This window comes from Microcaecilia unicolor, chromosome 12 (assembly GCF_901765095.1).
Source record: "Microcaecilia unicolor chromosome 12, aMicUni1.1, whole genome shotgun sequence".
NCBI classification, from domain to species: Eukaryota; Metazoa; Chordata; class Amphibia; order Gymnophiona; family Siphonopidae; genus Microcaecilia; species Microcaecilia unicolor.
The window spans coordinates 105,620,476-105,692,564 of NC_044042.1; the positions used below are offsets into that span (position 1 = coordinate 105,620,476).

At 45.0% G+C, this 72,089-nt stretch overlaps 1 long non-coding RNA gene across 1 annotated transcript; it reads left to right on the forward strand.

Moving 5' to 3' along the window:
• The first annotated feature begins 39,296 nt into the window (after positions 1 to 39,296).
• On the forward strand, positions 39,297 to 44,560 carry LOC115482260. The gene is made up of 3 exons (XR_003944051.1): positions 39,297 to 39,307; positions 40,872 to 40,876; positions 44,495 to 44,560. It is a non-coding gene; the product is annotated as an uncharacterized LOC115482260 (long non-coding RNA).
• Positions 44,561 to 72,089: the final 27,529 nt, after the last annotated feature.

The following is a 72,089-nucleotide window of genomic DNA, read 5'->3' on the forward strand; positions in this document are numbered from 1 at the left end:
AATTTGAGCTGCTTCAGGGCCAGTGGGCTAAACGACGCAGTGCTCCGCAATCAGTGACTGACACAAATGAGTTACCTACATGCCAACCTCTGTCCTTAAAGTTGGCCCTGTGTGGGTGAACAGAAAGTACAGATATAAAGGGAGTGGGACAGTGAGGGTTAAAAAAAAAAGTTTTATTTTCTTAAATAATGAAGAAAAATCACATACATTCCCTCCTTTCTTCTCCAGCACAGGAGTAACTCTGGAGTTCACTTTAAACTTTCTTTGGTGTGCATTCAAGGGCTTTGATAAAACAGCCCCGAGTGTACAGCCTTCCACATGGTAATGGGGCTAGATGAGCTGGTAAAGGTGGGGTGGGCAGTGGAGGTGGCATTGCTGGGCAGGTTTTCTTCCCTTGCTGTGATGAATAATGTTAAGGGTGTCAATTTAATATTGATTTTTACGGTTCTGTTAACTGCCATGAATGATCTTTTGATGAAACTGGCAGTTTATAAACTTTTATAAATTTTTTATTTTTTTTAAATTTTTAAATTTTATTTTTTTTGTTACGTTTGTACCCCGCGCTTTCCCCTTATCCAGCGATACCAGTCACTGACCTGTCAGTTTTCCTTGCATTTGGGATTCTGGAAGCTGACAGCTCTGAGTTTTTAAATTTCAGTTTTGCTGTAGCAGGGGTTTTGCTTGCGACAAACTTTAAGTCACAATTCATGACTCCCAGATCAAATTCAGATTCAGGAAACTTTCTTGGCCCGATGATTTCTGTGTATGTTTTCCAAAGCAATGCTCGAAGGGGTATAAGGAATGAGTTAGAACATCTTGGCCTGTGACATGCAAGTGAGGTCGCTTTACTGTTTAAATTTTCCAAGGTGCTTGGCCCTACTCAAATGATTTAACTGACGAACACTATTGTCTATTGAGCACAATGGAGTCAGCGGTCATTATACAACCAAGTGAGTGAATTACTTCAGGTTGGCGACCTCTTATAATTTGATGCTAGGAGGAAACAGGGAAGACTTGTGGATGTGTTTTTGTCATGTAGGGGCAGGGTGCAGACCTGCAATATAATTTAACATCACAAGCGCAATGAGTTCAGTGTTCTCAGGTCACTGTTTGGTAAACCCTTTCTGAAAGTCACAAATGCACCAGATTGGACCTATTTTGGTACCAAGTCTCTGCTCAGCACTGCAGTTGCCAGTTAGGGTTCGGATGCACTGGCAGAGTGGTGATACTGCCAGAAATGCTTCACTTTTGAAGTGAGGGGCAGGGATGGAGACTGGTCCAGTAGGTTAGAAGTGAGATGAGCTGGCATAGCAGGCTTGTGTGGATTCCTCTGCTGGACCAAAAGGCAGGCTGGAAGGGTCCCTACCCTCCTTCTCCATACCTGTAGATCAACAGTACCAGCTCCTGTTTTTTTGGACTGTGCTCAGCAGAGGGCGCCCTTCTCACAGAACTGAAAACTAGCTCTAGCATTCTATCTCAGCTCCTGCACATCTGTCAGAGAAAGATGTGCTCGCCTCCAGATGTGCAGGACTTTCTTGCATTTCAAGAGTTTCTTTCTTTCTTTTTTTTTTTTTAAGAATTGTCAGCCCATGTCTTCAAGGCTAAAGAAACTTCACCACCCATTCTCTCCCCTCCCTTTCCTCCGAACAAAAGAACCCGGGCCGGCATTTGGACGGGACCACAAAGGAGCTGTGAGAATTGGTGGTGGCAGGGTATGAGGGTGAGGGAAGGAGGAAGACTGCATTTTTTTTGTAATTTGACACCAAAACATAACTACATAAGGGGAAAGGGTTTGGAGTTTGGGAAGGGGTGGGAAGATGGAGACGGTGAGATGCGCAGAGGAGCGTGGAGCAAAGCAATGCTCAGTGTCTGATGCTTTCTGCATGACTCATTTCAACTGTTATCATTTTCACCAGATTAAAGTCAAATGTTAGAGAGAAGCTTTTTCTGAGGCCACAACCGAGCTGAGACTTGGGGCTGCCTTTCTATCCTGCACCAAACTACTTGCTGGTATCCAGACAGACCTGCAGTTAACCTTAATATGGAAAGGGAGAGGGGGTATTTGTTTACTGCCAAAAATATGCAGATATGTAAATAAATTATAGGTTGGATGTAACTAACTTTACGAAATGTGTTCTCTTTCTTAGTAAAACGTAGGGTCTTATTATAATAGATTTGCTAAACTTGAGCACAAGGAATTCTCCCCGTACTGGGGAGGGAGAGGCAGCGTATATACGCCTTGCAGACAGTTCTCTAAACTGATCACTGTAGCGAAAAATGTGATCATGTCACATCCGTACTAAAAACTGCCCACTGGTTACCAATTTTCCACATAGAATAACCTACAAGATTTTAGTTCTAGTGTTCGAAACAGTTACTACCGGGTCCCAGAAACATAGCCAGGTTGAGGTCGCCGCAGGGGGAGCGGAGAGTGGACTTCGGACAGCACCAGCGTGTATTTTTTTTTAAACATATTTTATTTATAACCATTTAAGTTTTTACAAGCGATAAAACAACTTGCCGGAAATACAGAGAAAGTAATATCTAGGAATTATTTCAGTCACTAAATAGGGAGAGTGAAACAAGACAAGGAGATCAATTAAACAGTAAACAGAAAAAAAAACCCCGTGGTATTAACCTGATTATCCCCAGATATTACTCGTCTAATTCATTATTCCACATTGATCATCTGGTTGGCTTCTTCAAGGCCAATACGGTGTATAGTCAAATCATTTAATTGAAAAACATACTTATTGTCCAATATTAGCGTGTATTTTAAAATGTGACAGAACGCATCAAAAACAAGGCACCAGCACCGGCGGCAGTCCGTTTGGGGGAGCAGCCGCTCCCCTGGCGAGCCACCCAGTTCTGCCTCTGCCGGGTCCCCTTCTTTTTTGGCACATCTTCTGACACCCTGTTCTCCATCAAGGGCTCTTTGCTCATCTCAACAACATCTTCTACCCATTCCCTAGATATGATACAATTTGCAACTCTATTTTTTCTGTTGTCAGCCCTACCCTATGGAACACTTTACCCCTCCAGCTCAGATTATAAACCTCTCTTTCTTTACAACATCCGTAAAATCCGCCCCTTTCTTTCCGAGCACTCTACCAAAACCCTCATCCACACCCTTCTCACCTCTCGTTTACACTACTGCAATCTGCTTCTTGCTGGCCTCCCACTTAGTCACCTCTCCCCTCTCCAGTCGGTTCAAAACTCTGCTGCCCGTCTCATCTTCCGCCAGGGTCGCTTTACTCATACTACCCCTCTCCTCAAGACCCTTCACTGGCTCCCCTATCCGTTTTCGCATCCTGTTCAATCTTCTTCTACTAACCTATAAATGTACTCACTCTGCTGCTCCCCAGTATCTCTCCACACTCGTCCTTCCCTACACCCCTTCCCGTGCACTCCGCTCCATGGATAAATCCTTCTTATCTGTTCCCTTCTCCACTACTGCCAACTCCAGACTTCGCGCCTTCTGTCTCGCTGCACCCTACGCCTGGAATAAACTTCCTGAGCCCCTACGTCTTGCCCCATCCTTGGCCACCTTTAAATCTAGACTGAAAGCCCACCTCTTTAACATTGCTTTTGACTCGTAACCACTCGCCTCCTCCTTCCTGTACACATTAATTGATTTGATTTGCTTACTTTATTTATTTTTTGTCTATTAGATTGTAAGCTCTTTGAGCAGGGACTGTCTTTCTTCTATGTTTGTGCAGCGCTGCGTACGCCTTGTAGCGCTATAAAAATGCTAAATAGTAGTAGTACTAAAAAATTGCAAAACTGGCCTTAAAACTTTTCTTTTTGAAGATGCTTTTTCCACAAATTGTTAATTCCACTGTACTTTGCAACCCCGCCCCCCCCCCAGCCAGATGTGAGCCTGTTTACCACTGTAACTACCCTTATCGATAGCCATCTCTACCCCTTCTTTTCTATCATTATACTTTATCTCCCCCCCATACTATTTACCCCCCCCCTTACCTTTACTATTTTTACTTCTCTTAACCTCTAATGCATTGGGGGGTCCTTTCAGCAAACTGGTAGCGGCAGGAGCCATTTTTGCTGCGCACCGGGGCCCTTTTTACCGCAGCAGGTAAAAAGTCCCTAAAAAAGACACGGCTACGCGGTAAGATTATTCTTCCCGTGTGGCCATGCGGTAAGGGGGTGAGCAGCACTTATCACCACACATTGAGGTGGCAGTAAAGGCTCCCATGGTAACTTGGCGATAACTACGCAGCGTTGATTACCACTGGGGTTAGCGCCGTGCTCGAAATTACGCAATTACTTTTCACAGCGCTGGAAATGGCGTGCACTTGAGGCAGAGACTCAGTTGCTGTGGGCAGTGTGACTGTGGTGTGGAAAGAAAAGAGTGCCCTTCCTTAGTTAGGGTATATAGTGAAAAGTATAGGAGAATTACTTAGGGTTGCAAAATTAACATTTATTTTCTCAGCTAGAAAGCCCCAGTAATCTCTATGCACTAGGCGGGGCTATTCCTGATGTTAGACAGGAAGAAAGTCATTGTATTGATTTGTTTTAAGATGTGAGGCAGTAGGTTCTAAAGCTGGAAGAAAAGAACCCGAGCTCCATTGCTCAAGCAAGGTGAAGAAAAGCAGCACAAAGAGAGACCAAAGTAAAGATAAGTCTGCACCTCCTTATACAGCGAAGGAAAGGACATTGAGAAGTCACTGAGTTTAGTCAAACTTACCTTTTACAGAGACTGATTCTGGGTGTCTGCACCTGAAAAACATAAAATCGATCACAAAGACTCAATTCTTACGACACACAATACAAAAGAAAGTTATTGCTATAGAGGAAAAGACAGAAAACAAGATAATTTGGTCAATACTTATCTGATGGTTTCACTGTTGTTCCAGAGCGGTATTACTGTACCTGTTAAAATGCTGGTTAAATTGTTCTACATGAACAAATGTTGGAATATATGTTTATGCAACAAAAGAACCAATTTTGGCAGTGGCGTTCCTGAGGGGTGGTAGGTGCAGTCCGCCCCGGGTGCACGCCGCTGGGGGGGGGGGTGCCGCGCGCGCCTGTCCTCCATTGTTCCATGCTTCTTCTCTGCCCCGGAACAGGTTACTTCCTGTTCCGGGGCAGAGAAGAAGCATGGAACAACGGGGGACAGGCGCGCGGCACCCCCCCCCCCTCCCCCAGCGGCATGCACCCGGGGGGGGTTCCTTGGCGGGGGGTGTCCTTTCGCTGGGGGGGGGTCCGCGCTGCATCCGGGGGGGGGGGCGCATCGGCGATCCGCCCCGGGTGTCAGCCCCCCTAGGAACGCCACTGAATTTTGGTAAATTGAACACCTTTTCTATACCCCAAACTGGGTTTAGAATAAAGAAGTAGCTTATACTGTAACTTACCATCTTTCTTGTTACTGGGTCTCAAAAATCCTTTTAGTTTCACTTCCATTTCAGTATTTATACACCGCTTAGACCTAAATGGTGTACAGTTTCATTTTACAGGTACTGGGCCTGTCCTAGTAAGCTCACAATCTAAGTAATACATTGTACTTGGGGTAATAGAGGGTTAAAGGTCACACAAAGTTTCAGAGAGAATTGAACTTGGTTCCCCAGGATTTCACCCCACTGCCAACCATCAGGCAGCAGCAGGAATTGAACCCAGTTCCCCAGGTCCACAACCCGCTGCACTAACCATTAGGCCACTCCTCCACTTGTTTTGAACTAAGAGAACATGGTTAGTTTAATGTACTCTATTACTTGGGATTGTTTGATGGCTTGAGGTAAGCGGCCAAAGAAGCATAGGCGCCCCATATAAGAGGCTTGGGGAGGCTAAGCCTCCCCAGCCCAATGGTCGACTTCTGGGTGTTGCGCGTGCGGTTTAATTGTTTTAGTTCCGTGGCAGCGACATCATTGACGTCGCTTCCACGGAGAATACGGAGGTCAGCTCCACCCTCTTGGCAGCGATGTGACGTCATTGACGTCGCTACGGAGGTAAGCTCCGCCCATCCACCCCCTTGGCAGCGACGCGACATCATTGACGTCACCACGGAGGTAAGCTCCGCCCCCTTTAGCCTTCCCAAAACAGTTGGCTACCGACCGTCTATGCAAAGAAGACAACAATCAATACAGGCCTGAGGCAACAGAGGATTACATGAACTTTCCTCAATGAAAGCCATATACATTCATCATAGACTGGCTCAATCTGGCCTCCTTTTTCTGGAGCCATATGGTAACCCTAGAATCAGGCCTAGCTCTGGGGCATTTTGCCGAGGACCTGAGACCAAACAGATCGGGATGCAGAGCGGGATGTCACCTGTTTTGGTTCCACCCCTTTCAGGACACAGATATCCAGCCCCAGGTAGTTCAGGCCTACTTTAACAGCAACCCCCTTCCTCCCTCCCCCACCCCTTCCCCTAACTGTGACTGGGGTATAAATCTAGCAATATTTAAGCCTCTATTTTCAATGGAATTAGCCCATGTAAGAAACATTTCTTGGGGTGAATTTTCTAGGCTAAAATTGCTCTCCACTGAGTGGCTAAAAGCACGTGTATAGGTTTCGTATCTGCTGTGACAAGCACTGCAGGTTAACTGGGGTCTGAGCGCCTTGGTGATATGGGGCAGGTGGGCCCGAAGTCTGGCCTAGTTTGGGTGAGGTAATTTTGTAATCATAAACAAGGAGGTGGTGTAAGATAGGGTCTCTTACTTTTCTGCTGGTGGCTTAGGTCATGGTTTGCAGCAACCCTGATTCACTGTTAGTTTTTTGAATCACGATCAGTGTGACAATTAGGGAGTTTCGATTGGTTTCTTTGGGACTAGAGGTGGGTGCATAAAAAGACTAAGAGGCATGTCTTCAAGGATCCAGCCTTCTTGCTCCTTTGAGGTGACTTTCCTGCCCACCACACCCTATTTTGAAATGACTAGCGAGAGATATTCATAATTGTCTGAGTCAAAAGTGGGGGGTTACTCAACCAAAAATGTTCAATTTCAAGCAGTCTTAATGTTGGGCTTTAATTTTCACTCGGGAGACAGTGAAGGTGACTAAATAAAACGAAGATGATGTATGGTCCTCAAATCGTGCAGTTTCAACAAGTTTAATGGAAGCGATGCTGAAGGAAAGGATAATGAATTTCCTGGAAGCCAATAAGTTGCAAGATCCGAGACAACATGGTTTTACCAAAGGGAAATCGTGCCAAATGAATCTCATTGAGTTCTTTGATTGGGTAACAGGAGAATTGAATCAGGGACGAGCTATGGACGTAATCTACTTAGATTTCAGCAAAGCTTTTGACACGGTTCCCCACAGGAGGCTCTTAAATAAACTGGAAGGGCTGAAGATAGGACCCGAAGTGGTGAATTGGATTAGGAACTGGTTGACGGACAGAAGCCAGAGGGTGGTGGTGAATGGAATTCGCTCGGAGGGAAAGGTGAGTAGTGGTGTGCCTCAAGGATCGGTGCTGAGACCGATTCTGTTCAATATATTTGTGAGTGACATTGCCAAAGGGTTAGAAGGTAAAGTTTGCCTCTTTGCTGATGATACTAAGATCTGTAACAGAGTGGACACCCGGGAGGGAGTGGAAAACATGAAAAGGATCTGAGGAAGCTAGAAGAATGGTCTAAGGTTTGGCAATTAAAATTCAATGCGAAGAAATGCAAAGTGATGCACTTAGGGAATAGAAATCCTCGGGAGACGTATGTGTTAGGCGGTGAGAGTCTGATATGTACAGGCAGGGAGAGGGATCTTGGAGTGATAGTATCTGAGGATCTGAAGGGGATGAAACAGTGTGACAAGGCGGTGGCTGTAGCCAGAAGGTTGCTAGGCTGTATAGAGAAAGATATGACCAGCAGAAGAAAGGAGGTGTTGATGCCCCTGTACAAGTCGTCGGTGAGGCCCCACCTGGAGTATTGTGTTCAGTTTTGGAAGCCGTATCTTGCTAAGGATGTAAAAAGAATTGAAGCGGTGCAAAGGAAAGCTACGAGAATGGTATGGGATTTGCGTTACAAGACGTATGAGGGGAGACTTGCGGACCTGAACATGTATACTCTGGAGGAAAGAAGAAACAGGGGTGATATGATACAGACGTTCAAATATTTGAAAGGTATTAATCCGCAAACAAATCTTTTCCGGAGATGCGAAGGTGGTAGAACGAGAGGACTTGAAATGAGATTGAAGGGGGGCAGACTCAGGAAAAATGTCAGGAAGTACTTTTTCACGGAGAGAGTGGTGGATGCTTGGAATGCCCTCCCGCGGGAGGTGGTGGAGATGAACACGGTAACAGAATTCAAACATGCCTGGGATAAACATAAAGCAATCCTGTTCAGAAGGAATGTATCCTTGGGAGCTTATCCGAGTTTAGGTGGCAGAGCCGGAGGTGGGAGGCGGGGCTAGTGGTTTGGAGGCGGGGATAGTGCTGGGCAGACTTATACGGTCTGTGCCCTGAAGAGCACAGGTACAAATCAAGGTAAGGTATACACAAAAAATGGCACATGTGAGTTTATCTTGTTGGGCAGATTGGATGGACCGTGCACGTCTTTTTCTGCCGTCATCTACTATGTTACTATAAGGAGTGACGTCACCTCACATATTACACCAGAGGTTTAAATACCATGTAGCAGCGTCTAAACCAGTTTGTTTCTCTTTAGCCTACAGACTAGTTGTCACAAGTGATACTGGTAGACCTATCTACACAACTTAGGAAGGTATATCATATGTGTTTATTTGTTGGGTATACGTTGTTTATAACTATTTATGACATTATCATATTTTGTTTTTATTGTGTAACCATACTGGCTCTTCCTCAACTCATTCGTTTGAACATGCAGATTTTTATGATATGTATGTATAATGTCCGTGTTCTTTTATTTCATTCATTATATTTTTTATGTCAATTTGCCTAATTTGATGGTATTGTGATTCTGATGGTAATTTTATTTGAAACTTTATCATTTAGACTTTTCTGTGTCAATTTACGTTTAAGCTTTTACAACATTTGTGCAATGTTTTTATGTGTATTTATTATTTTTATTTATTTTTCATGCATTGATGTAATTTTAATGTTCTTATATATACTATTACTACTACTATTATTAATCATTTCTATAGTGCTACTAGATGTACACAGGTACTTTCCCTGTCCTTAAAGGGCTCACAATCTAAGTTGGTTTTTTTTGTACCTGGGGCAATGGAAGGTTTAAGTGACTTGCCCAAGGTCACAAGGAGATGCAGTGGGAATTGAGCCCAGGTTGCCAGGATCAAAGTCCACTGCATTAACCATTAGGCTACTCCTAATAGGCATCTCAGGGATTTGATGGAAAGAGGACAATCAATGGGACACTAGACTTCAGCAAACTTTCGACACGGTTCCCCACAGGAGGCTTCTGAATAAACTTAGCAGGCTGAAGATAGGACCCGATGTGGTGAACTGGATTAGGAGCTGGTTGACGGACAGATGCCAGAGGGTGGTGGTTAATGGAATTCACTCGGATGAGGTAAAGGTGAGTAATGGAGTGCCTCTGGGATCAGTGTTGGGGCCGAATCTGTTCAATATATTTGTGAGTGACATGGCCGAAGGGTTAGAAGGTAAAGTTTGCCTTTTTGCGGATGATACCAAGATTTGTAACAGAGTGGACACCCAGGAGGGAGTAGAAAACATGAAAAAGGACCTGCAGAAGCTGGAAGAATGGTCTAATGTTTGGCAATTAAAATTCAATGCGAACAAATACAAAGTGATGCACTTAGGAAGTAGAAATCCACGGGAGACGTATGTGTTAGGCGGTGAGAGCCTGGTATGTACAGGCAGGGAGAGGGAATTTGGAGTGATAGTATCTGAGGATCTGAAGGCGATGAAACAGTGTGACAAGGCGGTGGCCGTAGCTAGAAGGTTACTAGGCTGTATAGAGAGAGGTGTGACCAGCAGAAGAAAAGAGCTGTTGATGCCCCTGTACAAGTCGTTGGTGAGGCCCCACCTGGAGTGTTGTGTTCAGTTTTGGAGGCCGTGTCTTACTAAGGATGTAAAAAGAATTGAAGCGGTGCAAAGAAAAGCTACAAAAATGGTATGGGATTTGCGTTGCAAACCGTACGAGGAGAGACTTGCTGACCTGAACATGTATACCCTGGAGGAAAGAAGAAACGGGTGATATGATATAGACGTTCAAATATTTGAAAGGTATTAATCTGCAAACGAACCTTTTCCGGAGACGGGAAGGCGGTAGAACTAGAGGACATGAAATGAGGTTGAAGGGGGGCAGACTCAAGAAAAATGTCAGGAAGTATTTTTTCACGGAGAGAGTGGTGGATACTTGGAATGCCCTCCCGAGGGAGGTGGTGGAGATGAAAATGGTAACGGAATTCAAACATGCGTGGGATAAACATAAAGGAATCCTGTTCAGAAGAAATGGATCCTCAGAAGCTTAGCAGAGATTGGGTGACAGCATCAGTGGTTAGGAGGCAGGGCTAAAGGTTAGGAGGCGGGGCTAATGCTGGGCAGACTTCCACAGTCTGTGCCCTGAAAATGGCAGATACAAATTAAGGTCAGGTATACATATAAAGTAGCACATATCAGTTTATCTTGTTGGGCAGACTGGATGGACCGTACAGGTCTTTTTCTGCTGTCACTTACTATGCTAACGGGGGTACAAGTTGTACTGCAATGATAGAGAGGATTAAATTGGGGGGGGGGGGGATTGCACTATAAGTTAAAGAGGGAATTGAGTCAAAATAAACATTCCACATGAAACAGATAGCAACATGGAATCATTATGGATAGAAATTCCATGTGTGAAGGGAAGGAGTATTCTTGTAGGGCTGTACTAGCGTCTGCTGGGACAGAACGAAAAGACAGATGAAGAAATGTTTGCAGAGATTAGGAAAGCTGGTAAATTGGGCAACACTATAATAATGGGTGATGCTAGATATGTGAGGGAAAATAGGTACACAGAAGGATTATATTGGACAGGGCAAGAATAGGGACACAGAGAAGGGAAATGCTCAGCACGGTGGGAGGATAGGGGCAGGGACACAGGGGAGTTAACTGGACAGGATGAATAGCAACACAGACAGAAGATAGATGGTGGACATGGAGAGAGACGAAATGCCAAATGGACAAGGAAACTCTGGCAACAGATTTAAGAGAAGACAGAGGAAAGCAGAAACCAGAGACTTGGACCGTTAGAAAAAATAAAGTGACCAGATGACAAAGTTAGAAAAAGGAATTTTATGTTCTATTTAGTGATTAGAATATGCCACTTTTGGAACATACATCTTCCAGACCTGGTGTTAGATACGACTGGGGCCTGCGAGAGAATCCGCCAGCATTCTCCAGTATAGTGGTGGTAAATGTCCAGCTTGGCGTCTCTGCTTCAGCACAGAACCTGCCTGCTATGTGTTACTCATTCACTGTGGGCCTGTATTCACTTTTTCCTTGGGCAGCTCTGCATAAAAGTTAAAAGAAAACACCAGCAACACTGTCATTACACGTGTTCAGTGGCACATGAGTGTATAGAAACTAACACTGAAAAAAGGGCCCCTGTGCACAACCATGTCATAGGCATCTTGGTTTAAATTCAGCTCTGCTTATTCAACCTGAGTATCTGTTCTTCTCCAGGACTGGATTTGGGCCTAGGCAACACAGCCAACTGCCTAGGGTGCCACATTTTGAAGGAACCCAACGCCTGGGCTAATCTAGTACTTGATTCTGCCTGTTTTACTACTTACTACTTAACATTTGTAAAGCGCTACCAGGGTTACGCAGCGCTGTACAATTTAACACAGAGGACAGCCCCTGCTCGAAGGAGCTTACAATCTAAAGGACAAAAAAGTGCAGTCAATCAAATTGGGGCAGTCTAGATTTCCTGAATAGATGAATAATGGTTAGGGCTATGATATCTAGGGGAGAATGCTCCCCTCCTCTTTCTTCTCTGGTCCTTTGTATGGGTGTCAATTTCTTAAATCCGGATCTGCTCTTCTCTTCCCTCAGTGACAGCCCTCTTTTCTTGCAATGAACCCACCTGAACTTTAGAGCTCCCCTTCCTTTTATAACCGGCCTACTGGAGTCTTGCCTGCACCAGGCCCAGCTCCAACATCAACACAACCTTAGGTAAAGCACTTCCACAGCAGGAAGAGAAGACTGCCTTACTGGCCCTGGCTGCTGTTCAGCAAATAATTTGTCGGCAAGAGATTTGCAGGCAGTTGTTATCCACACAGGGCTCATCTCATGAAAATTTTGATGCTTGTTATGCTTGCAGTCTCCTTTGTATTTATCGGGTGTGAAGCTGGAAACTGACATAGAATCGCTTTGGTGTTTCCATACAGAGTCACTGAATGAACCTCCCTCTCCCAGGGTGACACGTGGATCATAGCGTCTCCAGTTTAACAGGCCTCTATGAAGCCTAGATAAGCTATAATTAAGTGAACCATGCGTGGGCCTGGATTAGATGACAATTCTAACAGCGGGTGACTGGGCCATCCATGCCTTTGCGACTGGTGGTGCCATGTTTCTAATTCTCCCTCTGCCATTAGCTCTATCCCAGCAGCAGCGATCACACCCCAGAAAGGTTCATTCTGCTGTTTTGAAAGAAGAATCCTTCCGTTAAATCTGGAGGTGAATTCTTTGTCGTTGTGTGCTGCCAGTGTCTTGTCAGTTCTGCTCCCCTCATTGAGACCCTCTCTTTCTTCTGTGGACTAATTTCATAAGCCCCCCCTCCCACGGAGTCCAGAGCACCTGTGATTCTGTGGTTTGGTCCTGTATTTGCTGATGCTATGGAAATGAAATCTTTATTTTCTAAAAATGCTGTTTTCCTCTCCTGGGAGATGAATCCCACAGTCTACTCTGTTTTGATATGTGGATGTTTGACTTAGAGATTCTGACTAATGGATGAACACATGAATCTTTTATGCTGGAAGATGAAGCTTGATGGGGCAGTTCTTTGAAATTCAAACACGCGTGGGATAAACATAAAGGAATCCTGTTCAGAAGGAATGGATCCTAAGGAGTTTAGCCGAGATTGGGTGGCAGAGCCGGTGGCGGGAGGCGGGGATGGTGCTGGGCAGACTTATACGGTCTGTGCCAGAGCTGGTGGTGGGAGGCGGGACTGGTGGTTGGGAGGCGGGGATAGTGCTAGGCAGACTTATACGGTCTGTGCCAGAGCCGGTGGTGGTAGGCGGGGTTGGCGGTTGGGAGGCAAGGATAGTGCTGGGCAGACTTATACGGTCTGTGCCAGAGCCGGTGGTGGGAGGCGGGGATAGTGCTGGGCAGACTTATACGGTCTGTGCCAGAGCCGGTGGCGGGAGGCGGGGATGGTGCTGGGCAGACTTATACGGTCTGTGCCAGAGCTAGTGGTGGGAGGCGGGACTGGTGGTTGGGAGGCGGGGATAGTGCTAGGCAGACTTATACGGTCTGTGCCAGAGCCGGTGGTGGGAGGCGGGGATAGTGCGGGGCAGACTTAAACGGTCTGTGCCAGAGCCGGTGGTGGGAGGAGGGGTTGGCGGTTGGGAGGCGAGGATAGTGCTGGGCAGACTTATACGGTCTGTGCCCGGAAAAGGACAGGTACAAATCAAGGTAGGGTATACACAAAAAGTAGCACATATGAGTTTATCTTGTTGGGCAGACTGGGTGGACCATGCAAGTCTTTTTCTGCCGTCATCTACTATGTTACTATGTTCTTTGAAACTCGCAGTGGGTACAAAGCCATGGGTTTTGTGCAGGTACATATTGTGTAGTATTGTAAAACATGCAGACTTTAAAATAACAGAGGGCCTTATAATCAGCCAGCGGCGATCAGTGTTTTGCTGACCGCCATTGGTGTAATATCTGGAAATTGAATGCTGGGCCACACTGAATTTCTGGGTATATGGAGCCGGCAAAAACATAGCTGAATAAGTGTAATATTTGGTAATTAACCGGCTATGAAGAACCGCATAGATAGGACTGAGTTCTATGTGGTTATTTTAGCCGGTTAAGGGCTTCTTTTACAAAGCTGTGCTAGCGATTCCCACGCAGCAAACGAGAGGAATGGGCTCAGTTCCTCTCATTTGCTGCACCAGCAATCGGTAGCGCGGTTTTGTAAAAGAAGCCCCCTAAGTGCTGAAAACCCACACTTAACCGTCTAAGCGCCAACTCTGTTCACACAACGTCCCCAAAATAGCCGGTTTTGGCAGCGGCGATATCTGGTAGATTTGCAGGACAGCCTGTGTACATCATTTTGAATACTGGGTCACATTTTATTTTCCAATCCCACCCAAAGCATGCCCTTGAGAATACCTCCCTGATTGAGGAAAAAGATGCCCTACTGTAGAAAAATGTTTCAACTTCTAACTCTTTAAAGGGGAGAAAAAATTTCAGACGCCCAGTATTTGAGTATAAATTGCAAATTACTAGGGGTGGGCACAGGGAAAACAAAATTTCAGCTTGGAAAAGAGCCGGATGAGGGGAGATATGATTGAGGTCTACAAAATCCAGAGTGGTGTCGAACGAGTAGAAGTGAATTGATTGTTCACTGTTTCAAAAAGTACAAAGACTACGGGACACTTGAGGAACTTACATGGAAATACTTTTAAAACAAATAGGAGGAAATATTTTTTCACTCAACAAATAGTTAAGCTCTGGAACTTGCTGCCGGAGGATGTGGTAACAGCTGTCAGTGTATCTAGACTTAGAGGTTTGGACAAGTTCCTGGAGGAAAAGCCCATATTCTGTTATTGAGACAGACATGGGAAGCAACTGCTTGCCCTGGGATTTCTAGTATGGAATGCTGCTACACTTTGCGATTCTGCATGGAATCTTATCACTTTTAGGATTCCAGAATCTTGCTATTCTTTGGGGTTCTGCATGGAATGTTGCTACTCTGAGATTCTGCATGGAATATTGTCACTTTTTAGGATTCCAGAATCTTGCTATTCTTTGGGGTTCTGCATGGAATGTTGCTACTCTTTGAGATTCTGCATGGTATCTTGTCATTCTTTACGATTCTAGAATCTTGCTATTTTGGGGGGGTTCTACACGGAATGTTGCTACTCTTTGAGATTCTGCATGGAATCTTGTCACTTTTTAGGATTCCAGAATCTTGCTATTCTTTGGGGTTCTACATGGAATGTTGCTACACTTTGAGATTCTGCATGGAATCTTGTCATTCTTTACGATTCTAGAATCTTGCTATTTTGGGGGGGTTCTACATGGAATGTTGCTACTCTTTGAGATTCTGCATGGAATCTTGTCACTTTTTAGGATTACAGAATCTTGCTATTCTTTGGGGTTCTACATGGAATGTTGCTACACTTTGAGATTCTGCATGGAATCTTGTCATTCTTTACGATTCTAGAATCTTGCTATTTTGGGGGGTTCTACATGGAATGTTGCTACTCTTTGAGATTCTGCATGGAATCTTGTCACTTTTTAGGATTCCAGAATCTTGCTATTCTTTGGCGTTCTGCATGGAATGTTGCTACTCTTTGAGATTCTGCATGGAATCTTTTTAGGATTCCAGAATCTTGTTATTCTTTGGGGTTCTACACGGAATGTTGCTACACTTTGAGATTCTGCATGGAATCTTGTCATTCTTTAGGATTCCAGAATCTTGCTATTTTTGGGGTTCTACATGGAATGTTGCTACTCTTTGAGATTCTGCATGGAATCTTGTCACTTTTTAGGATTCCAGAATTTTGCTATTCTTTGAGGTTCTACATGGAATGTTGCTACTCTTTGAGATTTTGCATGGAATCTTGTCACTTTTTAGGATTCCAGAATCTTGCTATTCTTTGGGGTTCTACATGGAATGTTGCTACACTTTGAGATTCTGCATGGAATCTTGTCATTCTTTATGATTCTAGAATCTTGCTATTTTGGGGGGTTCTACATGGAATGTTGCTACTCTGAGATTCTGCATGGAATCTTGTCACTTTTTAGGATTCCAGAATCTTGCTATTCTTTGGGGTTCTACATGGAATGTTGCTACACTTTGAGATTCTGCATGGAATCTTGTCATTCTTTACGATTCTAGAATCTTGCTATTTTGGGGGGTTCTACATGGAATGTTGCTACTCTTTGAGATTCTGCATGGAATCTTGTCACTTTTTAGGATTCCAGAATCTTGCTATTCTTTGGGGTTCTACATGGAATGTTGCTACACTTTGAGATTCTGCATGGAATCTTGTCATTCTTTACGATTCTAGAATCTTGCTATTTTGGGGGGTTCTACATGGAATGTTGCTACTCTTTGAGATTCTGCATGGAATCTTGTCACTTTTTAGGATTCCAGAATCTTGCTATTCTTTGGCGTTCTGCATGGAATGTTGCTACTCTTTGAGATTCTGCATGGAATCTTTTTAGGATTCCAGAATCTTGTTATTCTTTGGGGTTCTACACGGAATGTTGCTACACTTTGAGATTCTGCATGGAATCTTGTCATTCTTTATGATTCTAGAATCTTGCTATTTTGGGGGGTTCTACATGGAATGTTGCTACTCTTTGAGATTCTGCATGGAATCTTGTCACTTTTTAGGATTCCAGAATCTTGCTATTCTTTGGGGTTCTACATGGAATGTTGCTACACTTTGAGATTCTGCATGGAATCTTGTCATTCTTTAGGATTCTAGAATCTTGCTATTCTTTGGGGTTCTACGTGGAATGTTGCCACGATTTGGGTTTCTGCTAGGTACTTGTGACCTGGCTTGGCCACTGTTTGGGAAACAGGATACTGGGCTAGATGGACCATTGGTCTGACCCAGAATGGCTACTCTTATGTTCTCACGTTCTTACATTATTTTTCACCATCTTCATATGTTTTTCAGCTCATTTCACACTCTTTTTTAATTAATAAAAAAATTTTAAAAACCCTGTTAGAACATTTTGGGCATTAATTCATAAGTTATACACTAAACCAATTTTATGACACTCTAAAGCACTTAAATGAACTGAATGTGTGCAATTAATGCTTGCCCCCTACTATTTACCCATGTAATTGGCTTTGAAAATTGACTTCTTCATTTCCTGTAATGTTTTTCTGCTCTTTCGGAAGATGGACCTTTGATTCGCAGGAGCTTGAGGCAGTTCAGGGCCTTATTTATGTATTTTCCACCCAAAATGCAGTCTAAGGGGGTCAAAAGCCACTGACTGCCATGGGCTGAATCTATACCGGATGCTCTGTGCCAGGGGATGTTCAGGGATCTGTGGCCAATCGGGCACTGGCATTAGATATCCGGGTCAGCTCCCAACCTGGACGTTTTGCGGGTACCTCCTGATAATTTAGTACCAACACCCACAGAGCTAAGAAGGCAAAGAGAAGACTGCCTTTTGTGTGGTCCTATCTGCCCGGATAGCTATGTGGGACACGGGCAGTGAATATGGCTGGTACCAGTAGTGTAGCCAGGAACTTTATGCAGGGGGTGCAACTCCCCCTGCCCACCCCCAACTTAAAATCCTCTCTGTGTTTTCACCAGGCAGCGGTAGTGGCACCCATAGGCTGCCTGCAACCTGCTCTGGGACTTCCTCTCTGAACCATCCCGCTGTTGCTGCATGAAGATGCTGAGAAGATTTTTAAGGGGGGGCAGGCAGCAGTATACTGAGGGCGGGGTGGTGGGGGCAGTCCGCCCCAGGTGCACTCTACAGGAGGGGTGCAGGGAGCAGCTGGGCAGCTGTCAGCTCCGCCAGTTGTCCGCTTCCTCCGTCACTTCTTGTTCCTGGACCGAGGGAGCAGGGAACCCTGCTCCCAGCACCTCAGGCGGTGAGAACAATGAGTGCACTCGGGAGAGGGGGTTTGGAGATGATGCGCCGGAGGGGGACGCTGCACCCGGATGGGGGGTGCACAGAGGTGACCCGACCCGGGTGGCAGCTGACCAAGGAACACCACTGAGGGCGGGTCTGACAGAGGGTGCGTATAGCATGACGCACCTACTTTAAATATGTCACTGCCTGGTACCCACATATCTGCCAGCTCCTCCCCAACTCCACCCATGGAAAGCCCGAGCACTAAGCACACAGTGCCCTAGCAGTCAGAGGAGATACTTTATTTTTTGTCTATTAGATTGTAAGCTCTTTGAGCAGGGACTGTCTTTCTTCTATGTTTGTGCAGCGCTGCGTACGCCTTGTAGCGCTATAGAAATGCTAAATAGTAGTAGTAGCGGCACTATGTGCTTTTTAAAAAGGTGCACGCTTAAACCCCGTCGAATATTGTCCTTTTTATTTATTTCAAAAACATCTATCTCGCATTACCTACAATTCTAAGCAGATTATAACTGACTCCAGTTCTGACTTCTGGGGTGTGACTTCATCTCCCTGCATGCAATGGGGTGAAACCGGGACTGGATCAGCCTGCTTCTTATGACACGGAGCCAGTTTGCAGGCCTTTGTCCTGTGAATTTTAGAATTCTGTACATGGTGTTTACATATATAGAGATGGCTAAGCTTTAGTTAAACTTTTTCCTGGTCTTCTCGCACATATATTGTTAGTAATATGTAATTTATCCTTAATAGAAATAAAACAAAATAAAACATGGAAAAGAAAATAAGATGATACATTTTTTATTGGACATAACTTAATACATTTCTTGATTAGCTTTTGAAGGTTGCCCTTCTTCGTCATTTATCCTTAAAATCGAGCATGGTACCGGAAGATTGGAGGGTGGCCAATGTAACGCTGATTTTTAAAAAAGGTTCCAGAGGAGATCTGGGAAATTATAGACCGGTGAGTCTGACGTCGGTGCTGGGCAAAATGGTAGAGACTATTATAAAGAACAAAATTACAGAGCATATTCAAAAGCATGGATTAATGAGATAAAGATGGGCATTTTCGAAAGGACGTCCAAATCTGAATTTGGACGTCCTCACAAAGACATCCAAAATCAGGTAGGTATAATCGAAAAATAGTACAGATGTCTTTAGACATTCGAAAATCGCAGCGCAAAACGTCCAAATCAGAGACCTCCAAAGTAAAGTAAAAAGGAGGTCTTTCTCGCAGGACCGCCGAAAGACGTCCATCTTACAGAACTGCCGAAGGAAAAAAAATGAAGATATGCTTTAGAAGTGTGAGGATGAGGATAACAAGGATGGATTTAGGAAGCCAAGGACAAACAGAGACAGAGGATCACCATCAAACTACAGGTTTACAGGCAGTGCCGTAGCGAGGTCAGCTGACACCCGGGGCGGGTCGCCGCTGCGCACCCCCCCTCCGGAGTGCGCACTTACGATGGAAAGCGGCGAGGGATGGGCAGGAGGGCCGCACCGCCCCGAGTGCATGTCGCTGGGAACTGCGTCGGCTCCGCTGGTTCCTTGCTCTCTCTGCCCCGGAACAGGAAGTAACCTGTTACGGGGCAGAGGGAGCAGGGCACCAGCGGAGCCGACACCCCCCAGCGGCGTGCACCCGGGGCGGACTGCCCCACCGCCCCCTTCCTATGCCACTGTTTACAGGCTCTCAGTGTTGGAGTGGCCTAGTGGTTAGTGCAGTGGACTTTGATCCTGGGGAACTGGGTTCGATTCCCACTGCAGCTCCTTGTGACTCTGGGCAAGTCACGTAACCCTCCATTGCCCCTGGTACAAAATAAGTACCTGAATATATGTAAACCACACCACTCCGTGAAAAACTGCACTGGCTTCCAATCAGAGATCGCATCACTTTCAAAACCTGCACCTTCGTCATGGGCGTAGTTTGACTGTTTCATTTGGGGGGGCAAAAATGGGGCGGAGCATATTAGCATATTCATTTGCACATATATATATATAGATGCAAATGAATATGCTAATATGGAGGAAGGAAGGAAGGGAAAAAGAGCTGGCTTTTTTGGGGGAATAACCATAATTTTCCTCCTTCTTCTGCCCTCCGCTCCATGTCCAGCAACTCTCCGTTCTCCCCTGCCCTCTCCTCCATCCATCCATACCCAGCAAATTTCCTCTCTCCCCTTTCTCCTCCATCCATCCATGTCCAGCAATTTTCCTCCTTCCCCTGCCCTCCGCTCCATATCCAGCAATTTCTATTCTCTCCCCTGCCCTCCTCTCCATCCATACATGTCCAGCAACTCTCCATTCTCCCCTGCCTTCTCCTCCATCCATCTCCAGCAAATTTCCTCTCTCCCTTGTCCCCTCCATCAATCCCTGTTGTCCAACAATTCTTCTCTCTCCCTTGCCCATCCTGTTTCTTTCCATCCCCTTCTCTTCCCCTCCCCATTCTATCCAGCGTCTCCCTCCCCCTTCAAAGCATCTCCCAAGAACGACAACGTGGATGCAGCAGCAGCAGCTCACACAGGTTTGCTTGCTGTGTTTGTGAATGGCGACGGCTGCACGGGGGAGTGGAAATGGCTTCCTTACTTACAGACTAGATAGGCCTGGCTCACTCCACTCCCGAAGCTGCAGCAGCGAACGGGCGGGCGGGAAAGCAGCAAACAAGCAGTCACGCTGGACTCCGTCCTTCACTTCCTGAATCCAGCCCTCTCTCTGCGTCCCGCCTTCCTCTGATGTCATTTCCTTTGGGGCGGGCGGGACGCTGAGAGAGGGCAGGATTCAGGAAGCGAAGGACAGAGTTCACGTGGCTGCTTGCTTGCTGCTTTCCCACCCGCCCATTCGCTGCTGCGGGAAAGAACTCGTCTTCGTCGTTTGGGGGGGCACTGCCCCCCCCGCCCCCCCAGTCTACGCCCATGACCGTCCATAAGATTATCTACGCTGAAGTCCCAGGTTACATGATTGACCTGATTACTACTACTACTCAACATTTCTAAAGCGCTACCAGACTTACACAGCGCTGTACAGTCAAACATGAAGAGAGACAGTCCCTGCTCCAAAGAGCTTACAATCTAAAGGACATAACAACAGAGACAATCAAATTAGGACAGCATAGTACATCTGTTCATAGGGACAGACTAATAGATCTAAACAGCTAAAGACAATTGAGGTATGCAAATGCATAATACAGACAGATTGGTAGTGGTATTGAATAGAGGAGTAGAGGTTAGGTTAAGTGCCAAAAGCAGAGTCGAAAAGATGGGCTTTGAGCAAGGATTTGAAGATGGGTAGGGATGGGGCCTGACGTATCAGTTCAGGAAGTCTATTCCAGGCAAAGGGTGAAGCGAGGCAGAAAGGGCGGAGTCTGGAGTTAGCGGAGGTGGAGAAGGGAGCAGAAAGGAGGGATTTGTCCAGTGAGCGGAGGTTCCGGGTAGGAACGTCGGGGGAGATGAGGATGGAGAGGTAAGGAGGGGCAGCAGAGTGAGAGCATTTATAGGTTAGTAGGAGAAGCTTGAATTGTATGCGGTAACAGATCGGAAGCCAGTGAAGTGACTTCAGGAGAGGACTGATGTGAACATATCGGCTCTGGCGGAAAATTAGACGTGCCGCGGAATTCTGAACAGATTGAAGGGGGGATAGATGGCTAAGTGGGAGGCCAATCATATTAATCTCCCAATCAGAAATAGTACCAGCTCATCACGGACTTACCTCAATCTCCACTACCCAAATTGCAAAGGACCTACATAAGCACATGTCTGTGGAGCGCATTGCCACAAGCTGTGAAAACAACCCACGATCATCTAAAATTCAGGAAATCATTAAAGACTCACCTATTCGGAAAGGCAAACCCGACTGACCCAACTTAAATGCCTCAACCCTGCAACACTTCACTATCAAAGATTGTTTTGGACATCATCAAACGCTTACCTTTAACCCCATGTGACTGAATCTTATCTTCCCTATACCACCATAACATCTTTTGTACTTGTCCCCTACCGAACTTGGCGAATGCCTTTACGGTATTATGTAAGCCACATTGAGCCTGCAAATAGGTGGGAAAATGTGGGATAGAAATGTAACGAATAAATAAATAAACCACTTTGAATGTAGTTGCAAAAACCTCAGAAAGGCGATATATCAAGTCCCATTTCCTTTTCCCTTCTTCAGAGGAGAGGTAAATTTGAGCGAGAAAATTTGGGAGCTTTGAAGGGCATTTCACGTAGGCATTGTTTTATAAAATTGCTTCCTTTAAGGTAGCAAAAAAAAACTTTAGGGGGTCTTTTAGTAAGCGGCGGCAAGCACAATGTGGGCTTACCACTCACTAAACTGGAAGTACCGCTGGGCTACTGCAGCAGCTCAGTGGTAGTTCCCACCCCCAGCACGAACCATTTCTATTTCTATTTTTGTAGTGCCAGTGTTTACCCGGCGGTAATTGCGCAGTGCTGCACGCTGCCCTATTATCTCCAGGTTAGCGCTGGAGCCCTTACTGCCACCTCAATGGGTGGTGGAAGGAGCTACCCCCCTGAAATGGCCACGTGGTAAGTGCTTCACTTGTCGCGTGGCCATTTCTTTGAAAGAAATCCAGCCTTGCAGTAAAAGGGGGCGTCAGCGCATGTCAAAAGTACGCACTGAAGCCAGCGCAGGCCCCCTTTTGCTGTAGCTTAGTAAAAGGATTCTTAAGCAAAGCAGACCATTTTTGCCATATTCATACAGTACATGAAATGTACATGGGTGGGGGTGGGGGCTTGTCGAGGATTCCTGCAGCAACCCCCCCCCCCCCCCTTCTGGCTTGATACTCCAGTACCGGAAAGGAGAAGAGGCAGGAAGATACTTTTTTCAGTTTCACAAATACTTATTGAACTTAGAAAGATAATACTTCATAATTCTTTAACTGCTGATTGCTTAATGCCAATGTGATATAACTTTTGGCAGTGCTACACCAGAGACAGGTATTTTGATTTGAGTATTAAGGGAGGAAAATAAAAGGGACCTGCTCCCGGGCTGGTCCCCGTTCTGTAAGTCCAGATCTGAGCAGGAGAGCAGAAGAGGTTCCATGTGATGGAATCATCAACCAGGTAAAACCTTTCCGAATACATGATGAAAAGAAAAGGTTGCCCTTCTAGCTGCCACGTTTTTGTTTTCTTTTTTATCAATCTGGTTTTCCTTCTTCCAAATGGAGACATTCCCTGGAGCTTTTTTGGCAGATTCTCCCCTCAGTACGCGGCTCACATCTGTAAAGCAGCCAGCAAACACATCTGCTTCCAATTTCCCAGGGAGCTGTGGCTAGGAGGAATGCTGAGACCTGGCAGCTGGATGGGGCGTGCAGCTCTAGAAGAGAAGGGTTGTAATTTTGCAAATAACTTGCTCTCTCTCTCTCTCCAGTCCCATTTTCATTCCTTTCCAATCCACTGCTTTGTTTATTCCAGTCCACCCCTTTCATATTGCTCACATCTTCCTCCATTCAGAGTTCAAGTGACATTCCATTCTGTGTCTAATCTGTGCAAACTTAAGGCTGCCAATAGATCCCATTTTGTCACGCTTGCTAGGCTGATCCAGACCTGGTTTTCATCCTGCCAAATGCATATCCTTGCTTTTCTTAAGGAACATAAGGACATAAGAATAGCCGTACTAGGTCAGACCAATGGTCCATCTAGCCCAGTATCTTGTTTCCAGCAGTGTTCAATCAAGGTCACAAGTACCCAGGGCTTTTTTTTTGAGGGGAGTACTGAATACCGGCACCTTTTCCATTGTCTGCTAAAATTGACCCATGGACCCAAGTTTTAATGAAAGAGCTCAGGCGCTACACACCAATTCCGCCTTGTCATAGATTCTGTAACTGGCTATTGTGAGGTGGGTCCCTCAGTAATCACCCCACCCCTGAAGGGTGGCTTAGTATTTGAGTACCAGCACCATTTTTGCTAGAAAATATGCACAGAAACCTGACAGTAGCAGCATTCCATGTAGAACCTCAAATTACAGCAACATTCCAGAATCCAATAACAAGATTCTGGAACCCCAAATAACAGCAACATTCCAGAATCCCAAATAGTAGCAACATTTCATGCTACCAATCCCAAGAGAAGCAGTGGCTTCTCCCATGGCCATCTCAATAACAGACTATGGACTTTTACTCCAGGAACTTGTCCAAACCTTTTTTAAACCCAGATACGCTAACCGCTGTTACTACATCCTCCGGCAACAAGTTCCAGAGCTTAACTATTCTTTGACTGAAAAAATATTTCCTCCTATTTGTTTTAAAAGTATTTCCATGTAATTTCATTGAGTGTCCCCTTTTTGAAAGAGTGAAAAATCGATTTACACCACTCAGGATTTTGTAGGCCTCAATCATATCCCCCCTCAGCCGCCTCTTGTCCAAGCTGAAGAGCCCTAACCTCTGGCCCAACATGGCCACTGGCAGTAATTCTGACTGGAGTGCGTGCTATTTCTGGTGCTCCGGAAATTATTTTCTCTAGGCTGGGTTACCGCAAGAACCCTTACTGTCACCTCAGTGAGTGGTAGTAAGTGTTAAGAAGGGCCCTGGTGAGTGGGACAAATGGCCCCTGCCGCTACCGCAGGGCCCTTTTCCCCACAGCTTAGTAAAAGGACCGCTGAAATTTATTTATTACATTTGTATCCCTATTAATTTTCCCACCTATTTGTAGGCTCAAAGTGGCTTACATAGTACCTGAGAGGCCTTTGCAGGCTCCGGTGTGAACAAATACAAGTTGATGTTGTGGTAAGATCAAGTTCATGTGGCACAGCCACACTAGGGAATCGGAGAACGGAAGAGTTGTGTTATATCCATTACGTGCTTTAGTTGGTTGTGTTATAGAGATTAGGCATTTAAGTTGGATCGGTAGGGTATGCCTTTTTAAACAGGTTGGTTTAAACAGGGCTCTGTTCTTTCCTGGTTTTCTTCTTATCTCTCCCAGCGTACCTTTAGTGTATACTCTAGTGGATCCTCCTCTACTTCTATCCCACTGTCAGTTGGTGTACCTCAGGGATCTGTCCTGGGACCTCTTCTTTTCTCCATCTATACTTCTTCCCTTGGTACTCTGATCTCATCCCATGGTTTTCAGTATCATCTTTACGCTAATGACTCCCAGATCTACCTCTCCACACCAGAAATTTCAGCCGAAATCCAGGCCAAAGTATCAGCCTGCCTGTCTGACATTGCTGCCTGGATGTCTCAGCGCCATCTGAAACTAAACATGACCAAGACTGAGCTTCTTATCTTTCCCCCTAAACCAACCTCTCCTCCTCCCCCATTCTCTATTTCTGTGGATAACAATCTCATCCTTCCTGTCTCATCAGCTCGTAAACTTGGGGTCATCTTCGACTCCTCCCTCTCCTTCTCTGCACATATTCAGCAAGTCTGCTAAAACCTGTCGTTTCTTTCTCTATAATATCACCAAAATTCGCCCTTTCCTTTCTGAGCACACGACCAGAACCCTCATCCACACTCTCATCACCTCTCACTTAGACTATTGCAACTTGCTTCTCACAGGTCTTCCACTTAGCCATCTCTCCCCTTCAATCTGTTCAAAATTCTGCTGCACGACTAATATTCCGCCAGTGTCGTTATGCTCATATTAGCCCTCTCCTCAAGTCACTTCACTGGCTTCCTATCTGTTTCCGCATACAGTTCAAACTCCTCTTATTGACCTATAAGTGCATTCACTCTGCAGCTCCTCTGTACCTCTCCACTCTCATCTCTCCCTACATTCCTCTCCGGGAACTCCGTTCACTGGGTAAATCTCTCTTATCTGCACCCTTCTCCTCCACTGCTAACTCCAGACTCCGTTCCTTTTACCTTGCTGCACCATATGCCTGGAATAGACTTCCTGAGTCGGTACATCAAGCTCCATCTCTGGCCGTCTTCAAATCTAAGCTAAAAGCCCACCTTTTTGATGCAGCTTTTAACTCCTAACCCTTATTCACTTGTTCAGAACCCTTATTTTATCATCCTCACTTTAATATTCCCTTATCTCTTGTTTGTCCTGTTTGTCTGTCCTAATTAGATTGTAAGCTCTGTCGAGCAGGGACTGTTTCTTCATGTTCAAGTGTACAGCGCTGCGTACGTCTAGTAGCGCTATAGAAATGATAAGAAGTAGTAGTAGTAGTAGTGTTTTTTAGTGATTTCCGGAAGTTTAGGTGGCCGTATGTCGTTTTCAAGGCTTTTGGTAATGCGTTCCACAGTTGTGTGCTTATGTAGGAAAAACTAGATGCGTAAGTTGTTTTGTATTTAAGTCCTTTGCAGCTTGGTACTGCAGATCACTTAATACATCAGGATGGGATTATCAGAAATTCAAGACTGGCCTAAACCCCCTCCCCTCTTGGAACTGGATAAGTTTGTAGCTATGGTGTTCTGTTCTTTGATCATGTCTTCAGCCACAAGGACAGAAGGCTTGGGACATCCTATCCCTGGGTCATTCCTTTTCCATGCAGCACAACTGTTCTTGCTGGCATTTCCTCCCATTTTCTTCTCCTGCTTCCCTAGGTAATTGCTGAGCTGACACAAGCTGTCTCTAGCAGGCAGGGCTGCCGAGAGGGGGGGACAGGGGGGACAAAAGTCCCCAGGCCTGGGCCTCCGCAGGGGGCCCGGCGCCACCGCAGTTCGGGCCCGCTCGCCCTCCGTTGCTCCACCGCAGTTCGGGCCCGCTCGCCCTCCGTTGCTCCACCGCAGTTCGGGCCCGCCCGCCCTCTGTCGCTCCCGGAAGTTGGAACTATCCTTAAACGCCTCCTTTCACCACCTTTGCAGCAAGCAGCAACAGGGCAGGCCATTCCTTCTTTGCGTGTCCCACCCTCGCCTGACGTAACGTCCGTGAGGGCGGGGCACGGAAGGAAGGAGAGGTCTGCCCTGCTGCTGCTTGCTGCAAAGGTGGTGAAAGGAGGCGTTTAAGGTTAGTTCAGGGTCCGGCCCGGTAGTGGGTGGAGGGGGGCCTGGTGACGATGACGACGATGACTTCGGTTGGGGGTGGGGTGGGGCCCAGGGGCGGCCTTGTCCCGGGCCTGGATCTGGCTCTCGGTGGCCCTGCTAGCAGGCTGAGGGCAGCAGAGGACTGACCCCATTGATCCACTGGTTATCAGAAGCAGTTGACCCTACAGATGCTACTGTCTTCCAAGGTTAAAGATATCACTTCTAGGATGTGCCTAACCCCTGCCAGGCAGCCTGCATTTACTGCAATTACATGCACTGCACCTGAGTTCTAGGGCTGCTCTGCCCATGGGAGGTCTTATTACTCACTCTCTGTTAGTTACTAATGTCTTCTCAAAGATGACGTGTTGCAAAAATTTGGCCCATTCCCCAATTAAACAGGAGCCTTCACAAAATAGATCTGCCAGACACAGAAAAGTCCCCGAGCACTGCCCTGCTTGCTGAACTCATGGGAAACTGATGATGAGGGCTGATGCAAAATAACAGTGAAAAATAAACAGAAGGATTTTCCTTAGAGGAGGCCGTGCAGACTGGTCTACAGTTTACTACTACTACTAATTTCTATAGCGCTAGTGTTGTACGTGTTATATACAGATACTTTATCTATCCCTAGTGGGCTCACAATCTTAAGTTTGTTGTACTTGGGGCAATGGAGGGATATAACTTACCCAGGGTCACAAGGAGCTACAGTGGGAATTGAACCCAGTTCTCCAGGATCTCAGGATACTCCTCCACATTCAGGTGTGATTTACGAAAGGGCCTGGGCCATGTGTTCAATACTCCCCTGTTGTTTGACTCTTGAAGGTGGTAAAAAGGGGGAAGACAGGGCCTGAACCAGGGCCGGTGTTAGAGGGGGTGCAAGCAGGACAATTGCCCTGGGCCCCCATGCCACAAGAGACCACAAGGCTGCTTGGAGTTGGAGAAGACAGATCCTGCCTGTCTTTGAGTCCCCCTTCCTAATTCCTGTCCTGGTTCCAGCTTGTCTAACTCCAACTTGGCCCTGAAGATTCCCCTCTATAGAAGGGACAAGGGTCATAGCTTCACCCACACTGGACATCACTTACCTTGCCCTCACTATTGAAAATGTGATAGTGAAACAGCACCTCCCACTGGCAGGACTAGGTAGAGAACTCTCACTCAGCTAGAGCACTGGTTCTCAACCTTTCTTCTGTTGCGACACACCTGGCAGACAATGCACATGTACTGTATGTAACACACTGAACAATAAAATTCACAGCTCAATGAAAAATCTAACTATTTCATTGTTGACATTAAGTCAAGTGTGAATTTGCCTACCGTTCAATCCCCTATCAAAAACTGTTTGCAACACATCAGCCCCAGATATTTCATTTGCCATACAAAATAAATATGTATTCAAATTCTGATGTCACTTCAGTAATAGCAACACAAAATCCATCCACTACCAGATACTTGAAACAAACCCAAACCCTGCAAACATGCTACTCAGAAGAAACGTAGCAAACAGAACCCAGAACACCGAAGTTTTGTGACACACCTCCCACCACTTGGGGCACACTGGTTGAGAATCACTGGCTTAGAGGGAACAGTGACACCCACAGGTTGGTTTTCACTTCAATAACCCAAATCATAGTTGTCTAATGCTAGTGTTCAGGTTGGAGGTCAGCACCCAAGAAAAAGATCTAGATATCATTGTAGACGATATGCTGAAATCTTCTGCTCAGTGTGTGGCGGCGGCGAAAAAAAGCAAACAGGATGCTGGGAATTATTAGGAAACAGATAGAAAATAAGACAAAGAATAGTATTGTTCCATGGTTCGACCTCACCTTGAGTTCTGTGTTCAATAATTAGAAATAATTAGAAAGAAGAGCGACCAAAATGATAAAGGGGATGCAACTCATCTTTTATGAGGAAAGGCAAAAGGGCTCTTCAGCTCAGACAAGAGATGGCTGAGGTGAGATATGACTGAGGTCTACAAAATCCTGAGTGGTGAAGAATGAGTAGGAATAAATTGATTTTTTTTTTAACTCTTTCAAAAAGTACAAAGACGAGGGGACATTCAACGAAGTTACATGGAAGTACTTTTAAAACAAATAGGAGGAAATACTTTTTCGCTCAAAGAATACTTAAGCTCTGGAACTAGTTGACGGAGGATTTGGTAACAGCAGTTAGCATATCTGGGTTTAAAAAAAGGTTTGGACAAGTTCCTGGAGGAAAAGTCCATAGTCTGTTATTGAGATGGACATGGGGGAAGCTACTGCTTGCCCTGGGATTTGTAGTATGGAGTGTTGCCACGATTTGGGTTTCTGCAAGGTACTTATGACCTGGATTAGCCACTGTTGGAAAGAGGATACTGGGCAAGATGGACCATTGGTCTGACCCAGTGGTTGTTCTTATGTAACCCTGAACATGGTACATCTAACACTCTGTATAAAAAGTGTCACTTTTAAACTGTATGGATCCGTTTTTTCTTTGTTTTACACTCTATTTCCCCACCCCCTACTTCAACAGAGAGATTTTGTGCTGAATTTCCAGTTATTTTTGTCAGTGACCAGTAGATTCCAGCTTAAACAAAATCTGCAGGTGATTCATGGCATCTGCTGCCAAGTCATACTTAAGAGTAACCAGAAGCTGGTATAAAAATGTCTTTTTGTGAAACATATACTTTCACAGTCTGTGTATTCTCCAAAGTGAGAAAATCTTAAAATCTGAGGTCCTACGTTGAGAAATGCTTTGGTCTCAATAAATAGGATGATGGAAATAAATATTGGGTTTGGCAGCAGGTTATGGACTGTGTTTTCCAACTAACGTTTTCTCCGTTTTTACCAGGTACTTTGAAATTATTTAACCTGTGGGGATTGTGGTGAGAAGTGATGCAAAGAGTTCACTCGGGCCAGAAAGGGCTACATGCTTTAGAAATAATGAAAGAAAACCAGCAAGAGAGAGAGAGAGGGAGAAAGAGGATGGGGTGGGGAGCTGGCTCAGTGGCTCAGATGGATATGGAGGGTCCCCGGTTTGATTACCAGGCTGGAACTTCCACTCCCCAGGTCAAGAACGAGGAATAGAAACTGCTCACCGGCACCCACATTGTCTTGGGCTTTAATGTCTCATCCTACCTTTTTTTAACGGGGGCCACATTTAATATTTTATAACATTCAGCGGGCCAACACTCATGTTCTCCTTCTCTCCCAGCTTTCACCTAGTCTCCTTCTCTCTCTCCCATGCCTCCCCCAGCCTTCACCAAGTCTCTCTCCTATGCCCCCCAGCCTTCAGTCTCTCTCTCCCATGCCACCTCTGAGTCTTCACTCCATCTCTCTCTCATGTACCCTCCCAGCCTTCACTCAGTCTCTCCCATGCCTCTCCATTGCCTGCACCCAATCTCTTTCCCCTCACTTGTTTTCAGCTGCAGATTCTTACCATGAGATCCCTGCTTCCCTGCCATGACTCGTCTATCCACAAGCTTGAGCCACACAGCGCCGAAAGTTCAGGTTGGTCTTCTGGTTTCAGGTCTTGAGTGTCTAGAAACCGTGAGACCAAACGGAACTTCTGGCACTGCTGCGGCTTAAGCTCACTAAGAGATGAGTTGCAGGGGGAAGCAGGGATCCCATGGTAAGAATCTGGGTTTCCATGGGTGGACAAGTCTGGGCTATAAGATCCCAGGCTATGCCTGGTCACTATTTGGATAGGAACCAAGCACACCATCCAGGATGATGGAGGAAATGGTACTAGTTTTGCTGTCAAAGGTTTGACAATTAAAATTCAATGCGAAGAAATGCAAAGCGATGCACTTAGGGAGTAGAAATCCAAGAGAGGCGTATGTGTTAGGCGGTGAGAGTCTGATAGGTACGGATGGGGAGAGGGATCTTGGGGTGATAGTATCTGAGGATCTGAAGGCAATGAAACAGTGTGACAAGGCGGTGGCCGTAGCTAGAAGGTTGTTAGGCTGTATAGAGAGAGGTGTGACCAGCAGAAGAAAGGAGGTGTTGATGCCCCTGTACAAGTCATTGGTGAGGCCCCACCTAGAGTATTGTGTTCAGTTTTGGAGGCCGTACCTTGCGAAGGATGTAAAAAGAATTGAAGCGGTGCAAAGAAAAGCTATGAGAATGGTAAGGGATTTGCGTTACAAGACGTATGAGGAGAGACTTGATGACATGAACATGTATACCCTGGAGGAAAGGAGAAACAGGGGTGATATGATACAGACGTTCAAATATTTGAAAAGTATGAATCCGCAAACGAACCTTTTCCGGAGATGGGAAGGCGGTAGAACGAGAGGGCATGAAATGAGACTGAAGGGGGGCAGACTCAAGAAGAATGTCAGGAAGTATTTTTTCATGGAGAGGGTGGTGAATGCTTGGAATGCCCTCCCGCGGGAGGTGGTGAAGATGAAAACAGTAACAGAATTCAAACATGCGTGAGATAAACATAAAGGAATCCTGTGCAGAAGAAAGGGATCCTCAGGAGCTTAGCCTAGAATGGGTGGCAGAGCTGGTGGTTGGGAGGCGGGGCTAGTGCTGGGCAGACTTATACAGTCTGTGCCGGGGCTGGTGGTTGGGAGGCGGGACTAGTGCTGGGCAGACTTATACGGTCTGTGCCGGGGCTGGTGGTTGGGCGGCGGGGATAGTGCTGGGCAGACTTATACGGTCTGTGCCAGAGCTGGTGGTGGGAGGCGGGGTTGGTGGTTGGGAGGCAGGGATAGGACTGGCCAGACTTATACGGTCTGTGCCCTGAAGAGGACAGTACAAATAAAAAAGTAGCACATATGAATTTATCTTCTTGGGCAGACTGGATGGACCGTGCAGGTCTTTTTCTGCCGTCATCTACTATGTTACTATGTCCTGTAAGTAGTGGGACACATTGGGGACAGTTCTGTAACTTGCACCAAGATGTTGACACCACAATGGGATGTGCTTAGTTTCAATTCCATAACAACACTAAAGCCTACACCAAAATTTAGCTGTGCCCACTTACAACAGGTGAATGGCTGGTATAAGGTGATGCACCTACATGTGCCATGCGAAACACACACAAAACTGGTAGCATTCTGTAAGTTGTGAGCATCGCTTGGTGACACGCCTGTGGCCCGTCTGTGATCCCCCCATACGTACTCCCCCTGTAATTATGTGCTACATGACTTTGGCATGCTCTTTATAGAATACTGCTAGCGCTTACATCATGTGCCAAGTTTCAGCACTGTATCGTATAAATGCCAGCTGGGTGTGAATGACTTGAGGAAGGACCTAGCAAAGCTGGAGGAATGGACCGATATTTGGCAACTAAGGTTTAATCCCCAAAAATGCAGGGTCATGCACTTGGGTCGCAAGAATCCAAGGGAATGGTACAGTATAGGGGGTGAAGTGCTTCAGTGTACGAAGGAAGAGCGGGACTTGGGGGTGATTGTGTCTGATGACCTTAAAGCTTCCAAACAGGTAGAAAAAGCGACGGTCAAAGCCAGAAGGATGCTAGGGTGCATAAAGAGAGGCATGACCAGCAGGAAAAAGGAGGTGATAGTGCCATTGTATAAGTCTCTGGTGAGGCCTCATTTGGAGTACTGTGTGCAGTTCTGGAGACCGCACCTACGGAAAGATATCAACAGGATGGGCTACGAAATTAGTAAGCGGTCTTGAATGCAAAAATTTTAGGGACAGGCTTATGAACCTCAACATGTATACGCTGGAAGAGAGGAGGGAGAGAGGAGACATGATAGAAACGTTCAAATATTTCAAGGGCATTTATGTACAGGAAGACAGCCTTTTTCAAATGAAGGAGAGCTCTGGAATGAGGGGGCATATGACAAAGTTAAGAGGGAATAGGCTTAGGAGTAACCTAAGGAAGTACTATTTCACAGAAAGGGTGGTGGAGGCGTGGAATGGCCTCCCGGTGGAGGTGGTGGAGTCGAGGACTGTTCCAGAATTTAAAAAGGCATGGGATAAGCATGTGGGATCGCTTAGGAACAGGAAGAATTAGGGGTTCCAGAGGATGGGCAGACTGGATGGGTCATATGGCCTTTATCTGCCATCATGCTTTTATGTTTCTAAGTAGCCGCCAAGTCTAAGAATGAGTGTGTGTGGGGGGGGGGGGGGGGGGAGCTTGTTTTTGCACCTATGACTTGGCTTTTCAAAATTCTCTAAGAAGAACTGGAATATAATGAATGTATTGGTGAAAGACCAGGACTGAGCTTGTCTCCTCTTTTTTTCCGAGCACTCTACCAAAACCCTCATCTACATCCTTGTCACCTCTCCTTTAGACTACTGCAATCTGCTTCTTGCTAGCCTCCCACTTAGTCACCTCTCCCCTCTCCAATCGGTTCAAAACTCTGCTGCCCGTCTCGTCTTCCGCCAGGGTCGCTTTACTCATATTACCCCTCTCCTCAAGTCGCTTCACTGACTCCCTATCCGTTTTCGCATCCTGTTCAAACTTCTTCTACTAACCTATAAATGTACTCACTCTGCTGCTCCCCAGTATCTCTCCACACTCGTCCTTCCCTACCCCCCTTCCCGTGCACTCCGCTCCATGGATAAATCCTTCTTATCTGTTCCCTTCTCCACTACTGCCAACTCCAGACTTCGCGCCTTCTGTCTCGCTGCACCCTACGCCTGGAATAGACTTCCTGAGCCCCTACGTCTTGCCCCATCCTTGGCCACCTTTAAATCTAGACTGAAAGCCCACCTCTTTAACAATGCTTTTGACTCGTAACCACTTGTATCCTCTCACCTCCACCTACCCTCCTCTCCTCTTTCCTCTACACATTAATTGATTTGTTTGCTTTATTTTTTGTCTATTAGGTTGTAAGCTCTTTGAGCAGGGACTGTCTTTCTTCTATGTTTGTGCAGCGCTGAGTACGCCTTGTAGCGCTATAGAAATGCTAAATAGTAGTAGTAGTCTCTAGTAACATAGGGCCATCTCATAAACCTCCATTAGGAGTGACTCGTTCTTCCCTATGAACCAGTAGTATAAGGCACATGACAGCCAAGTCTTCCGCTTTGCAAGTCAAAGAAACAAACATTGAACTCACTTTTGAATAATGTTATGACCTTTACTGTTTGCCTCCCCCAGTTGGGCTCTAACGCAGGGCCGATCGTTACCTTTGCAGGTAGTAATACTTGTGTTTTAATTTAGGATATTCTTATTTGTGTCTGTCTCCATTGTGTAGTGGTAGGTTTGATCTTAGGATGTTTGCTTGCTTTCCTGTTTTTGAGCTGGAGTTCCTTTCTTATTTTCTGGTATGTCCTGCGACCTCTCTGAGATGGCAGTATGTCAAATCAACCAATAAACGTAAACATAAAACTCACAGGAAACTGGGACAGAAAGGAGGAGTAACAGGAGAGGAACTGCTGTGTTTGGGCCTAGTAGGATTTTGCTGCTGGGATTATTAGTGCCATCACTGTTGACTCCTCACCTTCCCCATGTTTAAACTTGTACAGCGCTGCGTAACCCTGGCAGCGCTATAGAAATGCTAAGTAGTAGTAGTAGTAGTAGTAATACACCACCAATGAAATTATCGCACACCAGTTCAAAAAGAAATAGAGGGCGTTACAGCTCCCTGATAGAAGTTAAAGAAGGGAAAGGGAAATGGGACTTGATATACCGCCTTTCTGAGGTTTTTGCAACTACATTCAAAGCGGTTTACATATATTCAGGTACTTATTTTGTACCAGGGGCAATGGAGGGTTAAGTGACTTGCCCAGTCACAAGGAGCTGCAGTGGGAATCGAACTCAGTTCCCCAGGATCAAAGTCCACTGCACTAACCACTAGGCTACTCCTCCACTCATTCCACCAATAAGAGCCAACCTCATCAGTGATGTCACAATGGCTTGATTGCCCGATACTTGGCTCACTTCTGATATTGTGATGTCATGATGCCTCATTCCACCAATAAGAGCCAACCTCATCAGTGATGTCACAATGGCTTGATTGCCCGATACTTGGCTCACTTCTGATATTGTGATGTCATGATGCCTCATTCCACCAATAAGAGCCAACCTCAGTGATGTCACAATGGCTTGGCCCACTTCTGATATTGTGATGTCATAAGGGAAAGGGGGAAAGGGAAATGGGACTTGATATACTGCATTTCTGAGGTTTTTGCACCTACATTCAAAGCGGTTTACATATATTCAGGTACTTATTTTGTACCAGGGGCAATGGAGGGTTAAGTGACTTGCCCAGAGTCACAAGGAGCTGCAGTGGAAATCGAACTCGGTTTCCCAGGATCAAAGTCCACTGCACTAACAACTAGGCCACTCCAACACTGAGAACCTGTAAATCTGTAGTTTGATGGTGATCCTCTGTCTCTGTTTGTCCTTGGCTTCCTAAATCCATCCTTGTTATCCGCATCCTCACACTTCTAAAGCGTATCTTCATTTTTTTCCCTCTCATTTCCTCATTTGTTTGTTTTTCCTCCTTATATTTTGCACCTTTTCCATCATTTTTATTTATTTTCCTGGGCTTGATATACCACAAAATCGATCCAGTGACTGGCAACTAAGCGGTTAACAAAAACTACTCAAATATTCCATACCCACAGAGGGACTCTCACCTTCTCGGTTTTACTTCCTGCTAACGCTTCCCCTTCTTTCACAACTCTGCTCTCAACTTAGCATTCCTCTCCGTCATTTCACCTTATTTCGGGTCTTTTCTCTCCTCTTCCCCCTCCCTGGTGCCCTCTCCTGTCTCCATTACTCTGTTGTGCCTTCCCTTCACACTATCACCCTATCATGCTCTTCTCCCCCTGCCTACCATCACCTCATATTCAGTAACTATAACTGCACTGTGTAGGCTGATAAGGAGGAATGAATCTCCCTGGACAGATTTGCTCTTGTTTGTGCTGGAACACTCTCCCAGGCATTAGTATGTCGGATCTGCGTTTCACTAGAACATGTTTTTCAACTAAGTTGATGTCCGCTTGTGAATGTTAAAGGCACAGTGTAAATGGCACTAGGTCTTTGGGCTGGGAAGTCATGTAACGGAACTCAGAATGATCAGAAGCCACTGAAGGTAGAGATTGTTAATTGTGTGACCGCGGCGGATCAGACAATTTAATAAATGAACTTTGAAACCCAGACGTTATCCAAATGTAATAAAGAGATGTTGGATACATAAGATGCAAGCCCATTGTCCCCTGGATTCTGTATAGGGCACCCAAAGTTTGGTGCGCAATTCTGGGCACGGATTGCAGTTCTAAATGCAAACTAATTAATTAGGTGCTAAAAATCAATTAGTGTTAATAAGCACTCAATTATCAGTAATTTCGAAGTTAGCACATGCTATTTCCCTTGGTAGAAAATATTTTTCTAATTTCTACTGTGGGGAATGTTCCCAGCAGTAATCGGCAGAGCGGCCATATTAATACACTAATTACTGCAGGAGTAGCATGTGAGCCCTTACCGCTAGGTGAATGGCTGGTGATAAGTACTCAGCCAGTAAATAGCCGCACGCTACTTTTGATTTTAGCGCACGACCATTTACTGTCCCACTAAAAAAAAGCCCTTCTTCCCAGCCAAAGTAAAAAATGATCTACCGTGCGCCAACTTCATGCGTCCACACTACCGCAGGCCACTTTTTACAGAATACTAGCTTCGCACATTTTATTTTGGTGCCATTTACAGAATCTAGCCTGTATATCTTAACACGGGTCTTGCACAGGAAGAAATGTTTGGGTAGATATGCTTAAATGGGCTAGCTGGTGATGTTGAGGAAAGAAAGGATAACCAGCCTTAGTTCAACAGCAATACCAAATGGCCAACCTTGAGATGCATACACAGTGAATTCTGGAGGGAGCTGGATTCTGTGATCCCCTGGCCAAGATTTTTTTGATATGTAGCCAAGGTTAGGTTGGAAAGTTTGCAGATGGGATAAATAATCCAAGAACTGGGATTTGAGAATGAAGGATCATGGTCTCATGGTTCCAGCAGAGATACGATCTGATTGATCTGAACCGCGTGGAGGGGCATAATCAAACGCGAACGCCCATCTCCATGGGCGTCTATCTCCGAGAACGGGTACGTGAAGGGGCGGGACAAACCGTATTTTCGAAAAAAATGGGCGTCCATCTTTTTTCCGATAATACGGTTTGTGCCAGCCAAATGCATCAGATTTGTGCGGATTTGAGCTAGGCGGTTTCGTTTTTCAGCGATAATAGAAAACGAAGGCGCCCAGCTCAAAAACGAACAACTCCAAGGCATTAGGTCGTGGAAGGGGCCAGGATTCGTAGTGCACTGGTCCCCCTCACATGCCAGGACACCAACCGGGCACCCTAGGGGGCACTTGTAACAATTAAACAAAAAAAAAAGTTAACTACCTTTGAAGTCCATAGCTCCCTTCCCTTGGGTGCTGAGCCCCCCAAATCCCCCCCAAAACCCACTCCCCACAACTCTACACCATTACCATAGCACTTAGGGATGAAGGGGGGCACCTACATGTGGGTACAGTGGGTTTTGGGGGCAGTTTGGAGGGCTCCCATTTACCACCACAAGTGTAACAGGTAGGGGGGGATGGGCCTGGGTCCACCTGGCTGAAGTGCACTGCACCCACTAACAACTGCTCCAGGGACCTGCATACTGCTGTGATGGAGCTGGGTATGACATTTGAGGCTAGCATACAGGCTGGAAAAAAATTTTTTAAGTTGTTTTTTTTGGGTGGGAGGGGGTTAGTGACCACTGGGGGAGTCAGGGGTGGTCATCCCCGATTCCCTCCGGTGGTCATCTGGTCATTTAGGGCACTCATTTGGAACTTCGTGAAAAAAAGGGTAAAAAAAAAATCGCCTTTCTTTTTTCAATTATCGGCCGAGGACGCCCATCTCTCCTCGGCCGATAACCACGCCCCAGTCCCACCTTCACCACGCCTCCGACACGCCCCCGTCAACTTTCACTTGCACATCTTCCAATGTGGTATATATCATTCAGTGTAAAAAATGTAATGAAGGATGCTATATTGGGGAAACAGGCCAGATGCTTAAGACAAGATTTAATTTACATAGACATCACATGTAGAACGCTGGTGCCAGTCAGACCCCCACCCCTGTGGGCCAACACTTTACAAGACCAGGACACTGTACCAGTGATTTCATAGTAAGAATCCTGAAAGGTAACTTTAAAACAATACAGGAACGTAAGACCTTTGAAGTCAGAATGATTGACTATTTTGACACCCAACAGACAGGACTTAACAAGGATCTGGGTTTTCTAGCCCATTATAGACCATAAAGTTGTATTTCTCTGTTTATCACCCTCCTCTCTCCTATCCACACCCATCCTGTTAGACTATCAATGCAATGCTTTGATGTTCCCATGTTACCCACCCCCACCCTGTTAGGCTGTCAATGAAATCCTTGGATGTTTCACTTATAAATATACTGTCATCTACCACATTTGCTTATTTCCGATCTGACGAAGAAGGGCAACCTTCGAAAGCTAATCAAGAAATGTATTAAGTTATGTCCAATAAAAAAGGTATCATCTTATTTCCTTTTCCATGTTTTATTTTGTTTGATTTCTATTGATAACCTTTAAGAAAGCTAGGAAAGGGGAAGTACTACTGATAGGTGATTTTAATATGCCGGACATCGATAGGGGCATCCCTGCTGCAGGGTCATCTAGAAGCAAAGGGATCTTGGATTCTCTACAGGAAGAATTGTTTCAGCAGTGGGTAACGGAACTGACGGGGGAGGAGCTATTCTAGACCTAGTGCTTACAAACGGGGACAATGTTTCTGATGTTAGGGTGGGAGATCATTTCGCATCTAGTGATCACCGAATGGTGTGGTTCAATATTAAGACAAAGGAGGAGAGGGCATATTCAAAATTGAAGGTCCTAGATTTCAAGAGAACTAACTTTGCCGAGATGGGGGAATTTCTCAAGGAAGAGTTAGTTGAATGGGAACAGCTGAAGGAAGTAGAACAGCAGTGGGCTAAACTGAAAGGAGCCATCTTAAAGGTGACAAACCTTTATGGTAGAAAATTACATAAAACTAAGAGGAAAACAAGGCCGCTCTGGTTCTCGAACGTAGTAGCTGAAAAGGTAAGGGAAAGATTAGCCTTCATATGTTACAAAAGGACTCAGAAAAAGGAAGACTGGCAAAAGTACCTGCAAAAGCTAAGAGAAGCAGGAAAAGCTATCAGGATGAGGCAAATGGAAGAAAAGATAGCCGACACTGTAAAACTGAGGGACAAGGCATTTTTCAGATATATAAGTGACAGGAGGAAGTGCCAAAATAGCATTGTGAGGCTAAAAGCTGAGGAGTGGCCTAGTGGTTAGGGTGGTGGACTTTGGTCCTGGGGAACTGAGTTCGATTCCCGGCACAGGCAGCTCCTTGTGACTCTGGGCAAGTCACTTAACCCTCCATTGCCCCATGTAAGCCGCATTGAGCCTGCCATGAGTGGGAAAGTGCGGGGTACAAATGTAACAAAAAAAATGTAGAAGCCGATAAGGATAAAGCTGAACTGCTTAACAATGACTTCTGTTCTGTGTTCATGAATGAAAGGCTGGGGGGTAGGACCGCAGAAAACAAATGCGATGGTAGACCAGGACCGATTCTCAGAAGACTGTGTTCAGTCTAAAAGATGACAAAGCGATGGGGCCTGATAGAATAAATCCAAGGGTACTCAAGGAACTTGGAGGCGTTCTGGCGGCTCCACTGTCTGACCTCTTCGATGCTTCCTTAGAATTTGGAGTGGTCCCAGAGGACTGGAGAAGGGTGGATGCAGTCCCTCTGCACAAGAGTGGAAGTAAGGAGGAGGTTGAGGACTACAGACCTGTCAGTGTGACCTCGTTGGTGGGTAAACTAATGGAAATGCTTCAAAAGTGGCAGACCGTGAGGTTTGTCGAATTGAATGGCCTGCAGGACCCGAGGCAGCAAGGTTTCACTACAGGCAGGTCATGTCAGACAACTCTGATTTTTTTGACTGGGCGACTAAACAATTTGAAATGGGAGGGGAGTTAGATGTAGTGTACTTGAATTTTAGCAAAGCCTTTGACACAGTTCCGCACAGGTGACTGATTAATAAACTGAATGCCCTCAGTATGGGACTTAAAGTGACTGACTGGGTTAAAAACTGTTAAATGGGAGGAGAGAAAGGGTAGTGGTAAATGAAGGTTGTTCTGAGGCAAGGGATGTTATCAGTGGTGTACCACAGGGATTGCTCCTTGGGTCGTCTCGTTTTAACATCTTTGTGAGCGATATTGTGGAAGGGCTGTCTGGTAAGGTTTGTCTCTGTGGATGACACCAAACTCTATAATAAGGTGGACACCCCAGAGGGTGTGGATTGCATGAAAGAGGATCTAGCGAAGCTTGAAGAATGGTCCGATAATTGGCAACTAAGATTTAATGCTAAGAATTGCAAAGTCAAGCACTTGGGGTACAAGAATCCAAGGGCATGGTACAATATAGGGGGTGAAGTACAAAAGAAGAGCGGGATTTGGGGGTGATTGTATCTGATGACCTTAAGGTGGCCAAACTATAATAAAGAACAAAATTACAGAGCACATTCAAAAGCATGGACTAATGGGATAAAGTCAACATGGATTTAGTGAAGGTAAATCTTGCCTCACCAATCTGCTGCATTTCTTTGAAGGGGTAAACAAACATGTGGACAAAGATGAGCCGGGTTGATATTGTGTATCTAGATTTTCAGAAGGTGTTTGATAAGGTCCCTCATGAAAGACTACACAGTAAATTAGAGGGACATGGGATCGGAGGTAGTGTCTTACTGTGGATTAAAAACTGGTTGAAAGATAGGAAACAGAGAGTAGAATTAAAAGGTCAATATTCGCAATGGAGAAGGGTAGTTAGTGGGGTCCCTCAGGGATCGGTGCTGGGACCTCTTCTTTTTAACATATCCATAAATGACCTAGAGATGGGGGTAATCAAATTTGCCGATGACACAAAGTTATTCAAAGTAGTCAAATCGCGGGAAGATTGTGAAAAACTACAAGAGGACCTTACGAGACTGGGAGACTGGGCGTCTAAATGGCAGATCACGTTTAATGTGAACAAGTGTAAAGTGATGCACGTGGGAAAGAGGAACCCAAACTATAACTACATCATGCAAGGTTCAGCGTTGGGGGTCACGGACCGAGAAAGGGATCTAGGTGTCGTCGTAGATGATACGTTGAAAACTTCTGCTCAATGTGCTGCTGCAGCTAGGAAAGCAAATAGAATGTTGGGTATCATTAGGAAAGGGATTGAAAACAAAAATAAGGATATTATTCTGCCGTTGTATCGCTCCATAGTGCGACCGCACCTCGAGTATTGTGTTCAATTCTGGTCACCGCACCTCAAAAAAGACATAGTGGAATTGGAAAAGGTGCAGAGAAGGGCGACAAAGATGATATAGGGGATGGGACGACTTCCCTATCAGGATAGGCTAAAGAGGCTGGGGCTCTTCAGCCTGGAGAAAAGGCAGCTGAGGGGAAATATGATAGAGGTCTATAAGATAATGAGTGGAATGGAACGGGTCGATGTGGAGCGTCCGTTTACTCTTTCCAAAAGTACTAGGTCAACGGGGCATGCAATGAAGCTGCAGTGTGGTAAACTTAAAACGAATCGGAGGAAATGTTTCTTCACTCAACGCTGTATTTCTAGGACGGGCATAAGAGGATGGAGTCTTTATAGCTTATATCTTCAAATCATCTCTCATTAGTTTCCCCAGAACCTCAGTGATGTTAATCACTACAACTTCGACTGCAGTGATATAATTAACATCCAAATCTTCATTGATTCTTTAACATCTCACCTCCTCTTATATTTATAATTAATGAAAAACTTTTTCACTTATCTCATTGCTTCTTGTTCTATTGTCGAACCCAGGGGGAAAGATGCCCGACATGCACGTTTCGCCCAAACCTGGGCTGTCTCAAGGACCTTCCCCCTGTCTTTTCAACAGCGTCAGCTCAGCAAACGTAACTTAATCTTGGCTAATGCGTTTCATTTTAAAAACTCAATAAAGACAAAACACAGAGTATAATCCTTTCGTCACAGCATAATAAGGTAATCCCAACCACACTCATCACTAAGGATCACACACTACAAATCTCTGTCTGAAAGTCCTTGGCGTCTTGTTGGATAATCACTTGTTACTGGACAACCAAGCCAAATTCATCACAAGAAGAATGTTCCACTCAATGTGGAGGTTGAAGCGTATCAGGCAGTTCCTTACAAAAGAGCTCTTTCGAACCCTTATTCATTGGTTGGTCCTATCACATATTGATTATTGTAGTGGAATCTATGCAGGTTGCTGTGATTTCATCCTCAAGAAACTCCAGACAGCTCAAAACACTGCTGCAGGGCTAATATTAGGCAAGTCACGCTTTGACCATGCTTCCCCTCTTCGTTTTATTCTACACTGGCTTCCCATTAAAGACCGTATTACTTTCAAAATCTGTTCGTTGACCCACAAGATTATTTATGGGGAAGCCCCTGCCTACAAGCTTGATTTGATACATCTACCTTCTAGAAATGCTTCTGTGGCTGCTCGATCCTACCTCAATTTACACTACCCAAGTTGCAAGCATGTTAAATATAAATTGCTTTTTGCATCAACCTTTTCAAACGTCAGCCCGAAATATTGGAATGTTCTACCACGGCAGCTGAAAGAGACTGTTGACCACCAGCTCTTCAAGACATCCTTAAAGACATTTTTATTCAAGATTGCTTATCCCTCTGACAATTCTAAAACCTAGTTTTCCTCATCCCCTCCCTTATCCACATATACTTACCCCTCCATTTGACTTTATTGAATCTGTACTCTCCCTGAATTGTAACCATCTGTAATTTGTAAGCCACATTGAGCCCGCTCTTGTGGGATAATGCAGGGTATAAATGTACCAAAATAAATAAATTCTATTTGCTTTCTTAGCCGCAGCAGCACACTGAGCAGAAAGTTACAATGTATCATCAACGACGGCACCTAGATCCCTTTCCTGGTCTGTGACTCCTAACGTGGAACCTTGCATGACGTAACTATAATTCGGGTTCCTCTTTCCCACATGCATCACTTTGCACTTGCTCACATTAAACGTCAGCTGCCATTTAGACGCCCAGTCTCCCAGTCTCGTAAGGTCCTCTTGTAATTTTTCACAATCCTCCCACAATTTAACAACTTTGAATAACTTTGTGTCATCAGCAAATTTAATTACCTCACTAGTTACTCCCATCTCTAGGTCATTTATAAATATGTTAAAAATCAGCGGTCCCAGCACAGACACCTGGTGAACCCCACTAACTACCCTTCTCCATTGAGACGACTGACCATTTAATCCTACTCTCTGTTTTCTATCTTTTAACCAGTTTTTAATCCACAATAGAACACTACCTCCTATCCCATGACTCCAATTTCCTCTGGAGTCTTTCATGAGGTACTTTGTCAAACGCCTTCTGAAAATCCAGATACACAATATCAACTGGCTCACCTTTATCCACACGTTTGTTCACCCCTTCAAAGAAATGTGGTAGATTGGTGAGGCAAGATTTCCCTTCACTAAATCCATGTTGGCTTTGTCTCATTAATCCACGCTTTTGAATATGCTCTGTAATTTTGTTCTGTATAGTAACATGGTAGATGACGGCAGAAAAAGACCTGCACGGTCCATCCAGTCTGCCCAACAAGATGAACTCATGTGTATACCTTACCTTGATTTGTACCTGTCTATTTCAGGGCACAGACCGTATAAGTCTGCCCAGCACTATCCCCTCCTCCCAACCACTAGCCCCACCTCCCACCACCGGCTCTGGCACAGACCGTATAAAGTCTGCCCACCACTATCTTCGCCTCCCAACCACCAACCCCTCTTCCCCCCACCGGCTCCGCCACCCAATTTCGGCTAAGCTTCTAAGGATCCATTCCTTCTACACAGGATTCCTTTATGTATATCCCATGCATGTTTGAATTCCGTTACCGTTTTCATCTCCACCACCTCCCACTCTGTGAAAAAATACTTCCTGACATCTTTTTTGAGTCTGCCCCCCTTCAATCTCATTTCATGTCCTCTCGTTCTACCACCTTCCCATCTCGGGAAAAGATTTTTTTGCCTGGCACCGACGTCAGACTCACCGGTCTATAATTTCCCAGATGATCTCTGGAACCTTTTTAAAAAAATCGGCGTTACATTGGCCACCCTCTAATCTTCTAGTACCACGATCGATTTTAAGGATAAATTACATATTACTGCAATAGCTCCGCAAGCTCATTTTTCAGTTCTATCAATACTCAGGGATGAATACCATCTGGTCCAGGAGATTTGCTACTCTTCAGTTTGTAGAACTGCCCCATTACATCCTCCAGGTTTACAGAGAATAAGTACCTGTATACAATATGTAAGCCGCATTGAGCCTGCCATGAGTGGGAAAGCGCGGGGTACAAATGTAATAAAAAAAAAAAAAAAAAAAATTAAGTTTCTCCCACTCGTCAGCTTCGAATACCATTTCCGGCACCGGTATCCCACCCAAGTCTTCCTCGGTGAAGACTGAAGCAAAGAATTCATTCAATCTCTCCGCTAAAGTAAAAAAATGTATGTATATAAGAAAGAAAGAAAGAAAGATATAACAATAAAATGAAAACTTCATATAACTAAAACCAGTGTAATAATACAACTATAAGAAACAGTCAAAGAAACCGTCTCTAAAAAATAAAACTCGCTATATTAATAAAACAAACTGACTATTAATACAGTGACAGGGATAAAAATCATAAAACACTTATAAAAACTAATTAGTCGCATGAACAGACCAAGGAGCAAAATCATAACAGCACCATAGGCTTTAAAACAAGTTCAACAAGGGAGTAAAAGGATACCTAAAACAGAAAGCTCTTGCTTGTGGAAAGATAATAAAGGAAAGCACAACCTACCTTGCCAAGCAAAGGTAAAAAAACAGGGGAAGCTAGTGCAAAACGATAGCACAGCCAAGTAAGGGGTCCTTTTACTAATGTGTGGCAAAATGTGGCCTACGGTAGTGTGTGTGCATGTTTTTGGTGCACCGCGTCTGGGAAAGGGGCTGGCGGTACAACTGAAACCAGAGCATGCCTATTTACAGCCTGAGCCCTTAATGCCGCCCACTGATCTAACGGTAAGGCCTCACGAGCTACGCACGTGGTGACCAGTCGGCATGTGCCAACTGCCAAGTAATGCCAGAAGCGCCTTGCATAGTAGGGAATAAAAAACAATAATTTGTCCTGGAATTATGGGTGCAAGCCAAATCCAAAATCCAGGAGGGTGTGCTAGCCTGGCGGTAGTGTCATTTTGGTGAATGCTGCACGTGCGTACAGCCTACTGCGCCTTTGTAAAAGGGCCCCTCAATTTGAAACAACAAGAAGAAGAATGGACACTTGTAAACAGGAGAACGTTTGTTTAAAAATGTGTAAAAAGTGGATGTCAGAGGCCCTGAAGCACTGTAAAAGCAGCTTAAAAAGAGGCACAGGATGCCTTTGCCAAAAAACGCCTTGGCGCCAAAACCAGAGAGAATAAATAAATAAAGATAAAATAAACAAAGTTGACAGAACTCCACAATATCCAGTTGAAGTGATAACCGGTTCAGTGCAAAACCAATTAAAACATATCTGGCTAAGAGAGATTACTAGTAGATGATGGCAGAAAAAGACCTGCACGGTCCATCCAGTCTGCACTCATATGTGCTAGTTTTTGTGTATATCTTAACTTGATTTGTAACTGTCATTTTTAGGGCACAGACCGTACAAGTCTGCCCAGCACTATCCCCGCCTCCCAACCACCAGCCCCGCGTCCTGCCACCGGCTCTGCCACCCAATATCGGCTAAGCTCCTTAGGATCCATTCCTTCTGAACAGGATTCCTTTATGTTTATCCCACGCATGTTTGAATTCCGTTACCGTTTTCAACTCCACCACCTCCCGCGGGAGGGCATTCCAAGCATCCATCACTCTCTCCGTGAAAAAATACTTCCTGACATTTTTCTTGAGTCTGCCCCCCTTCAATCTCATTTCATGTCCTCTCGTTCTACCACCTTCGCATCTCCGGAAAAGGTTCATTTGCGGATTAATACTTTTCAAATATTTGAACGTCTGTATCATATCACCCCTGTTTCTCCTTTCCTCCAGGGTATACATGTTCAGGTCAGGAAGTGTCTCCTCATACGTCCATAACGGTTGGTAAAGTGGGAGAGAATTGGTTTTTGAAAAGAATTCTGGTGTTTGTCATATGTTTTAGTGGATGCTTTAGAGTTTGTGCTTTCTTAAGAAAGAATGGTACATAGTAGATGATGGCAGATAAAGACCTGTACAAGTCTGCCCAGCACTATCCCCGCCTCCCAACCACCAGCCCCGGCACAGACCATATAAATCTGCCAGCACTATCCCCGCCTCCTACCACCGGCTCTGGCACAGACCGTAAAAGTCTGCCCAGCACTATCCCCGCCTCCCAACCACCAGCCCCGCGTCCTGCCACCGGCTCTGCCACCCAATATCGGCTAAGCTCCTTAGGATCCATTCCTTCTGAACAGGATTCCTTTATGTTTATCCCACGCATGTTTGAATTCCGTTACCGTTTTCAACTCCACCACCTCCCGCGGGAGGGCATTCCAAGCATCCATCACTCTCTCCGTGAAAAAATACTTCCTGACATTTTTCTTGAGTCTGCCCCCCTTCAATCTCATTTCATGTCCTCTCGTTCTACCACCTTCGCATCTCCGGAAAAGGTTCATTTGCGGATTAATACTTTTCAAATATTTGAACGTCTGTATCATATCACCCCTGTTTCTCCTTTCCTCCAGGGTATACATGTTCAGGTCAGGAAGTGTCTCCTCATACGTCCATAACGGTTGGTAAAGTGGGAGAGAATTGGTTTTTGAAAAGAATTCTGGTGTTTGTCATATGTTTTAGTGGGTGCTTTAGAGTTTGTGCTTTCTTAAGAAAGAATGGTACATAGTAGATGATGGCAGATAAAGACCTGTACAAGTCTGCCCAGCACTATCCCCGCCTCCCAACCACCAGCCCCGGCACAGACCGTATAAATCTGCCAGCACTATCCCCGCCTCCTACCACCGGCTCTGGCACAGACCGTAAAAGTCTGCCAAGCACTATCCCCGCCTCCCAACCACCAGCCCCGCCACCCAATATCGACTAAGCTCCTGAGGATCCATTCCTTCTGAACAGGATTCCTTTATATTTATCCCACGCATGCTTGAATTCTGTTACCGTTTTCCTCTCCACCACCTCCTGCGGGAGGGCATTCCAAGCATCCACCACCCTCTCCGTGAAAAAATACCTCCTGACATTTTTTTTTGAGTCTGCCCCCCTTCAATCTCATTTCATGCCCTCTAGTTCTGCCGCCTTCCCATTATATAGAAAAACTCAACCATCTGTAGTGTCAGACGGACGCAGAAGCACCTGACAAACAAACAGCAATCCAATATGGAGTACAGTCATGTGACAGAGACGTCTTACTTAAATACATATGCATTAGTATCAGTACATAAAACATATATATACCCAGTGCTCACTGATGTTTTGCATAATTCAATCATACAGCAATGATAATCTTTTGAATTTGCCTATATAAGTAAAATCAAACTAATAAAAATATAGTGTTTTTCAAATAAAGAACTTTTGGGCCAATGAAGAACTGGGCGATTCAAGAGAAAAGTTTTATTTATTTATTTTATTGCATTTGTATCCCACATTTTCCCACTTTTTTGCAGGCTCAGTATGGCTTACAATAAGTTGTGAGTGATAGAAATACAATTTGTTACTACTCGGTTATGGATTACATTGTGAGGAGTTATGCGAGACAAAACTCAGAGTGTCATTAAGGAATATAACAATGGAAAAAGAGCAGTGAAACATTGGGGAAACAAGGAGAAACTAAAAGGGGCAGTACATAACAACAAGAACGCATATGGTATATATTTTCTGTGAGTAGAGGTACGAGTGTGGTGAGATTACAGGGGATGAGAATTCAGAGTGGCTGTATTGATGCATTATTGAACCGTGGGTGTGGGCTTTATGTGTTTTGGTTCTTTCTGTAAGTTTTCTCAAAAAGATGGGTCTTCAATAGTTTGCGGAAGGTGGCTTGCTCGTAGGTCTTTTTCAGGTTGCGCGGCAGTGAATTCCAGAATTGCGTGCTCATGTAAGAAAAGGTTGACGCGTGCAGCGCCTTGTATTTCAAGCCTTTGCAATTAGGGAAGTGGAGGTTGAGGAAAGTTCGGGATGATCTTTTAGCATTTCTGGGTGGTAGATCTATTAGATCAGACATGTAGACTGGGGCTTCACCATGAATGATTTTGTGGACTAATGTGCATGCGTTCCTTAAGTGGGAGCCAGTGTAGCTTCTCTCGTAAGGGTTTTGCACTTTCATGTTTTGGTTTTCCGAAGATGAGTCTGGCTGCTGTATTCTGGGCTGTTTGGAGTTTCCTCAGTATTTGCTCTTTGCAACCTGCGTATAGTGAGTTGCAGTAGTCCAGATGGCTGAGTACGAGGGATTGCACTAGGCTGCAAAAGATGGATCTTGGGAAAAATGGTCTTATTCTTTTCAATTTCCACATGCAGTAGAACATCTTTTTGGTTGTGTTGTTAACTTTTGTTAAAGAAACTGCTACTACTGAGGTCCCATACCTTTATCAATATATAGATGAATTCAAGAGATTATCATTGTTGTATGATTGAATTTTGCAAAAAATTGGTGAGCGCCACAAAAAAATTGATTTTGGCATTACAAGTTGACTTATGTATTAGTATGATGCATATGTATACTAGACCCGGCTAGGCAGTTGATGGCAGACATAGAAAACCAGGTACAGACGTAGCCGTGTCAAAATATAACAGGTTATGTTACCAAAAAGGGAGACATGATAGAGGTATATAAAATAATGAGTGGAGTGGAACAGGTGGATGTGAAGCGTCTGTTCACACTTTCCAAAAATACTAGGACTAGGGGGCATGCAATGAAACTACAGTGTAGTAAATTTAAAACAAATTGGAGAAAATGTTTCTTCACCCAATGCGTAATTAAACTCTGGAATTCGTTGCCGGAGAAAGTGGTGAAGGCGGTTAGCTTAGCAGAGTTTAAAAAGGGGTTGGACGGTTTCCTAAAGGACAAGTCCATAAACCGCTATTAAATGGACTTGGGAAAAATCCACAATTCCAGGAATAACATGTATAGAATGTTTGTACGTTTGGGAAGCTTGCCAGGTGCCCTTGGCCTGGATTGGCCGCTGTCGTGGACAGGATGCTGGGCTCGATGGACCCTTGGTCTTTTCCCAGTGTGGCATTACTTATGTACGTATGACACCGCTTTGATTGTTAAAATCATGCAAGGGGCAGCACTGTTCTATTTGTGCAATTCGGTTAGCTTTTTCCATAATCCTGCAGTGGGAAAGTTTTGTAACCAGTTGCTTTTACGTTATCCGTCGGTGAATCAGATCAAAATGAAAAGGCAATTTGACTCTTCCCTTTCTTACCAAGTTGCATCAATATGGAACTCTGTTCCTTTGGAGATTCGGGGGTCCTTTTACAAAGGCGCGCTGAAAAATGGCCTGCGGTAGTGTAGACGCAGGTTTTGGGGGCGCACAGAATCATTTTTCAGCTCACCTGTAAAAAATGCTTTTTTAAATTTTTGCTGAAAATGGATGTGCAGCAAAACCAAAATTGCCATGTGTCCATTTTAGGGCTGAGACCTTACCGCCAGCCATTGACCTCATAGATCTACCAACCAGAAACAGAATCGGATCATCACGATCATACCTAAACCTACATTACCCAAATTGCAAAGGACTTAAATACAAAACAACTCATGCATCCGGCTTCTCCTACATAAGCGCACAACTATGGAATGGACTCCCAAAAGCTGTGAAAACAATCCATGACCACATAAACTTCAGGAAATCACTAAAAACCAACCTCTTCAAAAAGGATTACCCCACCGATCCACCGGACCCACACCCAGCAACAGATCATAACCAATGATCGTACTGGACTTATACGGTCTGTGCCAGAGCCAGTGTTGGGAGGCGGGACTGGTGGTTGGGAGACGGGGATAGTGCTGGGCAGACTTAAACGGTCTGTGCCCGGAAAAAGACAGGTACAAATCAAGGTAAGGTATACACAAAAAGTGGCACATATGAGTTTATCTTGTTGGGCAGACTGGATGGACCGTGCAGGTCTTTTTCTGCCGTCATCTACTATGTTACTATGTTATAGACAATATACAATCTTCATTCCCTTCGACCCTCATGGTGCCTGACACACACCTACCTCATTCGACCACAATACAACCTTGTATTTGTTATCAACCGACTTGGCGAACGCCTTACGGTACTATGTAAGCCACACTGAGCCTGCAAATAGGTGGGAAAATGTGGGGTACAAATGTAACAAATAAGCTTCTTTTTTCCCCCCAAGAACATTACAACTTACAATAACCAGCAGAAAGTACAAGAATTTCTAGTTTATTTTCTGCGGAAAAGGAATCGGACAGTTGGTTCAGTAATAGCTCCTGGTATCTTATTATCCTTAACGAGTATGTTTAAATTGGAATGCTAATGCTTACCTTCACTGTAGTTTACCCAGGATAAACAGCTATCATTGTCAAGGGAGAAATACTATTTAAAAGTCATAATTGCTTCAGCCAGCAGGCTCCAAGGTGTTTGTTTACTACATGAAATTAACGCGTCTGCTCTTTGATTGATGCTGTCTTGGCAAGGAAGATGCTTAAGGCAGACCAATAAGAAGAATTAAGAGCATACAGAATATTGTTTGGAAGTGCAATAGCAGAAACAATTAACCATGCGTTGTGTACGCACTGCATGTGCATTCCTGCTTGGGTGTATGCTTGACGTGAATGATAAACCACAGAAGTTCTATAGCGGGGGAAATTTAAGATCCGGCTTAAACATAAGAGACAAAGAGACTCCATCGGTACTCCACTGAGCTGTGCCTGTGCAGAGTGGCACAGAACGCCACAGACCTTACACAAGATTATTTATTTATTTTATTATTTGTTGCATTTGTATCCCATATTTTCCCACCTCTTTGCAGGCTCAATGTGGCTTATATAGTACCGTAATTGGCATTAACCGATTCCGGTGTGATATTATGGTAGAGTGAGATACATGTATGGTAAAGACAATTGGGGAAAACTTAGTGAGGGAAAGGAAGAGTTAAGATATGTCCGTTACGATCTTTGGTTACGTTGTGTCGCAAATGTCCAGGTTTTTATGTTGGGTCGGTGGTGTATGCCCTTCTGAACAGTTCGGTTTTTAGTGCTTTCTGGAAATTCAAGTGGTTTTTACTGCTTTTGGTAGTGCGTTCCACAGTTGTGCGCTCAGGTAGGAAAAGCTGGATGCATAAGTGGATTTGTATTTGAGTCCTTCGCTGCTTGGGTAGTGGAGGTTTAGGTATGATCGTGCTGATTTTATGGTGTTTCTGAGTGGCAGGTCGGTGAGGTCTGTCATGTATCCCGGTGCCTCGCCGTAGATGATTTTGTGAACTGTCGAGCAGATTTTGAATACGATACATTCCTTAATTGGAAGCCAGTGCAGTAAGGGCTATATATGCCTCCTGAAAAATCCTCATGGTAAAAAAATATGCCTAGTCATATTCTCTAAAGCAAACCTCAATTTTGTAGAGTCAACTTAAATTTCCGCACAGTATAAATAATATGCTGAGCACCTCTCCACGTGACCAAATTTGGTCGCGTCCATTTAGGCCATGCTTTACCTGATGCCTAAATTAGACGCAGAGCGGGTGTGTTCTATAATAATTAACTTATATTTTTGAAAAGTCTATGACCCACCCATTCTACATGCAGCAGAACAGCAAAGGTGACTCAGGAATAAGCAGACGATGCTTCAGATGGTTTAAAAGTTTATTGTGAGACAAACGAGACTCGACTGTAATGATGGGCTACATCTTTCAGTGATTGGAAAAAGGATCCTTGGGGAGAAATTCAGACAGTATGTTTCTAGACATTTAAACTAGAAGGTAAGGATGACAAAAGAAAACAAGGGAATTCGGAAAGTCACCCCCACAATAAACTTGATGGCAGAGGGAAAGGCCATCTAAATATAGAAAACCACCTAAACTCTCTACGCAGATGGAAAGCAATGAGCACAAATGCTTGTAGTCTAGGTAAAAAGGTTCAAGACTTGCAAGCCCTGATGTTTGAAGAAAACGTGGATATTATTGCTATTACGGAGACGTGGTTCAATGATTCTCATGAATGGGATGTGACTATACCGGGCTATAATCTTTTTAGAAAGGATAGAGAGAGCCGAAGGGGTGGAGGAGTGGCACTGTACGTGAGAGACAATATTAGAGCAGCTGAAATGCAGGGCACCTGGGGAAAGGAAGAAGCTTTATGGATTGTCCTGGAAAGAGAAGATGGAACCTGTATCCACACGGGGGTTATCTACAGACCTCCTGTGCAAACGAAGAAGTTAGACAAGGATCTAATAGAGGATATTCAAAAGATTGGTATGAAAGGGGAGGTGCTACTGTTAGGAGATTTCAACTTGTCTGATGTGGATTGGAATGTCCCGGCTGCGGAATCGGAAAGAAGTAGGGAGATTGTGGATGCCTGTCAAAGTGCCTTGCTGAGACAAATGGTGACGGAACCCACGAGGGAAGGGTCGATGCTGGATCTAGTGCTCACGAATGGAGGACGTGTTTCTAATATCCGGGTGGGTGCCCACCTATGTAAAAGTGATCATCACACAATATGGTTTGATATAAGGCGAAGGTGAAGTGTGGACGCACAAAACTAAAAGTTCTGGATTTCAGACATACTGATTTTGATAAAATGGGGGAATACCTGAAGAAGGAGCTGTTGAAGTGCGAAGGTGTAGGAGATGTGGAACAATAGTGGTCAAAGCTGAAGGCTGCTATAAATATGGCGACTGATCTTTAAGCGAGGAAAGTAAACAAAACCAAGATAAACAGGAAGCCTATATGGTTCTCCAACCAAGTAGCTGAAAAGAGGCTTTGTTCAAGAAATACAAAAAAAAGCAATGAGAGGATCACGGAAAACATTATCGGATCAAACTCAAAGAAGCGAAGAGGGACGTAAGGCTGGTGAAAATGCGAGTGGAAGAAAAAATGGCTAAAGATGTAAAGAGAGGTGACAAGACCTTTTTCAGATATATTGCAGAAAGGAGAAGAGATAGGAATGGAATTGCGAGACTGAAAGATAATGATATGTGGAACGTGAGGAGGATAAAGCGAACGTGCTAAACAATTACTTCTCTTCGGTGTTCACGGAAGAAAATCCTGGTGAAATACTGCGGTTGGCTGCTGAAGGAATATTAAGGAATGGAGTGGATACTGCGCCGTTTACGGAAGAAAGAGTTTTTAAACAGCTGGAGAATCTGAAGGTGGACAAATCTATGGAGCTGGATGGGATACATCCCAGGATACTGAGGGAGCTCAGGGAGGTCCTGGCAGGACCTCTGAAAGATTTATTTAATAGATCTTCAGAGACGGGAGAGGTTCCGCGAGATTGGAGACGAGCGGATGTGGTCCCTCTTCACAAAAGTGGAGATAGGGAAGAAGTGGGAAACTACAGACCAGTAAGTCTCACATCAGTGGAAGGAAAAAAAATGGAGTCGCTGCTGAAAGAAAGGGTAGTTAACTTTCTAGAAGACAACAGGTTACAGGAACTGAGGCAACATGGCTTTATCAAAGGAAAATCCTGCCAAACGAATCTCATTGACTTCTTTGACGGTGACAAAGGAAATGGATGAAGGCCGTGCGCTAGATATAATCTACTTGGATTTCAGCAAAGCCTTTGATACGGTTCCCCACAGAAGACTCGTGAATAAGCTGAAAGGGCTGAATTTAGAACCGAAAGTGGTGAACTGAATAGAAAACTGGTTGACCGACAGGTGGCAGAGGGTGGTGGTAAATGGAATCCGCTCGGAGGAAAGGATGGTGAGCAGTGGGGTTCCTCAGGGGCCCATTTTGTTTAATATATTTGTGAGAGATATTGCTGAAGGGTTGGAAGGAAAGGTTTGCCTTTTTGCGGATGACACGAAGATAGCCAATAGAGTGGATACCCTGTTCTCCTACTATTGTTTAGCTGCCCTATCAGTTTCCCGTTATATCTTTCCATTGTTCCTTCGTTCTTCTCCACTGTTCTTTTGCCTTAACGATACTTTGACTTTGTTTTCTGACACAGTTCTCTGTGCACTTTCAGTTTCGCAATAGATATTTAAAAGTTATTATGATAGTCTCTGACACAGTCTTCAAATGAGTAAACGACTTTCAATCGTCTTCAGGTGACCGATGATCAGAATGGATACATCACTCCCGCATCTAATGTTGCCTTAGTTCTTACATAAGCGTCGGTTCCTCTATGCAGGACCGCATTTTGCTTTCTTCATCAGGAGGAACCACCTACAATAACACAATCCTATTACCACCCTTACATGTCAAATTTCTAACTATACTTAATACTCTCTGACTCATAATACTTCATATATTTAACTTCACTTACTTTATCCAATACTATTCGGCTACATGCCCGAATAAGACCTTCTCAGGATGGAAGCCAGCTACCATGTCGCTGACCTTACTGGGGAGAGTCAAACGCCAACTTTATATTTTCTCCCAGGATGCATTGCCCCACCCATTACAATTTAAAGGAACATTCCCTCATATCCATTCTACTTCCTGATTGAGGCCCATAGGTGTCACTGTTCCCCATGTATAAATGTATCGTTGTTCTATAGCCAACAATCGGGTACTAATATCGCCCCCCCCCCCCCCGTGGCTATCAGGGGGGATCTGTATCAACACTACACATCTTAGCTGGTCTATAGTATGATTACATTCATACCAATGGGCTACAAGAGGATTCATCATTTTCTTCAATCGTAAATTACTAACATGTTCCGCTATTCTATTCTTTAAAGGGCGTTTAGTATGGCCTATATAATAAAGACCACAAGGGCATATAATGCAGTATACCACCTGGGAACTAGTACAATTGGTGTTATGACGTAATATAAATTCCTTATTGCTGTGGGGTATAAAAATCTTTCCAACATTTAAGGAGTAACAACAGTAAACACATTTCCCACAAGGGGAGTGTCTACCTTCCTCCAATCCCCTTCTTGGTCTCCTCAATAGTTCACCTACATTGGCTTGACGCCTATACGCTACTTTAGGACGTTCCCTGAATTCTGGGTGTATGGAGAGCACATGCCAATGTTTATGTATGATACTACAGACAGTTGACGCTTTTTGAGAAAATGGAATAACACATGCCAGCGCTTTTGAAGGAGGTCTAGACTTAGTTAAAATTTAATGCCAAGAAGTGCAGAGTGATGCATTTGGGGTGTAGAAACCCAAAAGAGAGATACTGAATAGGAGGGGAGAAATTAGTAAGCTCGACTCAGGAGAGAGACTTTGAGGTGTTGGTGTCGGAGGATATGAAGGTGAAGAAACAATGTGACAAGGCAACGGCCGTGGCTAGAAGGATGCTAGGCTGCATAGAGAGGGGTATAACCAGCAGAAGAAAGGAGGTGTTGATGCCCCCCTACAAGTCGTTGATGAGGCCCCACGTGTTCAGTTTTGGAGGCCGTATCTGGCTAAAGATGTAAAGAGACTAGAAGCGGTGCAAAGAAAAGCTACAAAAATGGTATGGGATTTGCGTTGCAAACCATACGATGAGAGACTTGCCGACCTGAACATGTATACTTTGGAGGAAAGGAGAAACAGGGGTGACATGATATAGACGTTCAAATATTTGAAAGGTATTAATCCGCATACGAACCTATTCCGGAGACGGGAAGATGGTAGGACATGAATTGAGGTTGAAGGGGGGCAGACTCAGGAGTAATGTCAGCAAGTATTTTTTCACGGAGAGGATGGTAGATATGTGGAATGCTCTCCCGCGGGAGGTGGTGGAGATGAAAACGGTAATGGAATTCAAACATGTATGGGATAAGCACAAAGGAATCCTGTTTAGAAGGAATGGATCTATGGAATCTTAGCGGACATTGGTATTTGGAGAATAAAACCGGTGCAGGGCGGACTTCTACGTTCTGTGCCCTGAGAAAGGCAGGGACAAATCAAACTCGGACATACATATAAAGTATTACATACCATGTAAAATGAATTTATCTTGTTGGACAGACTGGATGGACCGTTCAGATCGTTATCTGCCGTCATTTACTATGTTACTATGGGGCTCATTTTCAAAGCGCTTAGACTTATAAAGTTCCATAGTAACATATGTAACTTTGTAAGTCTAAGTACTTTGAAAATATGCCTCCACAACACAGCTGTGTTTCGGCTGATAAGGCCTGCATCAGGAGTCTCTTGGATTTTATAGAATCATCCACTTGGAACATTCTTTGTAGTCAGTATGGAAAAACAACAAGCAAAACGCTTCATGCCCCAAAATAATCAAAGGTATCTAAGGAAGCAACTAGCGAAGCGCACTGTACGCCAAGGCAATCACAAGCTCACATGAGCTACTAAACTCCGAGTAAAAGCTCGTAGTTTGAAAACATCGGCTTTCCCTTTGATGTCCTTTGAACCATGGGAAAATGTGCCCACCCATTCCATGCCCATAACCACACCCCCTTTCAACTTGTGACTTGGAATTTACTTGCATCATGTTACAGAGTACACTTAGCGAATTGTGCGCGTAACTCTTAATTAATGCCAATGACTGCTGATTAGCTAGTTCACCAATTAAGTTACACGCATTGTTGTAGAATATGCTTCAAGTTCCGCATGGAAATTAAGGCACGATATATAGAATTTGGGGGTAAGGTTCTGGTTTTAGAACAGAATTGTCTATGTTTCACAAAACTAAGTACAATCATTTTGCTCCTTTGTTTTCGATTTGCCATTAGTTGCCTGTCCAAGCTAGAATGCATTTCAAAGTTTTATGTCTGATATTTACGATCATGAATAGTTTTTGTCCAGATTAGCTTTCATCCTTAATCATATTTCAACCTTCTAAGAGTACAACTGGGCGTTTGTATGTCAATAATCTTCAATAGCTGCTTTTTTCTAAACCTAGGTTGGCTGTTACTTCTAGGAGTCTTTTCACATATGCTGTAGTCTCGATATGGAATATATATATTTTTTTTATTAATGATAAAGTGATACATCCATATACATAGACTTAGAAATAACAGAATTGACTTTGAAGGCAAAAAAAGAAAAGAACAATACTTACAACCAAGTGGTTAAAGTATAACATACTAATTTTACATTTGTCCCCAATAATTGGATCAAGATACTAGGAAATATGTCAATCAACAAACAAAAGTAATAATTAACAGAGGGGGCAGCTCGAATATCTACAGCCAACTTAACAGCGCTTAAATTAGGGAGGCAAAGCAACAGGTGATCTAACTGTTTTCTTAGATGATATAAATTGTAATAATTTTAAAGGGGAAAAAAATATATAATTATTTGCTTCATACGTTATGAAGCACTTACATGGAAACTTTAGCAGAAAAGTTGCTCCCAAATTAATCACTCTGGTTTTATAGGATAGAAATTCCTTCCTCCTTTTTTGAGTGCTTCTTGCCAAATCTGGAAAAATTTGAATTTCCCCCCCCCCAAAAAACATCATTTAAATGACGAAAGTAAAGTCTTAAAATGTTATTTCTATCCAGTTCAAGAGCGAAGGAGACAATCAACGTAGTTCTCTCTGTGACTATCTCCAGAGAGGTTTCCAGAAACTCAGTAAGATTTAAATCAGGAGGATTCTGTGGTTGATTTTCCCCTCTCTCAGTTCCTGAAATGTATTGAGTCCTCGTAATAGGAGGACAAGCCTCCATAGATATCCCCAATATCTCATTAAAGTATTTTTTTAGAATATCAGTAGCTGAGATTAAGGGAGATTTAGGAAACCTCAAAAACCTGAGATTATTCCTCCTTCCGTTATTCTCCAAGTATTCTATCTTTCTCTCTTGAATTTCTTTATCTTTTATCATAGTCACTGTTAAGTCCTTCAATTGTTTAACTTCTTCTTCAATACCCCCAAGTTTTTGTTTTATGTTCCTGAACTTCTGTAGACAGATTTTGGGAAGTCTGTTTTAATTCCTTAATTTCGCCAGTCGTAGAAACATTCATCTGTAGTAACGTTTGGTTCACCTGCTGGATTGCGTCCCATAGTACTTCCATTGTCACCCGAATTGGTCTTATCAAATCTCCACTCTCTCCAGGAGGTAGTCCTCGGGGAATAGGTGCAGCGGCCTGAAACTGACCCTGCATAGTTGCTCCGTTCACCGGGATAGTAGCGCTGAGAGATCCTCCATCCACAGGAGACACACACTCGAGCTGCTGTGGCATCGCCAACGCCAACCTACTTCCAGGTTGTGGAGGAGGGGTGAAATCAGGAGGACTCAACGTCGCTCCGTCAGCGCTGCGCTCAGGCCCCTGCGGGGTCGAGCCCGCCGAAGTAGGAATCCGAGCACCTAGAGTGCTGATTCCGAAGCTCTCAAGAGGTGCCTGCCGCGAGACTGGGGTTGACGTCGAGGCCTTGGAGGTAAGAGCCTGAGTTTTCCCCTTTCTCTTCCCCATCTCGATTAGAAAGAGACGGAGTAAGAGCTTCTGTTGGCCCCGCAATTGGACTCAGGAACTCAGCACTCACACGACCGTTAGCGCCGCCATCTTGATCATATTTTGTGCCTCGATATGGAATATTTAACCTTTTGAAATTCAGACTGAAAACAATTACCTAAGGTTCAGGAAGCTACTGAAATTTGTTTGTTTTTTCTTGTTATTATTCTCAAGTAGGTATTTCTTATGACTTTTCTTTACTTGTACCCATTTTTTGAGGAAAGGCTAAAGCGGCTGGGGCTCTTCAACTTGGAGAAAAGGCTGCTGGGGGGGTGATATGATAGAGGTATATAAAATAATGAGTGGAATGGAAAAGATAGATACGGATCGTCTGTTTACGCTTTCCAAAAATACTAGGACAAGGGGGCATGCGATGAAGCTGGAGTGAAGAAAGTTTAAAACAAATAAGAGGAAATTTTTCTTTACTCAGCACGTAGTTCGACTCTGGAATTCGTTGCCAGAGAATGTGGTTAAGGCGGTTAGCTTAGCAGAGTTTAAGAAAGGTTTGGATGGCTTTCTGAAGGAAAAGGCCATAGAATGTTATTAAATGGATGTAGGGAAAAATTCACTATTCTTGGGACAAGCAGTGCAAAATGCTTTGCTCCGTGGATCTTGTCGGGTGGTTGTGACCTGGATTGGCCACTGTTGGAGACAGGGTGCTGGGCTAGATGGACCTTTGGTCTGACCCAGTGTGGCGATGCTTATGTCTTATGTTGCATTTTAAAATTGTTATTATTATGATGATTTTTATTGAATTTATATATTAGGTTCCCATTATTGTAAACCATTCCGAGCAGTAATATAAAATAGGCAGCAGAACAGTGAAGATGACTCAGGAATAAGCAGACAATGTTTCAGATGGTATAACAGTTTATTTTGGGACAAACGAGATTTGACAAAGCTCTGTTTCGGCTGACAAGGCTTACATCAGAAGCCTCTTGGATTTTGTAAATGTTCTTTGTAGTCAATGTGGAAAAACAACAAGCAAAGCTCTCCATGTGCCAAATCAATCAAAGGTAACTGTAAATGGAACTGGCGAAGCACACTGCACGCCAAGGAATTCACAAGCTCACACATTTGTAAAGTGCTACAAGGGTTAGGCAGCGCTGTACAGTTTAACAAAGAAGGACAGTCCCTGCTCAAAGGAGCTTACAATCTAATGGACAACATGTGCAGACAGTCAAATTGGGGCAGTCCAGATTTCCTGAATAGAGGTATAGTGGTTAGGTGCCGAAGGCGACATTGAAGAGGTGGGCTTTGAGCAAGGATTTGAAGATGGGCAGGGAGGGGGCCTTGCGTATGGGTTCAGGGAGTTTATTCCAAGCGTGGGGTGAGGCGAGGCAGAAGGGGCGGAGCCTGGAGTTGGCGGTGGTGGAGAAGGGTACTGAGAGGAGGGATTTGTCTTGAGAGCGGAGGTTGCGGGTAGGAACGTAAGGGGAGATGAGGGTAGAGAGGTAAGGAGGGGCTGCAGATTGAGTGCATTTGTAGGTTAGTAGGAGAAGCTTGAACTGTATGCGGTACCTGATCGGAAGCCAATAAAGTGACTTGAGGAGAGGGGTGATATGAGCATATCGGTCCAGGCGGAAGATAAGACGTGCAGCAGAGTTCTGAACGGATTGAAGGGGGGATAGATGGCTAAGTGGGAGGCCAGTGAGGAGTAGGTTGCAATAGTCAAGGCGAGAGGTAATGAGAGAGTGGACGAGAGTTCGGGTGGTGTGCTCAGAGAGGAAAGGGCGAATTGTGCTACCGAACTCCGAGTAAAAGCCGAAACACAGCTGTGTTGTTTGTCCCACAACCAACTGTTAAACCATCGTCTGCTTATTCCTGAGTCATCTTCGTTGTTCTGCTGCATGCACCTACATTCCACCCATGGCCATGCCCCCTTTTTAACTACACACGTTGGAATTTACGCATGCCTCTTTTTAGAATACGCCTAAAAAGAAGTATGAATAAATTCCAATTATTGCCAATTAGCGATGATAACTGGTTGTTAGCAATTTAGCACGTGCTACTAGCCACACCTTATATAGAATCTGGGGTTAGTGCCTATGAATATTGCCTGTGATTACATAGGCTCTGTCCAATTAATGCTACAGTGGTCCGTAGAAGCAAACACAGGAACACAGAAAAGCATTTTTGGCCCCGAGACAGGAAGCTTTAACATTGGATGCCTCTTTTTGGTTAGCTCACCCTTGCAAATGTATTACGAAGTATTTGGGGACTCAGGGGCCCTTTTACTAAGGTGCACTGAAAAATGGCCTGCGGTAGTGTAAACGCGTGTTTTGGGATCTGTGCAGAATTATTTTTCAGCGTGCCTGTAAAAAATGCCTTTTTAAACATTTTGCCGAAAATGGACACGTGGCAAAATGAAAATTGCTGCGTGTCCATTTTGGGTTTGAGACCCTACCGCCAGCCATCGACCTTGCGGTAAGGTCTCGGGCGGTAATGGTCGATTCGTGTAAAATGCCGATTACCGGCCAAGTGCCACATAATAAAAAATATTTTCCAGCGTGCGTATTGGACGTGCATCAAAAATGAAATTACCGCAAGGGCCACGCGGTAGCCAAGCGGTAACTCAAGATTGATGCTCGTTGGGCTCGCGTAGGTGCATATGCGGCTTAGTAAAACGGCCCCTAAGTATGTCTAATTTTGCTCCTGAGCTTTTTTGGATTTAAAGAAAGTTGTGGTGGGTGGTGTCTAACTTCTTTAGCTGATTTCTAATCATATTCCTTAAACTGTTCCTGAGTATTCGCCTTATATTTCTTTGATCACTTCCCAAATTTTATAGTCTAAGGAAGAGAAAAATGTTGGTTTCTTTAGTTTTCATATTTCCTTGCTTTATTTCTAGTTCTGCATTGCTTTAACAAGTATTTACTTGTGAGACATTGACTTAAATAACAATTAAAAAAAAAAAAAAAGGAGATACCAAGCGGGTTAAATTACAGTCTACTTGAAATACAAGGGCCTAAATTGTGGAATTTTTTTTATTTTTTTTTTATTTTTGTTACCTTTGTACCCTGCGCTTTCCCACTCATGGCAGGCTCACTGCGGCTTACATGGGGCAATGGAGGGTTAAGTGACTTGCCCAATGTGGCTGCGCAGGCTTCTGCTTCTGTGAGTCTGACGTCCTGCACGTACCTGCAGGACGTCAGACTCACAGAAACAGAAGCCTGCGCAGCCTTCTACATGGAATGTTGCTAGTGGAATAGCAACATTCCATGTAGAATCTCCAATAGTAGCAACATTCCATGTAGAATCTCCAATAGTATCTATTTTATTTTTGTTACATTTGCACCCCGCGCTTTCCCACTCATGGCAGGCTCAATGCGGCTTACATGGGGCAATGGGGGCAATGGAGGGTTAAGTGACTTGCCCAGAGTCACAAGGAGCTGCCTGTGCCTGAAGTGGGAATCGAACTCAGTTCCCCAGGACCAAAGTCCACCACCCTAACCACTAGGCCACTCCTCCACTGTTGCTACTATTTGAGATTCTACATGGAATGTTGCTATTCCACTAGAAGTCAGCCCTTGCAGATCACCAATGTGGCCGCGCAGGCTTCTGCTTCTGTGAGTCTGACATCCTGCACATACGTGCAGGACGTCAGACTCACAGAAACAGAAGCCTGCACAGCCTTCTACATGGAATATTGATAGTGGAATAGCAACATTCCATGTAGAATCTCCAATAGTAGCAACATTCCATGTAGAATCTCCAATAGTATCTATTTTATTTTTGTTACATTTGCACCCCGCGCTTTCCCACTCATGGCAGGCTCAATGCGGCTTACATGGGGCAATGGAGGGTTAAGTGACTTGCCCAGAGTCGCAAGGAGCTGCCTGTGCCTGAAGTGGGAATCGAACTCAGTTCCTCAGTTCCGCAGGACCAAAGTCCACCACCCTAACCACTAGGCCACTCCTCCACTCAATGAGTTGTCAAATTCATTTTTATGAAAGATTTCAAAGAATTTTTGAAGGCTTGGTGTTTTAGGAGATGTTTCCTTGAGTTTGGTTAGCGAATGAAATGAGTAATTAATGAACTGCATTGTATATGGTTTTGCTTTTATTGTAATTTGCTTTGAGCTTTAGGCTAAGTGAAACATCAAAAGTAAATTTTTTGGCAAGACTTTTCAAAGGTGGAAGGAAGGTGCCTAGCCTGGTTGAAGTACTAATCAATCTATGGTACACTGCGCCACAGGTCTGTTCCTGATTCTGAGTGGTACTATTAACCCCTTTGGCATTCACTGATACTTGGTATAACACTCAGTTGGTCATGGCCCCTAAGGATGACACAGGCAGTACTGAAATGTTGACGTGCAAAATAGCCCCGCAGCTGGACAAGTTGCAGCTTACCATGCATTTGTCCCAGATCAAGCTGGTACTGTTCTTCTCTACCTCCTAGGTCATTTACCCAACCAGAAATGCAAGAATATTGAGCAGAGGACCAGGAGGGGAGATGGTCAGTTGATATATAAGGACCAGTCCCCCTCACCACAGTGCTCTTGAAGCATGCCACGGTAACGTGAGTACTTGTGAGTGTGCTTTTCCATACTTGGAGGGCACCGAAAGCCACAAGCATGCGGTGGACAGATCTGACAAACAGATGGTTGCCATATCTCAAAAAAAGATATAGTGGAATTAGAAAAGGTTCAAAGAAGAGCGACCACAATGATAAAGGGGATGGAACGCCCCTTGTATGAGGCAAAGCTAAAGAGGTTAGGGTTCTTCAGCTTGGAAAAGAGACCGATGAGGGGAGTGTCGCGTCCCACGCTCCTACCTGCTCCTCCGCCGCGGGGGGCGGGAGCCAGCGTCCTCCGTGGCGAGGGGTAGCGGCCCGGAGGCCTCGGCGGTGAGTCAGGGGCCGCCGCAGTGATGGCCGTTCCGGCCGGGACCGAGGCCGGAGGCCGGCGACTGTGGCCGCCGGTCTCTCGGTCGCCGGCTGCGGGGGCTATGTTCGCGCCGCCGAAGGAGGCGGCGCCGAGGCGCGATGGTCGGCGTCTTCTTCCCTCCTGGGCAGGAGGGCCCGGAGCTCCGCCTCTGAGGCGCCGGATTGGGAGGCCAAGTTGGTGGTCCCGCCTGGAAGATCGGACAGAGCCAATCGGAGGGGCTCTGCCGATGCCCAGGGCCGGATTGGTCAGCTGTCCCTGCGGGGGCGGGGCGGCTGATGTTGTGCTGTATTTAAGGAGGGGAACTGAGCTAGCACTTTGCTTCAGGTTCTGTTCCCGAAGCCAGTCTTCGTGGTTCCTGTGTTCTGTCGTTTTCCTGGTTTTGCTGATTCTGGAATTTGGACTGTTTCCTGGTTTCTTTGCCTAGCTGCCTGCCTCGACCTCCAGCCTGACTTTGACTTCTCTACTAGCCGCCTGCCTTGATCACGCCGTTAGCTGCCAGTCCTGATCTGCTGCCAGTGTTTGGACTTTTCTTTCCTCCTGCCCGCTTCTCAATATGGTACTCATTCCAAAAGCAAAGACTAGGGGACACTTAAGGATGCTACATGGAAATACTTTTAAAACAAATAGGAGGAAATATTTTTTCACTCAACGAATAGTTAAGCTCTGGAACTCTTTGCTGAAGGATGTGGTAACAGTGGTTAGCATATTTGGGTTTAAGAAAGGTTTGGACAAGTTCTTGGAGGAAAAGTCCATAGTCTGCTATTGAGACATTTATGGGGAAGCAACTATTTGCCCTGGGATCTGTAGCATGAAATCTTGCTACTAGTTGGGTTTCTTCCAGGTACTTGTGACCTGGATGGCCACTGTTGTAAAAATGTCACAAATTGCTGATCTCGGATACTGAAGGAGTGGTCGGAACTGACAGTGTAGACATGTTTGATATAGAGAATGACATAGGATATAGGGTGAAGTTGGAAGGGTTGTGGACCTGATATAAAGCAAGATTGCATTTCGTTGTAAGGTCTAAGGGCAAATGAAGATCACCATCTCTTAAATGGGGGGAGCGGGTACCTAAGCCAGTAAACCATCAGGTGAGATTGGTGATATGGTAAAAGTGAAGTGGAAGAAAGAAATGATTTAGATGTCAACTGATCTGGTGGTTGGACACAGAATGGAGACGGGTGTGAGCTATGGGCAGACTGACAGTGATATGGGCCCCTGGGCTGTAAGAGTCATGGGCCCTTAACCACCTATCAAAAGTGATTAAACTAGATGGAAGCTAGGGGAGAATAGGCCCCCTACTGTTATGGGCCCTCATTCACTGTAACATAGTAACATAGTAGAACACAGCAGAAAAAGACCTGCACGGTCCATCCAGTCTGCCCAACAAGATAACTCATATGTGCTACTTTTTGTGTATACCCTACTTTGATTTGTACCTGTGCTCTTCAGGGAACAGACCGTATAAGTCTGCCCAGCACTATCCCCGCCTCCCAACCACCAGCCTCGCCTCCCACCACCGGCTCTGGCACAGACCGTAAAAGTCTGCCCAGCACTATGCCCGCCTCCCAACCACCAGCCCCGCCTCCCACCACCGGCTCTGGCACAGACCGTATAAGTCTGCCCAGAACTATCCTCGCCTCCCAACCACCACGGCTCCCAACCACCGGCTCTGGCACAGACCGTACAAGTCTGCCCAGCACTATCCCCGCCTCCCAACCACCGGCTCTGGCACAGACCGTATAAGTCTGCCCAGCACTATCCTCGCCTCCCAACCACCACGGCTCCCAACCACCGGCTCTGGCACAGACCGTACAAGTCTGCCCAGCACTATCCCTGCCTTCCAACCACCGGCTCTGGCACAGACCGTATAAGTCTGCCCAGCACTATCTCCACCTCCCAACCACCAGCCCCGCCTCCCACCACCGGCTCTGGCACAGACCGTATAAGTCTGCCCAGCACTATCCCCGCCTCCCAACCACCAACCCCTCTTCCCCCCACCGGCTCCGCCACCCAATTTCGGCTACTGTGCCAGTGGTTAGTCCACTCCTGGTGTGAGCTGCGCATGGATTGTCATGTTACCCTCTACCTCATCCTGACTAGCACCGGACCAAGAGATGACAGTGGAGGGGAAGAAAAGAGGTAGAGAATTTAGGAGTTGCTGGGACCTAAGATGTCCAACATTTGTATAGATAATAAAGCTGAGACTCATTATACCACCAAATAAAATACGCTTCCATCCTCATGGTGCCTGATACACACCTACCTCACTTCGACCACAATATAACCTGCATTTGTTATCAACAAACTGGCGAACACCTGTACAGTACTATGTAAGCCACATTGAGCCTGCAAATAGTAACATAGTAGCATAGTAGATGACGGCAGAAAAAGACCTGCACGGTCCATCCAGTCTGCCCAACAAGATAACTCATATTTGCTGCTTTTTGTGTATACCCTACTTTGATTTGTACCTGTGCTCTTCAGGGAACAGACCGTATAAGTCTGCCCAGCACTATCCTCACCTCCCCACCACCAGCCCTGCCTCCCAACCACCGGCTCTGGCACAGACCGTACAAGTCTGTCCAGCACTATCCTCGCCTCCCAACCACCAGCCCCGCCTCCCGATCTTGACTAAGCTCGTGAGGATCCCTTCCTTCTGCACAGGATTCCTTTATGCTTATCCCACGCATGTTTGAATTCCGTTACCGTTTTCATTTCCACCACCTCCCGCGGGAGGGCATTCCAAGCATCCACTACTCTCTCTGTGAAAAAATACTTCCTGACATTTTTCTTGAGTCTGCCCCCCTTCAATCTCATTTCATGTCCTCTCGTTCTACCACCTTCCCCTCTCCGGAAAAGGTTCGTTTGCGGATTAATACCTTTCAAATATTTGAACGTCTGTATCATATCACCCCTGTTTCTCCTTTCCTCCAGAGTATACATGTTTAGTTCAGCAAGTCTCTCCTCATACGTCTTGTAACGCAAATCCCATACCATTCTCGTAGCTTTTCTTTGCACCGCTTCAATTCTTTTTACATCCTTAACAAGATACGGCCTCCAAAACTGAACACAATACTCCAGGTGGGGCCTCACCAACGACTTATACAGGGGCATCAACACCCCCTTTCTTCTGCTGGTCACACCTCTCTCTATAAAGTCTAACAACCTTCTAGCTACGGCCACCGCCTTGTCACACTGTTTCGTCGCCTTCAAATCCTCAGATACTATCACCTCAAGATCCCTCTCTCCGCCCTTACCTATCAGACTCTCCCCGCCTAACACATACGTCTCCCGTGGATTTCTACTTCCTAAGTGCATCACTTTGCATTTCTTCGCATTGAATTTTAATTGCCAAACCTTAGACCATTCTTCTAGCTTCCGTAGGTCCTTTTTCATATTTTCCACTCCCTCCGGGGTGTCCACTCTGTTACAGATCTTAGTATCATCCGCAAATAGGCAAACTTTACCTTCTAACCCTTCGGCAATGTCACTCACAAATATATTGAACAGAATCGGCCCCAGCACCGATCCTTGAGGCACTCCACTACTTACCTTTCGCTCCTCCGAGCGAATTCCATTCACCACCACCCTCTGGCGTCTGTCCATCAACCAGTTCCTAATCCAGTTCACCACTTCGGGTCCTATCTTCAGCCCATCCAGTTTATTTAAGAGCCTCCTGTGGGGAACCGTGTCAAAAGCTTTGCTGAAATCTAAGTAGATTACGTCCGTAGCTCGTCCCTGATTCAATTCTCCTGTCACCCAATCAAAGAACTCAATGAGGTTCGTTTGGCACGATTTCCCTTTGGTAAATCCATGTTGTCTCGGATCTTGCAACTTATTGGCTTCCAGGAAATTCACTATCCTTTCCTTCAGCATCGCTTCCATTACGTTTCCAATAACCGAAGTGAGGCTTACCGGGAAAATGTGGGGTACAAATATAACAAATAAATAAATGCTTGGGGGAAAGGAGTTGGTCTGAGCCTGAGGGAAGAGTGAATGAAGAGAGTGTCTACAGATGTCTTGAGATAGAGAAAGCCCCTCAGACCATAGTGGCTGAGCAAGTGCCATTCACTTGGCATCATTGTGCCCCCAAGAGGGTTGAACCTTCACCGTGGCCTTTTTCTTCTACTCACTGGTGGATCAAGTTGGCGACTGGCCAACAGGGAAGGTTAAAGGGGGATAAAGCAAGAAAATTGGCCCTCTCTCTCTTTTCTTGCTCCTGCCCATCTACCCCTGTGGTACGCTGGGTGTGGGGAACTGTGTGGTGTTGGCAGGGCTTCTGGTCATTGCTGATTCAGTAGAGGTAGGTACAGTAGACTTCTTGGAAAGAGGTAGGAGGAGGAGATTTAGTATGGAGACATGGAAGAGGTTCAGATAACAGGCATGCTGGCTACAAACATGGCATCTACTAGTTTTCATACTGGAGATCTGTGGAAATGCGTGTGGGATGAATACAGATGGTCCCTCCCCCCATTCCACCTTGGCTTGGCTGGCACTAGATGGTGGGTTGAGCACAGCAGAGTTGGGGAAAATAGATGTAGAGCTTGGGACTGGTTGGGAAGCTAGGATAGGAGGGTGGTAGAACGAGAGGACATGATATGAGAGTGAAGGGGGACAGACAAGAAAAATGTCAGAAAGTATTTTTTCACGGAGACAGTGGTAGATATTTGGAATGCCCTCCCGCGGGAGGTGGTGGAGATGAAAACGGTAGTGGAATTCAAGCATGCGTGGGATAAACATAAAGGAATCCTGTTCCGAGGGAATGGATCCTCAGAAGCTTAGCCGAGATTGGGAGGCGGGGCTGGTGTTTGGGTGGTGGGGCTAGTTCTGGGCAAGACGACTATGGTCTGTGTCCTGAAAATGGCAGATACAAATCAAGGTAAGGTATACACAAGAAGTAGCACATATGAGTTGATCTTGTTGGGCAGACTAGATGGACCGTGCAGGTCGTTTTCTGCCGTCATCTACTATGCTACTATGTTATCTGTTTAGGCAATAAATCTAAGATTCTGTTATACCATCAAAAAAAGTCTGATTAGTTGTGCTTGGGGTAGGACATGGGTTGGGAAGATGCACTGGTTGAGGGAGGGGGGCTTATGGTTGCCCGAGTTATCTGGACACAGACTGCCCCTTGGCCCAACCGAGGGTGGTCATCTCACAGTAGGGAGTCTCACATATTAGATTGGAGAATTAAGCTAAAATTCTCTGCATGTTCTAGTTTTTCTAGGGACAGTTGAAAAGAGAAGTACAGCAGTCCATTACTTTTAGACAGCTTTATTTAACATACTGGCTCCGCGGTGCACGGTCTGTGAAACTTTAAAGTAAAACCATACGGAGGAGAAACTGAAAAAAAAAAAAAAAAAAAAAGCAGCAAAATCATTTATTACATTTTTTTCCCTTCCAACCTCACATCATCTGGTTTACAGCTGCAAAAATTCTGGCTCTTCTATTCGGCCGCATTTTATTTCTCATTTGATTCATGTTGAGCCGGGCCCAGTGCCTGCTGATGTGGCAGATACTCTTGTCTGAAACCCTCCTAACTCCCCTTCAATCTGACTTTTCCTATCCTCTTTTGTTCATGGAGCAAACTCTTGCTGCGATTCGGCGCTTTGCAGGCAGCAGGCGGCTTGTTAGCACCCAGGCTTGCCAGATCACTTTCCTATTCTCCATATTCATGTGCTAGCTGCTGCCTGAGGCAGCTGGTGAGGGGTGAGGGGGGGCTTTTAGTTTTGTACCTTTCTGCTCATCTGATTTTTTTTTTACTCCTGCTCACTCTAAAAAAAAAAAAAAAAAAAAAAAACTTTTTTGCAGCATCATCTTGCTGCAATGAACCTTAGCACCTCTCTTTTATTCCAGTGATGTGTGGCCTTTACATTCACATGCTCTGCAAGACAGCTGTGTTCTTCTGAGCACGGGCAGAGAACCGCAATACGTCTCCATTAAAACCTTATTGCAGGACTGCAGAGAGGGGGGGCAGGGGGACAAACTTCCACTGGCCTGGGCCTCCAAGGGGGGCCCAGCGGCGGGGTCTCTCTCTTCAAAAAAAAGATTGCGTTGGAGGCAAAAACACATAGTAAAACTTTTTTTAGGTATATTAAAAGCAAGAAGTAGGCAAAAGAATCAGTTGGACCGCTAGATGACCGAGGAGTAAAAGGGGAGATCAGGGAAGACAAAGCCGTAGCGGAGAGATTAAATGAATTCTTTGCTTCGGTCTTCACCGAGGAAGATTTGGGTGGGATACCGGTGCCGGAAAGGGTATTTGAAGCTGAATTCTCTGTAAACCTGGAGGATGTAATGGGGCAATTCTACAAACTGAAGAGTAGCAAATCTCCTGGACTGGATGGTATTCATCCCAGAGTACTGATAGAACTGAAAAATGAGCTTGCAGAGCTAGTTAGTAATATGTAATTTATCCTTAAAATCGATTGTGGTACCGGAAGACTGGAGGGTGGCCAATGTAACGCCGATTTTTTAAAAAGAGCATATTCAAAAGCATGGATTAATGAGACAAAGTCAACATGGATTTAGTGAAGGGAAATCTTGCCTCACCAATGTACAACATTTCTTTGAAAGGGTGAACAAATGTGGAAAAAGGGGAGCCGGTTGATATTGTGTATCTGGATTTTCAGAAGGCGTTTGACAAAGTACCTCATGAAAGACTCCAGAGGAAATTGGAGAGTCATGGGATAGGAGGTAGTGTTCTATTGTGGATTAAAAACTGGTTAAAAGATAGAAAACAGAGAGTAGGGTTAAATGGTCATTATTCTCAATGGAGAAGGGTAGTTAGTGGGGTTCACCAGGGGTTTGTGCTGGGACCGCTGATTTTTAACATATTTATAAATGACCTAGAGATGGGAGTAACTAGTGAGGTAATTAAATTTGCTGATGACACAAAGTTATTCAAAGTCGTTAAATTGTGGGAGGATTGTGAAAAATTACAAGAGGACCTTACGAGACTGGGAGACTGGGCGTCTAAATGGCAGATGACGTTTAATGTGAGCAAGTGCAAAGTGATGCATGTGGGAAAGAGGAACCCGAATTATAGTTACGTCATGCAAGGTTTCACGTTAGGAGTCACGGACCAAGAAAGGGATCTAGGTGTCGTCGTTGATGATACATTGTAACCTTCTGCTCAGTGTGCTGCTGCGGCTAGGAAAGCAAATAGAATGTTAGGTATTATTAAGAAAGGCATGGAAAATAAAAATAGTATCGCTCCATGGTGCAACCGCACCTCGAATATTGTGTTCAATTCTGGTTGCCGCATCTGAAAAAAGATATAGTGGAATTAGAAAAGGTGCAGAGAAGGGCGACGAAAATAATAAAGGGGATGGGACGACTTCCCTATGAGGAAAGGCTAAAGTGGCTAGGGCTCTTCAGCTTGGAGAAAAGGCGGCTGAGGGGAGATATGATAGAGGTCTATAAAATAATGAGTGGCGCAGAAAGGGTTGATGTGAATCGTTTGTTTACTCTTTCCAAAAGTACTAGGACTAGGGGGCATGCAATGAAGTTACAAAGTAGTAAATTTAAAACGAATCGGAGAAAATGTTTCTTCACTTAATGTGTAATTCAACTCTGGAATTCGTTGCCAGAGAATGTGGTAAAGGCGGTTAGCTCAGCAGAGTTTTAAAAAGGTTTGGACGGCTTCCTAAAGGAAAAGTCCATAGACCATTATTAAATGGATGGAGAAAATCCACTATTTCTGGGATAAACAGTATAAAATGTTTTGTACTTTTTTGGGATCTTGCTAGGTATTTGTGACCTGGATTGGCCACTGTTGGAAACAGGATGCTGGTCTTGATGGACCTTTGGTCTTTCCCAGTATGGCAATACTTATGTACTTCTGCTCCTGACGGAATCCGAGTGGTCGCGTCCCGACAGGAGCAGGAGAGAGAAAACTCTGGTGCCGGGCCTCCCTTAGAGGCTGGGGAGGACCTGGAGGAGCAGACACTGCTGGTCTTCTGCCCATTGCTTGCTGAGTGGCTGCTTTTCCTCTCAGGCGCGCATGCTCGGTTTTGAAATCGAGCATGCCCTGATAGAAGAAGCAGCCGCAGGGGCAGGCAATCGGCAGAGTGAAAAGTCAGCGCTGGATCCCCGACAGCCTATGTATTTGAAATTTTGAATTGCGGCAGTGATCTGGCGGAGGCCCTGCCCTGGGCCAATCTTTTGGTGGCCCTGCCTCTATGGCTTTCTTTTTCACATTTAGGCTATTCCATTTTAATTCCACTTCACGTCTGGGAGTAGGCATATTCAGAACGATATATTTATTTATTTGGATATAGCTCCTACCTTTTCATTGGTAAGTCAAGGCAAGTTACATTCAGGTATTTCCATGTTCCCAGAGGGTTTGCAGTCTAAGGATTTCATTTGCTATTATGTATTAACCAGTTAACTCAAGCAGGGGCAGAGCAGTTGCTGTGGGCTCCAGAACCTCTGCTAGTAAGGTTTGGGACCCTCCCCCCCTAAATTTCTGCTCTGGGTTCTAGCATGTATAACACTGGTTCCAAACATAAGCCCCTTTATTCCCAATGGGATCTATTTACTAACTATGCACTTAATTGGAATGAACACACATTAGTAAGTGAAATCTTAAGTTTGGACAGGAGCGTGAAGTGACTGTGAGGACTGGCGGTGGGATTTGAGCCCTGGCTTCCTTGGTTCTCAATCAGCCACTGATTTCTTCTGGGCTTAGGCAGCGGACTGCTTCAGCTGATGGGGCTTGGGCATCCCCTCCAGGAAAAATAGGACTCCATGCCACTGCCATTGTTGTTGTCATTGCCACCACTGGGGGGGGGGGGGAGAGAGAAGAAGTCCTGAGAGGAAACGTGTAGCCTAGGGGTGCCGTGAAAAAATGACTTAAACATTAAGGGTGCCGTGAACCGAGAAAGTTTGAGAACAATTGCCAGTCACTGATTTGTGTTCTTGATTTAAGATGGCTACTTCTAGGTTTAGCCATGTCAAAGAGTGACGATGAGAACAAGTGAGCTGTACATACTTTCGAAATACTCTACAGCCTACAAAGGATTTGACACGCCTTCAAATACTCCCTTATCCTAGATCATTCTTGGTT